The sequence below is a fragment of the Humulus lupulus genome, chromosome 3 (genome assembly GCF_963169125.1).
Source record: "Humulus lupulus chromosome 3, drHumLupu1.1, whole genome shotgun sequence".
In the NCBI taxonomy this organism is placed as follows: Eukaryota; Viridiplantae; Streptophyta; class Magnoliopsida; order Rosales; family Cannabaceae; genus Humulus; species Humulus lupulus.
In genome coordinates this window covers 105,131,335-105,203,423 of record NC_084795.1, presented here as the reverse complement: position 1 = coordinate 105,203,423, position 72,089 = coordinate 105,131,335, and the positions used below count along the sequence as shown (strand labels likewise).

The 72,089-nt window shown below is 40.4% G+C and overlaps 1 protein-coding gene and 1 long non-coding RNA gene across 12 annotated transcripts; one reads left to right on the top strand and one right to left on the bottom strand.

Moving 5' to 3' along the window:
• Positions 1-42,666: 42,666 nt before the first annotated feature.
• Positions 42,667-46,086, bottom strand: LOC133821290 (uncharacterized). Its single transcript, XR_009887444.1, has 2 exons — positions 45,543-46,086; positions 42,667-42,869 (listed from the first exon to the last, which is right to left on the bottom strand). It is a non-coding gene; the product is annotated as an uncharacterized LOC133821290 (long non-coding RNA).
• A 13,953-nt stretch (positions 46,087-60,039) lies between these two features.
• LOC133823035 (G-type lectin S-receptor-like serine/threonine-protein kinase At4g27290) lies at positions 60,040-70,998 on the top strand. Of its 11 annotated transcripts, XM_062255606.1 has the most exons (9): positions 60,040-60,333; positions 60,457-61,712; positions 61,819-61,938; positions 63,479-63,592; positions 63,850-64,479; positions 65,155-65,217; positions 67,419-67,522; positions 68,635-69,841; positions 70,751-70,998. In XM_062255606.1, the coding sequence occupies exons 1-2, from the start codon at positions 60,284-60,286 to the stop codon at positions 61,328-61,330; spliced, it is 924 nt and encodes a 307-aa protein (XP_062111590.1). In that variant the 5' UTR covers positions 60,040-60,283; the 3' UTR covers positions 61,331-61,712; positions 61,819-61,938; positions 63,479-63,592; positions 63,850-64,479; positions 65,155-65,217; positions 67,419-67,522; positions 68,635-69,841; positions 70,751-70,998. The 11 variants fall into 11 exon arrangements, with proteins under 11 accessions (XP_062111590.1, XP_062111593.1, XP_062111597.1 ...); XM_062255609.1 differs by having other exon boundaries at positions 64,079-64,479; positions 67,419-69,841; XM_062255613.1 differs by lacking the exon at positions 67,419-67,522 and having other exon boundaries at positions 69,788-69,841.
• The last annotated feature ends 1,091 nt before the right edge of the window (positions 70,999-72,089 follow it).

The window sequence follows — 72,089 nt, the reverse complement described above, 5'->3', positions numbered from 1 at the left end:
GATGAAGTATCATTTGAAAGATTGGAGTAACCCCCGGGTTCACACCACATAGGCAGCCATCTTCTCCCCCTTCATTTATTATTCTCCCAAAATCTACCTAACCACAAGCTGGGAGTCGATGTGGACTTCAATGTTCTTTTCCCCTATTTCTCGGGCCAAGCGTAATCCGGCCATCATGGCCTCATGTTTAGCCTCGTTGTTCAAAGCTTCGAATTGGAAGCGTAGGGCGCTTTGCAGCTGGTGACCTTGAGGGGATATTAGGATGATCCTGGCACCGGCCCCATTCTCTTGAGATGCACCATCTACAAAGATCTTCCAAAAGACCAGTACGGGTTAAACCGGTTCTTCATTCTCGATTATCCCAGTGCATTCTAGGATGAAGTCGGCCAAGGTCTGTCCCTTGATGGAGATCCTGGGGAAATAAGCGATATCTAACTGGCTCAACTCCATGGCCCACTTCAAAGGTCTTCCCGATGACATGGGCTTGAAAGTAAGGTCTTAACTTCCTAGAAGCTGTCAGTAAGAAAAATGTCAATTTTTCGATCAAAGGGTATCTGGACTCCGCACCCAATAACCTTTTGCTCACGTAGTAGACCGAGACTTGGACCTTCCGCTCTTCTCGTACTAATGTGGTGCTGATGGTGTATTCTAACACTATGAAATATAGGTATAGTGGTTCCCAATCCACTGGTTTCGACAAGATTGGCTCTTGGGCCAGATGTTCCTTCAATTTTTGGAAGACCTCTTCACAGTCGGCTGTCCATTTAAACCATTAGTTTTCACGACGTATGTTGAAAGAACGGGATGCACTTGTTTGTGGACTTCGATACAAAGCAGCTCAAAGCTGTTATTCTTCCCGTCAGGCTTTGAACATCTTTGTGTTTTTGTGGTGATGGCATGTTGATCAGTGCTCTGATCTTGTCCAGGTTGGCTTCTATCCCTCTTGAGCTTACTATGAAGCCCAGAAACTTCTCGGATGCCACGCCGAAAGTGCACTTCTTGGGATTTAGCGTCATCCCATACTTTTGGATAATGGCAAACGCTTCTGCCAGGTCGTCCGTGTTGGGCCGATGTCTTGGACTTGACCAACATGTCATCTATATAGATCCCCATGTTCATCCCTAGTTGGTTCTAGAACGTCCTATTGACTAGTCTTTGATAGGTGGCCCCAACATTCTTTAGCCCAAAACACAGGACAATGTAGCAGCATACACCCTTGTCCGTCTGGAAGCTGGTGTGTTCTTGGTCTGCTACATGCATCCATGAAACTTAGAAATTCATACCCAAATGTGGCATCCACCATCTGTTCAATTCGAGGCAGAGGGAAGCAATCTTAGGGGCATGCCTTGTTAAGGTCTGTGAAGTCGATGCAAGTCCTCCACGTTTCATTTGGCTTTGGAACCAGCACTGGGTTGGCCAGCCAAATGGATTATAAGGCCTCCCAGATGAAGTTGATCGAGGACAACTTCTCGATTTCTAGCTTGAGGGACTCGACCCTTTCCGCGCCCAAGGGCCTTCGGTTTTTCTGGACGGGAATTCTGTTTTCATCAATGTTAGGGCATGGCATATGACGTTGCGGTTGATCCCGGTCATATCTGAGTGAGACCAAGCAAGGACTTCTTGGTTCTCTTTCACCCAGGAAATTATGGTATCCCTAACATCTGAGTTCAAGTTTCTCCCTACCCGGATCACTTTGTTCGGATCGGTGTCACCGATGCACAACTCCTCAACCTATTCCATGGGCTCTAATGCCCTATCTGCCTCCATTCGTGGATCCAATTGGTCGTCCTCCTGGACCACCCTCCATGCTGGTAGAGGTGGTGGGATTGGATTAGCATTTTCCCTTTAAAGAGGCTCTTTGCGGACCATGAAGATTGGTCGGGCGGAGATGTGATAACATTTTCGGGCGTTCTTCTGATCTCCCCATACAATTCCCACTCTGTCATTATTAAATGGGAATTTCATGTATAGATGGCGGATGGAGGTGATGGCGCCGAAGTCGACTAGAGTGGGGCGCCCAAAGATCACGTTGTATGTAGTGGGGAAATCTACCACCACAAAGGTGCAGTACATGAACGACCCTTGAACCTCGTTTCTCAGTGTCACGGGGAATTGAATCTTGCCCATCAGGAGCAAAGAATACCATTGAAGTTGTAGATCTATGTAGGCCATGAGGCTAGGTCCACCTCTGTTAGTCTGATCGTCAAGAAGGCTTGCTTGAATAGGACATTGATGGAGCTCCTGTCGTCCACCAACCCTCGGGATACTCGTTTGTTGCGCGACTTGGTCATCAATGACCAAGGGGTTATGATGCGCGAAGTGAACTTTCTGGGAATCTTCCTCTGTGAACATTATGGGTAGGTTCATCAGCTTTGGGAGTTGGACTAGAGTCTGGACCAATTCACACACCTCATGGTCATGATCGAGCTCGCTAAGGTATCTCTTTTGATCATTCCAGGATGGTCCTCCCAAGTGCGGGCCTCATGATATGGTGGCCATGTGGCCAATTACTCGAGGAGGCGTAGTTTTGAAAGGATACAACATTCCGGGCCCAGGAGCCATAGAACCTTCAGGTTATTGCACTATTGGGGGCCCCTGAGGAGGCTTTGCTCTCGATCCAAGAGTATACCCTCCTTGAGGAGTTCGTTAAGATACCTGTTCACCCGGGGCCAAAGGTTGTCCGGGAGCTGCGGGCAGTCACAGAACTCTCGTTGGCATCCTGACCCATTGGTGGAGATGTCCCAGTTTGATCAAATTCTCGATCTTATCTTTCAGCTGATGACATTTTGACCCATTGGTGGAGATGTCCCAGTCACAGAACTCTCGTTGGCATCCTGACCCAGTCGTGTGGCCCACGTCCTTGTGGTAGGCACACATTTTGCTGGTGTCCCTCGAATTCTTTCCCCCTTTAAACATGGGGCTTGGTTTCCAATAATAGAATACATTGCTCGTTGCAAGGTAGATGTTTTCCTGGGTCTCCACCAAGTTTGTATACTATGTGTATTGGGGCTCGTACCCCCTTTTTCCCTTCTTCGTGGGCTCAAATTAGTTCTGACTTTTTCTCGATCTCTTTCCTTGGGAGGGGTTTATGCTCGCCTCAACTGCTTCGGCCTGGGGCGGTTGGGCATCGTCGGGATCAGCACTATACCCAGTTGTGCTACTCCGTACCCAGAGAAAGGGGCAGATGGAGCTAGAGCATATCCTGACGAAGTGGGCCCATAGACATTTGGGGTCATGAATGGCATCCCAAGGGTTCCAACAGATCCAGACGCCGCTGGAGGTGCCAGATAGAGATTTTTCGGACACTGCGCTCCGTATCTGGGAAAGGTTTGTACAGTTGACTGGGGTGTTGGCTGCCATCCAAAGGCTTGGATTCGAGCCTCCTCCCAGTTGATGAAACCTTGTTCCCTTCTTATAAATTCTTCAAGAGTGGATGCCTTGCTGCATTGCATGTCGTCCCAGATAGGGGATCCAGCTATGATTGTGGACTAGAGAACTACTAGGCACTGTCCATCATCCGCCTTAGTCTTTGGGGCTTCTTCCGTAAAGCGTTGGATGTAAGCCCTAAGGGTCTCCGTGGGACCTTGTTGGATGTTGGCCAGCGCACTTACTTCCATGTCTAGCTTTATGGCAGCCATGAATTGTATGGAAAGTTGACTGCAATCTGGACCAAGACTGGATCAATCCCATCTTGAGACTTTTCCACCACTCTTCTATGGGTCCAGCCAAAGTGATTGAGAAACACAGGCATTTGTCGTTACCACAAACATGAGCTACAGTCATCAGGAGATTATAGCGGGACAAATGATCGCTTAGGTCAATGTTCTCAGTATAGGCAGGTATGTCCAGCATCTTGAACACTTTGGGTAACACGACATCCAGGATGTGTTTGGCGCACGGTTCCTTTTCTTCATCTGTAGAATCAGATGCTCTGGCTTCTTGTTGCCAGACCAAGTGGTCCGTGACCTTTTTGAGAGCGGACAGCTATTCCATGAACTGCCTAGCCATTCCAACGTCTAGGGGACTCTTTCGTTCCTCCTATAATTGAGGTTATCCCTCAAGTTACCTCCTCGAGGGCGGATCTTTTCTTTTCGGGCTCGCTCCTTTCAGGCGTTGAGTTCATCTCTCAAGTCCACTCAGGATGTGTCATCTCCACGTTTGCACCCTCCTTAATCCTTGTTCACGGATGCCCTGGAATAAAAGTGCTATCCTTGATCGTCCTGTGTTGGAACATTATGGGGCTTTGTACCTTGCGGGCACTTCCCCTGCGGATTGTTCGGATGATTCTATCCTGGGACAGGATTCATCCGTTCTTTCCTAGGTAATTTCCCTAGGTCAGGCCTGGTTTTTGGAGCGGGAGGAGCTTTCTTTTGGGGGTTTGATTTTTCGACAGGAACAACCATCTTGGCTTTCCTTTTGTCTTAAGCATGGTTTGATGGACCGGCTCCGAGATGTGGGGATTGTCCCGGAGGAGGAATAGGAGCGGCATTGTTGGGCACACCAGTCCTTATAAGTGGGATAGGCAGCTGCGTTCCTAGGGGAGGAATGACAGGAGGATTTGCTGCCAATCCTTGGGCAGCAATAAAAGCCTGAAGAGCCAGGTGGCCTCCTATTATTCAGCCATCCTGGCTTCTTGATCCAGGATCTGTTATCTCAAATGGACCACCTCTGGATCCTCTGATTCAGGATCCAGATCCTTCTCATTGGGATCAACGGGATTCTCAACATCATGATCTTCATACTCCCCTTCGTCTTCCTTGTAATAGCCTTCCTCATACTCGCCCCCTTCCCCAAAGTTCTGGGAGTCGTCGGGCAGAGGCCCATGGTACGACACTTCCTCTAGTTAGTCTTGCGAAAGTTGTTAGTTTTGCAATGGTTCTCCATTGTCTTGCTGATGCTGATGAGCAGAATCAAACACAATATGTCTAGTGCTCACCATTTTCACAGATGACAGAGATTGATTCAAACTTTTCCTCAACTCTCAATGAAAGAACCAAAATTTTTACCGAGTTTTTCAAAAACTGTAAATATATTTAAAGATAAGAGCTGGAAAGAAAGGCTAGGAAATAAATAAGATCATAATTTTTACGTGGTATGGGCATTAATGAGCCTTAGTCCACCATTCACTAGTATTAAGCTTTAGAGAGTTTTGACAATGGAGGTTTTCTGCAAGTTCAGCCGCATTTTTCTTACAAGAGAAAATCGGGGATCCTCGCTACATTGCACAATTGACCCTATTTATAGGCAGTCAAGTCACTTGGGTCAGACTAATCTGGGCCCAATAAGGATATAATCACGATTTCTTGCTAATGGAGTCATAATACAAGATAGGTGATGTAATTAAGGGTTGTTAATCTGGACGCACTAGGCCGACTTAGGCGTGTTGAAGCCTTACAACTATCCTTTGTATGTTAGCACGGTCTGATCCACGTGGGTTATTAAGGGGATCTTGTGGACCGGATCTGTCAAAGTAGTAGCAGTACCATTTCCTAGGAACGTTGTACGTTCAGTGCGTACCTCCTTCTGCAGGTTAGTTGGGGAGACCAACTGCTGGATTTCTAGCGGACACGTCAACATCAGGGAAGACTATACTTGTACTATCCCGACATGTGGTCCGGTTTCATTTACTGATATCTGGGATCATTTATTTTAAGTCCTGGTTCATTTACCAAGGCTATCTAGATGGTGACATCTTTTCCTAGATTCCAGTTGATGGAATCCGTGTCCTGAAGTGAATTGTCCACCATCATAATTTACATTCCGAAGGATGTAGATTGAGAGTGGTCAGGGAGATGATGCGGGCCTACACCTTAGTTCTGGCTCCCTTACTATGCTTGCGCTACTTGCCCATCATCGGGCTTATTCATTGTTCATTGAGCCTAGGTTGGGCCCGAACCTCTTCCGAGGGCCCATGGACCCGTTCGACCCTGCCACATGTCATAGGTGGAAAATATGGATAACTGTTGACTGGTTTTTTGGTCAACTATCGCGGAGTTAAAATAATTAATTAGAGAGCTTTCATTCAGACAATCAATGGACCACAAATAAGCCAAGAACCTAATAACTATGAGCAATAAATGATAAAAGATACCAAAAATTATAGAGATTCGGCCCCAAGAAATGATAATGACCTACTTCCTCTTTAATTTGTATTGATCGACCCTGGAAGCATCAACGCTCTGATGAGCGCATACAGGGCCCCTACACCTTTTATACTGACCTCACCCATGCGAGAGAGCATATTTTCGATACGAACGAAAACCAGGTCCCTTTCAAAAGGCCCCCGCCAATGAAAAAAGGCTGGTCTAAAAGAGACCCCAGCAAGTATTGTCAGTATCACAAAGATATCGGCCACACCACCGCGGAATGCAACCATTTGAAGGTGGAAATCGAGGAGCTCATCCGCAGGGGACATTTGGGCAGATATGTGCGCAAGGTGAACCAGAGGCTAGAAGAAGGAGCATCCTCGCTGCGGGCGCAAGAGGTGGCCCCAGAAGTACAGGGAGAGGTTAGGACCGTCTTTGGAGGACCAGAATTCGGGGGCGATTCAAGGAAGGGACGTGATAAATATGCAAAAGAGGCCTGACGAAGTCCACCACCATGCATCTTGAGCTTAGAGCAACGCCCCCCAAAGAGTTTCAAGGGTGAAAATGACTCAATAACCTTCACTGAGGAAGACGCTCGGGGAGTACATTTCCCCCATAATGACCCCCTAGTGTTGACTGCCCGGCTTGCAAACATGAGGGTGCATCAGATCTTAGTGGATAATGGAAGCTCTGTGGACATCTTATATCGCCCAACTTTGGAGAAGATGGGACTAAACGTCCGACATATAAAGCCTTGCAGTACCTCTTTGTATGGATTTACAGGAGATTTAATACAGCCCCTCGGGTCGATCGAGTTAGCCCTCACTATGGGAGAACAACCCAGACAGACCACCATAATGGCAAACTTTGTTGTGGTAGATTGCGCCTCAGCCTTCAACGCGGTATTAGGGAGACCTTCCCTAAGAGAATTGAAGGCGATAACTTATGTGTATCACCTAGCTATGAAATTCCCAACTCCTAGGGGAATAGCATGCATGAAAGGGGAGCAGAAAGAAGCGAGGGAATGCAACACGCCCCTCCACACGGCCACAAAACCATCGGTGCCGATGGAAATGGTTGTGTATGAAGTCGCGATCCACACAAATTGGACCCACGAGTTGCGGAACACCTCAAGAAATGCTACCAGTGAGGCTTCTGCACCCGATGCAAAGAGGACCTATGTTTAGTTTGTTCCTTGTTATGTTAACTTAGTGAGTAAGAATCAAAGAGGCTACCTGGGTAACCTCCCAATTAGATGTAAACCTTTTTTATATGCTGTTGTAAACCACATGCTATGAATGAAACTGTTCGCAACTTCACATGTTATTTTTCTTCTCTATGTGAGCATCAACTAAAGTGCCTGCTAAAATAAATTTCACCAGGCACTTGGGGGGTAGGACAGGAGGCAAAAGCATACAGTAAGCAGGAGGATCCTAAAAAGGACTCCTTACATCAAGAGGATCCTAAAAAGGAGGAACCCAAAAGGACCCCTTATATCAGGGCTTTAAACGAGTTCCTTAAAGGGACTCCTCGTATCCTAAAAAGAGCTCCTAAAAAGGAAGATCCTAAAAAGGACCCTCTATCAGGAGGAACCTAAAAAGGACCCTCTATTAGGAGGAACTTAAAAAGGGCTCCTAAAAAGGAGGATCCTTCAAAGGACTTCTGGTATCAGGAGAATCCTAAAAAGGACCCCCTATCAGGAGGATCCTAAAAAGGACCCTCTATCAGGAGAAACCCAAAAGGACCCCTTATATCAAGGCCTTAAATGAATTCTTTTTAAAAAAAAATGCGTGGTGAACCCTAACAAACAGGGAGGAGACCTTGCAAGGCATCTCCTGAAGTTCACAAGGATTAGCTACCCTTATGAACATCAAGGAGGCCAAAAGGTCTTATAAAAACAACAACAACAAGAAGCTTCCAAATAAAGGTAGATACTCTCTCAAAGGGAGAAGCCCCAGAAAGAGCACCCGCCAATAAGCCTAGAGCGGCCACCAAGCCGTCTAGCCAAAAAGGGTCCTAAAAGAGACCCTTGCAAAAATAGTACTATGAATAATGACGAGAAGGACGCTTCTGGCAAGAAATACTAAGCACGCGGAAAAATATATAAAAGGATAGCTAGAACCCAAGGGGTCAATATATCCTTATACGAATAATCAAGAGGCACCAAAAAAGGACCCATTGAACCCATTCACATGGGATCCAAAGGACCTCTAGCCTGATAAATAAAAGAGGGGAACTTACCAAATCCCATCATACGGGCTCAAAAAGACCCCAAACACAGAGGGATAAGAGATGAATAACCGCATATGTATATATTAAAAGAGAGTCTTGGTAACATGGCAAGATTTAAAAAAAATTAAATTATTACAAGCACAATAAGGACTGGCAAACATTATGGAGTGACGGTCTCAAGGCCTCCTACTATGGGCGTTCCACCCAGCAGCTCGGGCAACGGTGTGCTCTCCAAAGGAGGAGAAATTGAAATTTGGATCCTGCCTCCATACACCGTAAAGGGCGCGCTCTATGGACCTGTACTCAATAGCTACCGTATCTGCCTCTAAAGAAGCAACCCTCTCCTACGACGCAACTGCAGCAGCCTTAGCACCCTCAAGTTCACCCTCTAAGGAACTGACCCTCTCTTGCGATGCAGCCATGGTAGCTCTAGCACCCTGAAGTTTGGCCTCTAGGCTGGTGACCCTTTCCTGCAACAATGTGGCCTTGGCAATCGCCCTCTTCTTCTTTTTCAATGAGGCATGAATTTTCGCCAAGTCCTTTTGCAGCATAGACCTGGTTTCAGTAAGCTCATCCTCGAGCTCCTGGACCCAAGTTGCAAGATGGTCCCTCTCGGCATTTGACGGGGAAAGGTTGTGAGCCGAGTCGGCAAACCATTGAGCCACAGGATAGGCCTGCACAAGAAAAATGCCAACAACAGTGATAAGTAACAACAAAAAAAAAGAGAAAAGAATAAAAAGATATGATGCCGACATAAGATGCCTGAACTCACACAGGCAGTAGAGCGCGTGAGAGTCTCCCCAAGGTCCGACATAGTGAAACTCCCAAGGCCACTCCAATCAGCTTTGGGGAGGCCTAAGGCAATCTGGACATACCGCCCCCCGTAAGAGGCCGCCCTGCGACCCACCCAGGGTGCCTCTTCCGAGCCAAGGGTACCTGGCTGGGTGAGGACAGACGGCCCACTCGTCGAAACAGGAGGGGGTGCAGGAAGATTGGAAAAATGAGCCCCGGGTAGATCAAGAGGGGGAGCAGGAAGATCAGGAAAGTAAGCCCCCGATGGACCGAGGTCGAGGGGAGCCTGAGGAAAAGCGTCAAAGTTTGTGAGGTCGGGGCAAACAAAATGCCCCGGCATGGCCTATTGACCTTGGGATTGGGAAGCCATGTCAGGGTCGAAAGGGACAAAGGAAGGACATCCCCTGGGGGACGAAGATAGCTGGTAAGGTTGCCCGTGTCTAAGGGAGACTCCCTGCGGCATACACTCAGCCTCACCTTCACCTGAACAAGGCTCAGCCGAGGCAGCCTTCGTATTCTTTGACCCATGAATAGTCCACAGCAACCCGGGATCTGAAACCGGGGACAGCTTGTGAAAGTTGAGTTTTTCCACAGTGAATAGGTATGTAGCCTTTCTCACGGCGGGGTCAGCACTAATGAGTTCATTCACGGCGTTCGCCTCTGACCCAACAACTACAGGTATGGCAAACTGCTCTGCACGATCCACACCATTGTCGACATAAACATAAGTTATAAAATAATAAGTTTCAAAAAAAAAAAAAAGAAGAAAGGGTGGCTCGAGGTACTTACTGGGAGCAGAATGGAAGTGCTCATGAGCAGAAAGAGGGCCTTTCACAAAGAAAAAGTCCTGCTTCCAGGACCGCGGGTTGGACACTGTGCCATCTATCAAAGGGACTTCAGTATTGGCTTTTTGCAGGAAATAAATGCCCTTGGATTTGGGAGAGGGCATGAGATTGTACAGGAAATGCACCTCTTGGGTCGTAGGAGCACGATGGACAAGTTCCATAAACGCGATAAAGAGGCAGCTCAAGGTCAGCCAACTGTTGGGTCCCAGCAGAAGTGGAGCGAGGTCAAAATAGTTGAGAACCGCAACGAAGAACAGCTGTAATGGGATTGTACCACCCGCCTTCAGGATATGCTCACTAAGGGCCACAAAGCCAGTATTAGGGCAGTCAGCCCGGCACTTGTCCGAAGGGGTGTATATTGCGTACTCTGGGGGAACACGGTAGTGCTCTACAATTTCCATCAATTTATTTTCAGACACGTGGGACACTAGGGTGGATGCCAATAGGGGGCATCGTCCCGGTCATTAACGGACACCTGTTGTCGTCCTCTCTTCGGCATATCTGCAAAACCAAAAGAAAAAGGTGAAGAGGAGACAGAACACTTGACCCTCCATTTTCTCTTCCTAGCAAGAGTCTTCCACCGGGGCACCGGCTGCAAAAGCGCTAGGCTAGGGAAGATCGAAAATAAGGGCTGAAGAGAAGCAAGAGCTGCCCCATGACAGTCATCAGGCAAGGGTGAGCAAGGAGGCTCAGGCGGAAGATGTCCTTCAATAAACTTCAACTCCCCCTGCAAATCTAAAAGGGCCACCCTAAGGTTCGCTACATGGTCACTAAGGTCAGGAGGGAAAGGTACTCCGTCTCCTCTCAACATCGAGTCAATTTCGCTCTCTACCACCCAAATTTTACACCTAAGCTCAGCCATGTGCTCAAGATGACGAATATAGGCCTGCCTGAAGGAGTCATGGTCATGGTAAGGATTTCCCTCAGAGGACTCTGAGTCTGAAGACAAGTCAACAAACTCAACCCCCGGAGGAATGTTGGACGGACCTTCACTTGCCATGAGACCTCATCCCGAAAGCAAAAAGGGTTCGCATATAAATGGGAGGATTGCTACAAAACACAAAGGAATGGTCTCAAAACCTCTAGGCACAAATGCTCTAAATGACCCACTACGGGGTATGAATAAAGGGGCATGCATCAAGGCTAACTCACGACGAACTCGGGCCAAAGTACCCCATCCCGAGTGGTGCTAACTTGGACCCAATAAACATAAGGGAGAAAGAAAGTATACCTCAAGCAAGTAAAACTGGGTGCTGGCGTGGTCAAAAGGAGGTCGAGGACTAAAAGCACCGTCACGGTAAAATAGAGGCAAGTGGTCGAAAATACGCGTCTGCAAAAATAAATAGGAAAGATGTGTTAGCCTTCAAATATATGAAGGGATACAAACATACCAAAAATTAGCTTAGATAAAATATATATATTGCAAAAGTGAGATTGTAGGGGATTGAACCCCTTACCTCTCGAAAAGAGTATGGGTCTAAATGCCACTAAGCTAAGGAGATGAAGTGTAAATAATAGGTATAGCATGAAGACCTATTTATAAGAGTCAAAGAGAAGAGTCTACCAGAGCACCTAAAGGTCCTCTCCTAGACTGGGGGGCAAGTGTAGATGCTCAAAATTCAACACCGGTAAAGAGCCCACATCTCATGGCTAAGGTCCCTAGAAGGTCCAAAGCAACCATGTTTGAAGTCCATTTGAACCCTCAAATTAGTGCTCAAATCGACCCTACTCCAAATGACCACTTCGCCTCGGACACCCATGGGCACCCCAGACATCTCGCAAGACTCGTCGCCTTGCACTAGCCAAGGAGCCTCGCACCTCACGTGTGCATACATCACCTCGCGAATGCACATAGCGCCTCGTGCCCATGTAGCCTCGCAGGTGCATATGGCGCCTCACGCCCATGTGGCCCCGCAGACGCGTGAGGGTCTCACGCGCCCCTGATGTCCCACAATCGTCTGGCATGCCCCTGATGTCCCACAATCATCTGGCGTGCCAACAGCCTCCCGAGGGGCGTCTCGCGAGGGCCCCACGCCCCAGGCCACGCCTCGCTGAGGGCATCTCGCATGCCACGTCTTGGCGTTCCCAGAAGCCTCGCGAGGGGCTTCTCGCGAGGGCCTCATGCCCCAGGCCACGCCTCGCTGAGGGCGTCTTGCATGCCATGTCTTGGTGCGCCCAGCAGCCTTGAGAGGGGCGTCTCGCGAGGGCCTCGTGCCCCTAGCCGGACCTCACTGAGAGCTTCTTGTGTGAAGGTGTGCCACCTAGATGCGAAAGGCATCTCGCAAGGGCCTCGCACCCTTCTAACCACGCCTTGATGGAGGCATCTCGCGAAGGCTTGCGTCACGCCTCTTCTTAGTACACTCAATCGAACCAGGCCACATCCGCACCACTAGGGGTCACCTCCCCAAAATTGGCCTCACAAGAGGGGTTCTATCTCGCCCCTAAGATTAGCGCCACTTACTGGACACCGCTATTACCGTGAATCCAACAAGAGGTAAAATCATGGATCTCTCCAACACACCAATAAGGGTGCATTGGAGGTGTCTCGCAGCGATTCACACCAAGTTAGAAGAAGTACGGACACTAAGCCATGTCAGACAAGTAGTGGTCGTACAAGCGAAGTACTTGTTACGGTCCACACCAGACAACCTCTGACACTCGTATTCAGTAGTAGTGGAGACATCCCCACGAATTTTGACCATGTACTGGAGCCGACACCACTGCCCCTGAAACCACTCTCCTGCTAGTGTACCAATGTACTATCTGGTCCCCTGGACCACCATGTATCAGGGGCCAATAGAGCCCACTATAAAAGTAATCCCACTTCCACTTGGAAGGGGGTTGGAAAAAACACTACAGCACTACACCATAAGAAATACAAATTCAGTTCACCATTTTCCTTCTACAAGTGTTCTTTGAGTTTCCAATTAGATCTTTGAAGTTTTTCTTTTGATAATCTCTACATTTCGACTTTTCTAATTTAACATGGTTGACGAGTTCTCACCATCAACAATAACAAAATAGTAGACTTCAGTTATTTGGAAGAGGCTTACGATGAGCTCATGCAGTACTGCACTGAGCAGGAGAGGAACGAGGCCCTGGCCATACCCATCAAGCACCTGGCAATCTTCAAGCTTGAGACTGTCGAGCCGTCCACCGATCCAGTCGTCATAGTTTCTGCATAGGATGTCCTGCCATCCAACCCAAGTCCTTTAATTAAGGCTCCAACTCTTGCGGACCAATCCAACAATCTTCCAGCTGAAACTCCTTCTGTTGAGCCTGCCACATTCTTGAATCTTGAAAACTCTTCCTGTTTTCCTTTTTATAGTTTATGCCTAAATAAAAGTGACTCAGCCGAGTATTCTTTATTCTCACGCATTTATTTTCCTTTTGTTGAAACATTAGTTGAGCCGAGCAGCTTTTAATCTTGAGCACCCTTTGACACATGTCTATATGATATTTTTATTTGGGTATGCATCTGCTCGTACTTTATTTTTCATTATTTTATTTTTTTGGAGCTATGCGACTCTGTTTGGAGTTGTGCGGCCCTGTATGTTTATCGAAGCAAATCAATTTTTTTGAACGAGTCGTAAACATTATTGTTCATCCCTTTTCTACAGAAATTGTTTTATGGCTCTTTTTTTTGCCTGGTATACCGAGCAACGCGCAAGCACTTTAACATCAATAAAAATTAATGCTTCTAAGTCCTTTTAGTTACGCGCTTTTTTTCTCTTCTTGTCCATGTATGACACTGGTGCCCCCCAAGTGACCGAGTGAGATTTATAACTCTTGGGTTATCCTCTTGGTCACATGCTAATTGACCAGAGCTGTTCGTAATAACCTGTTCGAGCCCACTTGGGTTTGCCAAAACCTGCAAAGGTTTCATACACTCCCGACAATCCATGATGTAATTCACTAGATTGCAAGATAATCATTGTAAAAATAAAGGCTTGTAAGAATGGACAAAACGTGTCTTATTTATTAAATATTAACCATACAAGTTGCGTTGCTACAAAGTAGCTTACATTCATAAACACTAATTATTACAATAAATGGGAAAATCGTGCCTGTGCATAATTAATATAGCTAAATTGAGTTGGTCGGTGGTATGGGTAGTTTGTGCCTGTACCGGCCAGTCAACGATCACTTAAAAGTAATCTTTATTGGTAGTACTTCCTTAGGTGTTCTCCATTCCAGTAACGGGGGACTGGTACTAACTGGGGATCTTGGCTATACCGCGCTAGCCTGTATGTGTCGGGTGGTACAATCTCTATAACCTGGTAACGGCCTTACCAGCTAAGGCCTAGTACTCCTACTGAAGCAACTCGAGTTTCTGGTAATATTCTTCCTAAGACTAGGTCTCCTACATCGAATTTTTTTTCCTTAACTCTAGAATTGAAATACCGAGGCAACTTTTTGCTGATGAGCGGCTAGGCGTATGTTGGACTTTTCACGTCTTTCTTCAATTAGGTCCAAGGATTTAGCTAACAGCTGGTGATCACCATCCTGATCGTACGCTATGCGCCTATGAGATGGTGGAGTCACCTCTATGGGTAGCATCGCTTCATACCCATGTGTGAGTGCAAAGGGGGTATCTCCAGTAGTTGTTCACTCGGTAGTCCTATAGGACCATAATACTTCAGGTAGTTTCTCAGGCCAGTTTTGCTTAGCCTCTTCTAAATGCTTTTTCAGAGTGTCTTTGAGAGTCTTGTTAACTGTTTCTACCTGTCCATTTTCTTATGGATGTGAGACTGCTGAGAAGCTTTTTGTGATGCCATGTTTAGTGCAAAAATCAGTAAATAACTGGCTGTCAAACTGCGTGCCGTTGTCAGAGACTATTTTGTGGGGTAGACCAAACCTACAAATTATATTTTTTTACCACAAACTCCAATAATTTCTTGGAAGTGATTGTTGCCAGCGGCTTAGCCTCCGTCCATTTTGTAAAGTAATCCACTACTACTACCACGTACTGTACTCCCCCCTTTCCTTTTGGAAACCGACCAATAAGGTCGATCCCCCAAATGGCGAAAGGTCATGGACTTTGCATTTGTGTTAGTTCATTTGGGGCTGCCCGGGGGATTTTTTCAAATCTCTAACACTTGTCACATTTTCAAACATGCGATATGGAGTCCTCATACATACTTGGCCAGAAGTAGCCTTCCCTTAGAATTTTCTTAGATAGACTTTGCCCCCCAGCATGATTCCCACACAAAACCCTCATGTACCTCTTCAAGAAGTTGTCCTGATTCTATTTGGTTGATGCACCTAATCAGTGGCATGGAAAATCCTCTTCTGTACATGACCCCATCTAGGATGAGGTACCGAGTAGCATTCCTTATCTATTTTTTAGACTCATTACGACTGTTGGGTAGGATTTTGTTCTCTAGATAAGCTACAAGCGTGGTCATCCAGAACTGAGTGTGGTCTACTAGAAGGACTGGCTCTGGCAGGTTGATACTGGGTTGGTCCAGATACTCAATGGGGACTAAATTGGCTTTTTCCACCATGGCACTGCTGGCCAGCCTAGCCAATGCATCTGCCGTGGCATTTTGTTCTATAGGTATATGCTGGATGGTGTATCTCTTAATCTGAGCGAGCAAATCTTTGATTTTACTAAGATAGGCTATCATTTTCTCCCCCCGAGCAACGTATTCTCCAAGGACGCGATTGACAACTAGCTGCGAGTCGCTATATATCTCCAAGGATTCAGCTTTCAGTTGTTTCGCTAATCTTAGGACTGCAATTAGTGCTTCATATTCTGCTTCGTTATTAGATGCCTCAAATCCAAAAAGAAGTGCACAATGGATGTGTTTCCCTTTAGGGGTGATTAGAGTGAGACCGGCTCGAGATAGTTGATCGGTAGATGAGCCATCTACGTGTAGTTCCCAGGCTTGTTGTTCTTTTTCAGAATCAATAGTGCTGGATTCTAGGTGTCCGACACTTTGTGCAGCATCCGTGTTGTGCGGTAGTTCATACTCAGACGACTGCTCAGCTATGACTCTGTCCAGTTCTGGTAGTCCGGTATACTCAGATACAAAGTCTACAAGAGCTCGGCCTTTAATGCAGTTCAAGGTTGGTAGGTAATCTCGTACTGCCCAAGTTCTATATACCATTAGAGCAACCGACCAGAGGTGTTCGGCTTCTGCAAGACTTGACGCAATGGTTGGTCAGTAAGAACCTTGATTGGGTGAGCTTGGAAATATGGGCGAAGTTTTCTTGAAGACAAAAGCAAGCAGTAAGTTAATTTTTCAAGTAGAGGGTATTTGCTTTCGACTTCAACCAGCCTATTACTAACATAGTAGACAGGATGTTGTATCTTGTCTTCTTCCATGATCAGGACTGCACTAACAGTGTGTTGAGTTACTGCCAGGTATATACATAGTTCTTCACCTTCCAGAGGTTTTGAAAGGATCGGAGGTTGTACTAGCTCCTGCTTTAGAGCTTGGAAGGCTCGCTCGCACTCTTAAGTCCATGCAAATTTTGTTTATGCCTCTGAGGATATTAAAGAATGGAATACACTTATCAGTTGATTTAGACACAAATCTGTTGAGTGCTGCTATGCGTCATGTGAGGCTCTGCACGTCCTTGATCTTGGCTGGTGAAGGCATGTCCAGCAGTGCTTTTATCTTTTCGGAGTTTGCCTCTATTCCCTTGGAGTTTACTATGAAACCAAAAAAATTTCCCGGCCCCACACCAAAGGAGCATTTTAGGGGGTTTAATTTCATTCTATACTTCCTTAGGATATTAAAACACTCCTCCAACTAACAGGAAGTCAAAATAATTAATTAGAGAGCTTTCATTCAGACAATCAATGGACCACAAATAAGCCAAGAACCTAATAACTATGAGAAATAAATGATAGAAGACCTACTTCCTCTTTAATTTATATTGATCTTTACGGTTAACACAAGATGACCAGTGAAAACAGGAATGATTCTAAGTGTAAAAACAATACAAAATGGCAGAAATCGCTGCTGAGTGTTCCTAACAGACTTTTCAGTGTAAGTCTGGTGCTGATAGGTAGGCTTCCCCCCCCCCCCCCCCCCAAAAAAAAAAAATCCTCCCTTCCACAGTGGTGGAAGACTTGCACTTATACTATCCCTAATGCCCAGGCAGTTGCGCCTGCACCGCAACTGCTGCAAAATATCCCTTCCTTTTCACGGGTAGTTGTAGTCCTATTCTTCAGAGTTTGACCGAGTTTTCAGGCGAATTGTTAGGCATGAGGAGGATGTAAAAGACTTCATCCTACCAGGTATACCAAGTCTCTTAGAAAGCATACCGAGCAGCCTCTTTCCTAGCGAGCATACCGCGCATTAATTGTTATTCATTTGGCAAGTGTGCTCTGTCCAGCTTGTTGGACTATTAGATGCCTATACCACGTGTCAAGAATATGATGCCATGATCCCACACTATGATGCCACGTGTCCATCCTTCATGCCATGTTAGCTATGTATATTTTTGGGATAATATCTGCCTCCCAAGTTTTCAATGGTGCTGAGCAGTATGTAAACTTTCCTTCTGGATACCACCTTGTCAGGCTTGGTCGGGGGTATGTTCTCTTTGCTACGTGGCATCTTTATTTGATAGAATTGAAGAACTTTGCACTTCTCCAAGTCCTCAATGTTCCCCTCAGCCTGCTTGGATTTTACCAACATATCATCCATGTGAACTTCCATGTTATTCCCTATTTGGTCCTCGAACATTCGGTTTACCAGCCACTGATATGTTGCTCCAGCATTTTTCAGGCCAAACGGCATTACTCTGTAGCATGACAACCCTACATCCGTGCAAAAACTTGTATGCTCCTGGTCGGGTGGATGCATACTTATTTGGTTGTACCCTGAGTAGGCATCCATGAAGGTTAAAATTTCGTGGCCGACTGTAGCATCCACCAGTTGGTCAATTCTTGGAAGTGGGAAGCAGTCCTTGGGGCATGCTTTATTTATCAGTGAAATATATGCACACCCTTCACTTGTTATTAGGCTTCAGCACCAATACAGGATTGGACACCCATGCTAGGTAGAAAGCTTCCCTCATAAAGTTGTTATTTCGGAGCTTCTCCACTTCCTCCTTTAATGCCTTTGCTCTCGTCTGATCTAGTAACCTCCTTTTTTGTTTCATGGGCTTGAAGTATTCTGTGTCAATCTTGAGGGCATGGCTTATAATGGTTGGGCAGATCAACACCATATCATCATGTGACCAAACGAATACATCCTGGTTGTCCCATAGGAACTAGATCAAAGCGGGTCTTATTTTCCCGGACAGCCTTTTGCCTGTCTTGACAACCCTTGTTGGGTTTTCCGGGTCAAGTGGGACCTCTTCTAATTCTTCGACTAGACCTACCCTTTTGTCAGTATCCCCAAAATGAGGGTCTATGTCATCTCCCCCGTTTTGGGCCCTGCAAGCTAGGCAGTACAGACTACCTCGCCTGCCTTTTTGACTGATGAGTTATAACATTCTCTAGCCACCAGTTGGTTCCCCTTAAGACATCCAACACCTGCTCAGGTTGGGAATTTGAGTAATAAGTGGAAAACCAAGGTGACTGCTCGGAGGTCATATAGAGTCGGTCGGCCTCTCATGGCGTTGTATGGAGAGAGAATGTCAATTACCACGAACAAATTCATTATCGTGTTGCTTTTAGGTGCCATCCCTACTATTAAGGGCAACCTTATGCTTCCTGTAAGGGCCATATCATTCCCAGTAAACCCATACAGCAGCTGCTCGCATGGTTCCAAGATTCTAATGGTTAAATTCATCCTTTCTAGGGTATTCTTGAATAGAATATTGGCAGACGAGTCGTGATCAATCATTTTTTGAGCTACGATCATGTTAGCTATCTGTACTTCTACCACCAAGGGATCATTGTGTGGATGATGTACATGACTTGTGTCTTCCTCGCTGAACATGATAGGCTCATACTCGTAGCGAGGTTGTTTAGGAGTACACTCCTGGACAACCTGTACATCTTCCTCCTGCTCGTGCCTAAGGGAACGAGCATACCTTTCTCGGGCCTTGCTGCTATTACCAGCCAAATGCGGCCCTCCACAGATCATATCTATCTGGCCAACAAATGGTGGTGGTAGGAGTGGTTGACTGCTTTGATACTATTGAGGAGGCTGTTGCTGAGGAGGTTGTTGAAGTTATGGGTCAGTGGCCGGTCGTACATACCTTTTTAGATGAGCATTGTTTTGCTTAATGATGAATTCTATTTCCTCCTTCAAGTGGTGACATTCATTGGTTTCATGACCATAATCATTGTGAAACCGATAGAACTTGGTCATATCTCGTCTATTAACATCCTTCCTCATCGGTGAAGGTCATCTGTATGGTATGACGGTCTGTGTAGCATTAAAAACGGTAGCCTGGATCTCTAACAGGATGGAGTAAGTAGTAAATTTGGGGACATATTCCTGTGGCTTGGGTTGCTCGGTGGTCTTAGGCTTCTTGCTGTCATTCTGGTTACCACTGCTTCCAGCCCTATTACCGTGTTTGTCGTTCTTCCCCCCATTTTTAATTCCTTCTGCATGGTTGGTGGTGTTCCCAGCACTTGTTTTCTCCTGCTCGGCAATCACCTGGGTAGGCTTATCCACCTTCCATTCAGCTTCCTCTAACTTGATAAATTCTTCTGCCCTATCAAGGAATTCTTTAGTGGTGCTCTGACTTCCTCTTCAAGCTACTCTAGAATAGACTTTTTACCTTGACTCCAGAGTTGATGGCTATCAACTTACCATCATCACTAAGGGATTTCACCCTGGTTGCTTCCCGCATAAAACATTGAATATATTCCTTCAAAGGTTCATTATCTTTCTGTTTTATGTCAACAAGGTCATTTGGCTCATATGGATGGGGCATTGCCGAGGAGAATTGAGAATAGAATATGCAAACGAAACCATCCCATGACGTGATTTACCCTGGTGGTAACTTAAAAGACCACTGCTGGGCAATCTCTGATAGGGTGGCTGGGAAAATCCTGCACCTGGCATCATCCCTAACTCCTTGTAAATCATTCTGTAGTTCAAAGTGATGGATATGAGATACGGGGTCCTCCAGCCCAGTATACATTTTCCATGCTGACATTTTGAATTTGATGGGTATGGGTAGCTGATTTATACGGTCTAAAAATGGGGAACCTCTCTGCCTTTCCATTTCAATATCTGTTAACTTAGGGGCGGTCAAGTCCCTTACTAATCGAGTTAACAGATCCAGTTGGGCTTGGATGTTAGGGTCTGTAGTTATGCTGCATTGCGGACCTCATCAATTCTCGGGTCCCAGACAGGCTCAGGAGGAGCTATGTTGTTCGAATCCCAATTTTCCCTACTGCAATTAAGAGCATCTCAAAGGTCTTCACCTCCCATGGGACCCATTCGATTGAAAACAGAGTTTGGCCGAGGCCTGCCCCTAGCATTTTGACTGTCTGCTATTCATGGTACTGGAGGTATTCCCTGGAATCTTTCACCTCGAGGTGGTTGATTGTTAGGGATTTCCTCCCCCTGTGGGACAAATGATCTGTCGGGCTGGTTACCCCCTGACCTCGGTTGTTCTGCTGAAGAACTTGGCTTGCTGCCTCATCATGGTAATACCCATCAACATAGTGGGGCATGTATGCACTACTAACCTCCGGCTCATCTCCTCGGGACCTTGGTCAGTATCCTTGTTGTTTTCTGTACCGACCAGGTTTTTTCTGATAGTTCTGGGGTTGACCGCTCTTATTCTGTGCTGGCAATCGGTGGTGGTCACCCCGACCCGCAGCATCCAGATTTCTTTCTCAGCCACCTCCTTAAGATCTTGGCCAAAAATTCTCTGCCCAGTCCAACCCCATGTAATGCCCAGGAAGGACATGTTCATCAGCTGGCAGGGGATGCCTATTATTGTTGGCTTGGGCCCCCCGACCAAATCGATGACTCCTAGTTGGACCATGATTTCCTTGGTGGGGACGAGTTTCTGGTCTGTGGATGACTCCTTTACCGAAACCAAAGACAGGAGGATGTTGCTGATTATGGGCAGTAGTTCCAGATGCAGTCCCCACACCTTGGGTTGGCTGTTGTTGCATGTAATTGCGAATAGATTCCACAACCTCCCTTGTCCAGCGTTTCATATCCTCTTGTCGGGCCTGCATTTCCTATGCATGCTAGTCCACCCACTCTTGAAAATCTCTCCTTTTTTTTCAAAGGCTTCATTAAGGGCCTTCTGCGCAGTGGCCCGCCCCTGGTTCATAGAGACTAGTTGATCTTGCATCTGCCCAATGACTTCTATAATCTGATCAATCTTAGGGTCGATTCCTTCAATATCTACGTGGGGCTCATACTGTCCGGGACCCCCAGCCCTTGATCCTTGTTGTTCGGTACCCCTTGCAGCACTTCCACTTAAAGTTCCTGCATGGGTGATTCCAGTAGAAGCGGCAGCTCCGCATCCTGGTGCAGCGGGCTCAGCGGTTTGTCCCCCAACACCAGATGGGTTCCTGGGTGGTAGGTTTCCTTGTTGCCCATTCAAATAGCTCATTGAAGGTACTTGACGAGAGGTTTCAACCTCGTGCACCGGAGGTTCTTGGCTTGACTGTTGGGTTAAGCCCACCATCTTTGTGATAACAAAAATCTAATGTGATTGTCTTGGGCTCTCAATGAAAGCACAAAAATGTTGACTGGTTTTTTGGTCAACTAATGCGGAGTTAAAATAATTAATTACAGAGCTTTCACTCAGACAATCAATGGACCAGAAATAAGCCAAGAACCTAATAACTATGAGAAATAAATGATAAAAGACACCAGAAATTCTAGAGGTTCGGCCCCAAGAAACGGTAATGACCAACTTCCTCTTTAATTTGTATTAATCTTTAAGGTTTACACAAGATGACCAGTGAAAACAGGAATGATTCTAAGTGTAAAAACAATACAGAATGGCGGAAATCACCGCTGCGTGTTCCTAACAGACTGGTCGGTGTAAGTCTGGTGCTGGTAGGTAGGCTCCCCCCCCCCCCCCCCCCAAAAAAAAAAAAGTCCCTCCCTTCCACAATGGTGGAAGATTTGCATTTATACTATCCCTAACGCCCAGGCAATTGCGCCTGCATCGTAATTGCTGCAAAATATCCCTTCCTTTTCGCGGGTAGTCGGAGTCCTATTCTTCAGAGTTTGACCAAGTTTTCAGGTGAACTGTTAGGCATGAAGAGGATGTAACCGACTTCATCCGACCAGGTATACCGGGTCTCTTAGAGAGCATAATGAGCAGCCTCTTTCCTAGCGAGCATACCGCGCAGTAATTGTTATTCAATTGGAAAGTGTGCTTTCTCCAGCTTGTTGGACTGTTAGATGCCTATACCAGGTGTCAAGAATATGATGACATGTTCCCACACTATGATGCCACGTGTCCATCCTTCATACCATGTCAGCTGTGTATATTTCTGGGATAACAATAATAATATCACATATTGATTTTTTGAGCCAATATAGCACGATATTTACACCTCCATCTCCCATTGGAGATGGTCTTATATAAATATACATTTATCTATTACATTAAAATCATTGTTTATTACCACATCTACATAATTACATAACTATTATAAATATATTGTATTTCATACTGTTGTTTGTTTTTTCACCAAGGGACATGTGGTTGTCTCCAAGTGTAGTTAGGTTCTCTGAGGAGGTTTAGTGATCTCTAATGAGCTCATTGTCTACTCGAAAGATAGGTTGTCTCCCGTGTTCGAGAGGCTCCTCGAGGGAAAGTTATCCTTTTGCAAGCCATGCCTTGAGAACCTTGGATATGTTAGCTTGAGGATCCTCCATGTGAGTCCTCCAGGTTTGCAAGAAGAACTCTCAGAGTCTAGATGGTAGCGCCATGTGTCGCGCACAGAGACCCTGGCCCACAGGTGATTGTCGGACAAAGTTGTTGTCCTATAGATCGTGTTGTCGAGCCCGTACAGGCAATAAACAACATGTCCCAATGCATCACCTATCATGGAAAAATAGGCAGGCACTCTCTAACACTGTCAGGAGGGTGTCTCGCCAGAAGAAGGTGAGCTGCAACCTTGTAAATGGGCCTTGTGTGATACACACGGGCCCACCAATACCTATATCACAAAAAGTGTATTAATTAGCTTTTAATCCCATTCATTTGGGGGGGATTTTGTTAATAGCTTCCCATTAAGGGAATTAATTGCTCTCAGCCCCTATAAATAGTGTAACACCCCAAGTTGCTAATAAGGTTTAGGACCTTGATTAGCGCGCCTGGAGGGCAATAAGTGAATTAATATGATAATATGTGAATTTGAATGAATATGTGATTTGTACCACGTGAGTGTGGTGTTATTAATGTGATGCACGTGTCGAGACGGTCCTAGAGAGCTAGTTAACTTAAAAGTCACAACGGGATTTTATACCCGGCTCGGGAAGAGCCTAGGGGTACTTTAGGAAATTTGTAAGTGGAGTTGTGAATTAGTGGTTAATGGATATTGGTGATTAGGTAACCTAAGTAACCATTAGTAACTGCTGAGAGGAACAAGTTTAGATGGGAAAATGGTAGACTTGTAATATAGGTGAAAGGACAAGAGTGCCCTTGAGGTTTAGTTAGGAGAGGATAATTATGGGAGGATAGAATAGTAATTTGGCACGGGTTAGATAAGTTCAGCTGAGGGAGAAGGGTCATTCACGTTCAACATTTAGCCAAATTGAGCCCTTGCTGAAATTGGTTGAGAGCTTAGAGAAGAAAGAGGGAAAACTAAAGGCAATCTCTTAGGATCAAGAAGGGAAGTAAAGCTAAGGGAACTTGGAGGATTACTCAGTGAATTGAGGTAAGGAAATTATGTGTATATGTTGTAGAGTTTAGCTAAGAATATCATGGAATTGAGGATTGAATTATGTGCTTTGCTTGGTGAATTCTTGGGATGAAATGAAGTTAGGTTCAGCAGAAGGTTGTGATTTGAGCTTGGAACTTGATTGGGAAGGGCAGCTCAAGTTGAATTTTTTATTGAGGTAAGCGTACTAAACATGTTTGAATTCTCATAACTGTTATGGTTTAAGAGTCTAGAAGTCTGGTTTACACTTCTCTCAAGTTTTTGTTTAAGTGTTTGAAATCTGAAACTCAAGTGTGAATTTTGGGTATGATTGTGTGTTTGAGCTTGTTGGTGGTGTTTATAGGTTGTTAGATGGTTTATTTGGGGTTTTGGATTGATTTTGAGGTTTGGGTATGCATTGGGTTTGAATTGGGAGTGTTTTGGCTCGGGGAAAACCCAGATTTCTGGGTTCGCGAAGGGGCGCCGCGGCGCAAGGCTGCTTCAGGGCTGGGGAGTGCTCTCTGACTTGCTGGGTGCCGCGGCCCTCTAGGGCAGCGCTGCGGCACTAGGCTATTTTCATAACAAGGAATTTTGCAATTTTGAGCTTTTGCTCCGGGGGTTCAGGGGATGTTTCCGATGTATTGTTTTAGGAATTTGGGGATTCTGAGAGTGTGGGATTGGTCCCGGGAAATGGTTTTGGATTGTTTAGTATTAAAGGATGTTTTATATGTGTTGTGACTATGTCTTTGGAGAGGCTCGGGTTAGAGGACCGTGCTCGCGACTTTGGTGCATAGTGAAGCTCCGGGTACAGGTAAGAAAACTGTAGCACCCATAGAGCAGGGCTTGGGCCCATAGTATTGTTGCAGGGCGCGGCCCTAGATTGTATCATTGCTCGGATGTAGCTTTAAATGAATGATATATATATATTTGAATGTTACTTGAGAATGCTAGATGTGGTAATAGCAGTGTGAACGACAAAAAGGCCGGGAACGGCGAAGGGCCGAGAACGGCAGTGGGGTCGGGAATTCCACTTAGCACATGGAGTGCTTGTGGTTAGGGTGAGACCCTAATGGATACATGGGATATCCTTACGGTGTAGACCGAGATCCCAGGCTTTGGTGACGCTTCTGGGATGACATGGCCATATATGTGTTTAAATCTTATGGACTGTCTGATTAGATATGAGTTATCTGCTATAGTGATTGCATGATATGCATATGTTATGTGCTGTATGAGTTTTCTAGCTAGGCTTCGGCTCATGGGTGCTCTGTGTTGCAGGTAAGGGCAAAGAGAAAGTCAATCGGCCATGAGTACGGAGAGCGTGGGGGCGGCGCGTACATGTTTGGCCTGCCCGACTGCTTTGGTTGGGGATATTTTTGAGAAATGGCTGTACAAACCCTAGTTTTGATGGTTAATTACTTATAAACTTGCTTTGAGTTGTAAATATTTTACAAACCTCGTTTTGGGATCCCGAGTGTTAAACTCTTGAAATTTTAGTGAAATAGAGTACTTTTTAAAGATTACAGCCTTGTATTTTTGTTTAATCACACTTTTTTTCTAAAAAACTCGCTGAGCGAGTTAGTTGCACATTTTAAACTCACTTAGTAACAGCTCTAAGGTGGTAGGGCATTACAAATAGGGCTAAGGCATCCATTATAAAGGGATCCCCGACTTTTGTATTCAGAGCATTGCAAAAACACTGCTTGAAACTCCATAGAAGCTTGCCCAACCAAGCTCCATCAATCCTAATACAATGGCCTTATGGACTGGGGTTAATTAATAACCTGAACTGCGTAAAATCTTTTGCTCTTTATAGCATTTCTTTATAGTTCTATTTTATTAAGTTGATAGTGAAAAAAGGCAGTCAACATGTTAATGCTTTCATTGAGACCAAGTAGCCACCCAACAGTAGAAAAGCAATGTCGATGAGGGGAATATCGCTGCCCTACCGGAGATGGTTAACGGCATGAGGGCTACTCTGGCATCCCAAGGGCTGCGAGTGGACCCCATAGCGAGGTACCATCTAGGCAACTAGTTGGCATGCAATCTGTGCACCCATCTAGAGCGCTGCCTGATGAGCCAATGGGTGTGCCTCCCGAGCACCCCACTCACAAGGCACAAGATCTGACAGCTGTTGTGCCACTTGAGCTCCCTGCTGGAGCTAGATCCCTGCCTGCACCACAAGATCATGGTAAAGGAAAAGTCAACGAAGATCCCGCACAACGGTTGAAGATAACTCGTTGGGCATCCGAGCCCGTTAGGGCCGAGAGATGGGCCAATGATGGCCAAGGCTATGGAGCCTAAGGACACCGCCAGACCGCTAGCCTCCATAGAGCCTAGGGAATTTTGCCCAGGCGCACTGCGACGAATCGCATTAGGCCTGGAGGTGGTGTCACGTTGATGCCTCGCCAGCCTCACAGAAACCCTGGCCAAGTGATACAAAATTTTTTACTGCAAGCGCACAGTGTTTTTATAGCAATGTTTTAATATTTAAAAAGGATGTCGAACCCACAGGGATTGATTATTAAATTTTACGAAGTACCACACTTTTTAGTCTCTTGTTTTAATTAGATGAAACAAAATTTAGAATGCTTTAAAAATAAAAGAATAATAAATAACATAAAATTAGACAGGACTGTTAAACAATTTCAATGAGAGAATATAAATCTAGAGCATTGATTTCCCTATTCGAAACTCTGAACATCAGTTTCTTGATTATCCTAACTTATCCCTAATTTGTAGTTTGAAGAATCCAAATGTAATCTATTAACCTTTCTCAAGTGATGATAGAATTAACTTAATCAATTAACAATATATCTCTATTCAATATTAATCAATCAAGAAGGAATAAAACACATTGATTCTCTTAAATAAAACTCATAGAATTAGTGGAATCTCTCAATCTCACACTTTTCCTATGTCATGCAATTCTAAGTCTGATTTTAGATTGCCTCTCTCAAGTGTAAAACCTAAAATCTCAATACTAATTAATGGTGATCAAGCATTAACAAGATAGTAATAATCACAAAATTGCACAAACAAATCACAAGAATAAATATGGGAATAAACTAAAACTTTAATTTATAATTTGAAATAGTTCCATCAACACTCTAGAAAAGAGTGTTTAGTTCATAATCACAAACATAATAGCAATAATTATATTCATAATTAAGTCACTAAATAAGAGAGTAAAAGAAGAAAGAACTCTAATGATGATTGATGATCCCTTGGAATCTCGTTCTCTCCTCCTCTTCAATGTGTTTCTCTGACCTAAAATGTTGTCTCTGCTTCTCTCTATCCCCCCAAAATCGAAGCTATCAGATTCTAATCATAGGCCCCTCAAAATCACGTTTTAGGAATAGGTTAATTAAAATTTTCAGACGTATGGCACTACGGCGCCTAGCAAGCGATGCAATTGTGCCTGACTTATTTTCCCAAAGTCTCGTCATTTGAGTGCGAAATATTTTTTTTCCACGAACGGCTCTATTGCGTTTCATATGTGGCGCTATTGCACCTGAAATATCCTTTCTTGATTTTGCGTAGTTCTTGACCCAGTTTCTTCCCATTTCGGCACTTTACTCAATTATGTACAGTGTACTCCAAATTCACTATAAAATTATCATTTTGAGCTAAACATTGCACACTACAGTGAACACATCAAATTTATACAAAATTCTTAAGAAAAGCACAATAATTCATATTATTAATAATCACGAATGAGTGTACAAATGTGCACTCATTAGTAAGAGGCCAACAGGATAAATGTCTCCGCCAATCGAGGATTAGGAATTAGTGTCTCGGTTAATAACGAATATGCTGAATCTAAGGGGAAAACAGGATTATGATACCTGAAAGACAGTGGTAACCACCCCGCGCAACCTAGTCTACGAGATGACCTGAACGCTTGTAGGAACAAAGTAGGTCCCGAGGGAAATCTTGGGAGACAACAATAACTAGACCTCTGAGATGACCTTAATGCTCGAAGGAGAGAACACTCGGCACAAAGTGCCAATTAAAATTGTGACCCTCTTCATGCAGAGTTGGAAAGTTTGAAAAAGGATAATGTTGAAGATGGCCTAACGACAAGGTTATGACTCTGACTCGGAGGATGAAGATGGGGAGCCTTGTACTCCCCACATTGTGGAAGCCCCATTGCCTCGAGGCTTCAAAATTCTAAACATCGATTTGTATAGCAGAGGCACAGATCCCACTGACCATCTCTCAAAGTTCAACAGATTGATGTAAGTTCAACACGTCTACAAGGACGCTAAATGCCACGTCTTTCTATTAAGTTTGACGGGACCACCAGATGAAAGAAGCACAAGCCAGGATCCATTTACTCATGTCACCAAATCTTCTCCTCCTTTAGATGACAATTCATAGCTACTTGGAAGGTGATTTTCGAGGTCAATTCTTTGGCCAACATAAAGCAGGGACCACTGAAGACCCTTAAAGCCTACATCAAATGCTTTAAGGAAGAAGAAGCTAGGACCAAGTGGGTCGATGATGGCCAATAGCTGATGGCTCTACAAGGTGGCATCTGAGCATGTTCTCTACTATGGGATGACCTCTAAAGAAGGGGATGCCATAGGCTCGACTACTTCATATGTCAAGCCTAAGAGTACATCAACTGGGAGGATGGCCCGATTGAAGCCTTTGGAGGACCAGTTCCTTTCCCCGCTCCATTGTTCCAAAACACCATGGCTTTGAGAACCTAATATTCACCAAACACTCTAGCCCAGACAAGTGTTATGAGCTCATCGTACTTTAATCCAGTTGTTCCACCAACTGGCTTCAATGTCATTCCAACAGCTAGTTTCGGTAGCATTCCCATAGCTGGCATCAGTACCGTTCTCATGGCTGGTTTCAATGTTGTGCCCTTTGGCTATGGAGCAACTCTCATGATATGCAGTGCTTTTCAACCTGCATTCAGTGCTGGAACAACAGCTCCAGCCCCAGCAGTGGCACCGAGCGAGAACCCCAACGGTAGCAAACATGGAGGAAAGGGGAAAGGTAAGAAGCCCAAGAGGATTGGATCAGCTCCAGATGAAAAGTACACTTCCCAATACTCCAAGTACATGGATTTGGTGGATTCTTGGGAGAATATTTTCTTGGCCACGGAGCAGCAAGTCCACTACCAGAAACTACAACCTATGTGGAGGGACTGGGAAAGAAGAGATTCCACTATGTGTTGACAATTCCATAACTATGTGGGGCACTACACCAATGAGTGCATGAAACTTAGGGATGAGATTGAGAGTCTCATCAAACTTGGGCACCTCCACAAGTATGCTAGGGTCGAAGCAGGCTTAGCCCAGGCTCCAGCCGCAGGATTTCCTCTGCAATAGGTGGTTCCTTAGGCTTCGGGCCAAGTGCTTGTGATCCCATGGCAGCAGGTAGCCCATGGACCTCCCTCAGTGAATGGGAGAGTAGGACTATCTCTGAAGGACCCCACTTGGGGGACACATTGAGGGGTTCGTAGAATCATTATGCGTGGGCATTAAACCACAACAATGAAGTGTTGGCTCTGGCTCAGCTTCCAGCACAGATGCCACGAATAACAAACCAAGTCATCACCTTCTCCGAGGATGATGCTCAGAGAGTGCATTTTCCCCACCATGACCCCTCAGTGGTTGAGAGCCAAATCTCCAACAAGATGGCATCTCGGATCCTGATGGATAACGGGAGTTCAGTGAACATCATGTTCAAGACAACCTTCGAGAAGATTAAGCTAACTACCAGTGACCTGTCCCCATGCACCTCTACTCTCTGCGGGTTCTTGGGGGAGGGTCTTATTCCAATGGGCCAGATCAAGCTACAAGTGACACTAAGAGAATTTCCTCGTCATGACTTCAAGTATTGTACTTTCGTGGTCGTAGATTGCTCCTCCGCTTATAACGCCATCCTAGGATGTCCAACCCTGGTGGAGATTAAGGCAATCACTTCTATACACCATCTATTAATGAAGTTTCCCATCGAGATAGGAATAGGCACTGTCCGTGGAGACGAAAAAGAGGCACGTCAGTGCTACAATGTGTCATTGAAACATCCGGTGATGGTTGTTGAAGTAGTTTCCCCCGAGCAGCCTCCTCCTGTGGAAATGGAGGTCCAGGTTGTTCAAGAGGAACGGGATCCCAACAAACTAGACCCCAGGGTTGGAGAAGAAAGGGTGTTAAGCCCATGGAGGAAGCTAAGGAGATCATCCTAGACTCCTCCAATCCTGGTAGAAAGACTAAAGTCGGGACTAACCTCAAGGTGGAGGTCTAAGAAGCTTTGGTAAGCTTTCTCAAGGAGAACCAGGATGTATTTTCCTGTTCTCACTCTAACATGACAGGCATTGACCCTAATATCATATGCCACGCCTTCAATATTGATCTGAATGTTGCCCCGGTGCAACAGAAGTAGAGAACAATTGACCCGACTCTGGCATAGGCCTTAAAGGTTGAGGTCGACAACCTTCTCACCAACAGTTTCATCCGAGAAGCCCAGTACCCGAAGTGGTTGTCTAACCTAGTCCTGGTGCCTAAGTTGAATGGCACCTGCAGGACATGCATAGACTTCACTGACCTTAACAAGGTTGGCCCAAAGGATTGCTTTCTGTTGCCCAAGATTGATTAGATGGTTGACGCCACCTCTAGGTATGAGCTTTTATCCTTCAAGGATGCATACTTGGGATACAACCAGATATCCATGCGTGATGCAAACCAAGAACACACCAACTTTATAACAAACAAGGGTGTTTACTGCTACAAGATGATGCCTTTTGCCTCAAGAATGCTGGTGCCACCTACCAAAGATTTGTAAGTCGCGGGTTCAAAAGCCAACTCGGTAAGAACATGAAGGCCTACGTGGAAGACATTATGGTGAAGTCAAGAACAGTCCCCGACCACGTAAAAGATCTAGCAGAAGTATTCTAAGTCCTCCACAACTAAGGGATGAAGTTGAATCCCTTGAAATGCACTTTTTGTGTAGCTTCAGGGAAGTTCTCGGGACACATTGCCAGCACTAGCAGAATAGAGGCTAACCCCAAGAAGATAAAGGCTTTGATGGATATGCCATCCCCCAAGAAGCATAAGGATGTGCATAGCTTAATTGGCCAGATAGCAGCCCTGAGTCGTTTCGTCTCGAAGGTGATCGATAATTGCATTCCCTTCTTCAAAAACCTCCGAGGAGGTCAGAGATTCGAATGAATTAATGAGTGCAAATAGGCATTCCAGCAATTGAAGGCTCACATGGTGAATCATTACACTGTGTATTTTAAATAGTGTTGGACTTCCTAATCAAGTCATTTGGACATAAACGTGTAACTAATGATAATTAACGTATTAGGGTTTAAACATTTTGATCATAGGAATAGTAACTTCAGGATTAAGATCTATTTGTATATGATCATCAATTGATATATTTAATTAATACTTCGAAACGGTATTTAACTAAGTATTAATAAACAAATCTGGTCCAACTCTATATATTCTCTAATATATAAAGTACCTCCACTAAAGTGTCCTACTACACTAGTGATCCGGATCTAGATCACATGTATTCATAATACTAGTGGACCGTACTTGCAGTAATTAATCTAAAGATTCCATAACTTTATTTTACTGCGAACTATTCAAGTTCATTTATCTCAAACACAATCCTCCCGTACCAATACGTGTTTGAGATCATATATATGAACTTAGGAATTTTTCTGGTATTTACATAATATTATCACAGAATAATATAGTCCATAAAATATATTCATAACAAATTCAATTTATTTATTTATTTCATAAAACAATGTCTACTACATATGCTTTCAGGGCACAATTCCCAAAAATCTCCCACTTGCCCTAAAGCAAATGCGGCATCTCTCTCATTCCCATGTTTCTTACATGCTCCTTAAAAGATTTTATGGATAAAGTCTTTGTGAAAGGATCGGTAAGATTATGCTCTGAATCTATCTTCATAACTACAACATCTCCTTGATGAACTATCTCTCTAAGCAAGTGATACTTCCTCTTAAAGTGCTTTCCCCTCTTATGACTCCGTGGTTCCTTTGAGTGAGCTACTGCCCCACTGTTGTCACAATACAGGACTAGTGGCTTATCCACATCTGGTACTACTTCCAGATCAAAATAGAACTTTTTGAGCCACACAGCCTTCTTAGCTGCTTCACAAGCCACTATATAATCATCTTCCATGGTGGAGTCTACAATGCTGGTTTGTTTAATACTTCGCCAGACTACCGCTCCTCCTCCAAGAGTAAACACTGATCCAAAAGTCAATTTTCAACTTTCGCTGTCTGATTGAAAATCAGAATTAGTGTAACTAGTGGGGTTCAGGTCTCCACCTGAATATACAAGCATATAATCTCTAGTATTTCTAAGATACTTGAGAATACTCTTCACTGTAGTCCAATGACTCAATCTAGGATTGGATTGATAAACTATCCCTACTGCATAACAAATGTCAGGTCTTGTACACAACGTGGTGTACATTAGATTGCCTACCATTGAGGCATAGGGATACTGACTCATGTCATCCTCTTCCTGAGGTGTTTTGGGACACTGCTCCTTGGAAAGGAATACTCCAGAACGGGTTGGCATATCACCATTTTTGGAGTTTTGCATATTAAAGCGTTCTAGCACCTTATCAATATAAGTTGCTTAAGACAGTGCCAAAGTTTTGTTATGTCTATCTCTAAGAATCATAATGCCCAGAACTTACGTGTCTTCTCCCAAATCTTTCATTTGGAATTGTTCCGCTAACTAGTTCTTTACCTTTGATAATGATGTTACGTCATTTCCAATTAGTAATATATCATCAACATAAAGAATGAGGAATACTACTACACCATCTTTGATGTGTTTATAAATGGACCTAAGAAGCTTGCAAACCTTTTGCTCTTGACCTTTTAATTCGAACCCATCTGGTTGAGACATGTAAATGGTTTTGTCAAGGTTACCATTTAGAAAGGTTGTTTTGACATCTATTTGCCAAATCTCATAATCCATGCACGTAGCAATGGACAAGAGTATATGAATGGATTTTAGCATGGCTACAAGAGAAAATGTTTCTTCATAGTCAACCCCTTCTTTCTGTGTATAACCTTTTGCTATAGTCTTGCTTTGAAAGTCTCTATTTTCCCATCCCCTCCTCTTTTCTTCTTGAATATCCACTTGCAACCAATGGGTTTGATATTCTCAGGTGGATCTTCAATGTAGTGCACCAAAAAAGAAATTTAGTTACTAAAATTTTGTTGTTTTATTTTATTTAATTGTTAAGTGTGGTGAATTATTTTTATTGTTTGTTTGTTTGTTTAAATTAATTGTTAGAATTGTTTGTTAAATGATATTGAATAATTTATTTTAAAAAATGTGATTATTTGAGTTTCGGTTGAATGCACTGAGGTACATGGTAGGTAGTGATGCACCCTAGTTATTAAGTGTGTGCTAGTGCATGGTAGCATGGTGCACATGTGTAGAAATTTCTACACACTTATAGATTCTTTTATTTGGAATTAATTAATTAAAAAATAAAAATAAAAAGAAAGGGAAATGAGAGAGTCTTGGACGTGCATGGTGTAGTGGGAATGCTAAGGAGAGAGTTTCCTAATTTTATGTGGATGGTGATAATGCAAAATTGATGATAGACAAACAAAGTGATATTTTTCTTCCTTTTAGATCAAATGAAAATTCTTTTATTTAAGTAATTTAGACTAAACAAAATTAATGGGAAATTAGGAATAGGAAACTTACCTATTTATTTTTATGAGGCCATTATTTTCATAAGCTAGAATAAAAGGGAAGAGAAAAAGAAAGGAGGCCATTTTTGGCTTTCGTGCCGTCGGCCATAGAGAGAATAGAGAGAGAGAGTGGCGAGCTCGAGAGAGAAAGGGAGAGAAGGGGCTGCCATTTTCTAGAGAGAAGGAGGAAAGAAAGAAGGAGAAGAAGGAGAAAGGAAAATGGTTTCAAAGCTCTAGGTAATGTGTTCATCTATGGTTTTTTTTTTTTAAATCTTTGGTTAAGAATATTCTTCTTCTTCAATCTTAGAATAATGGTGTTTTCTTTCTTTGGCTCTATGGTGTTCGAAACCCCTAAGACTTTGAGCAAGGAGGTGATTCTAGTTGAGCTCTTTATTTTCTATCAAGAGAGGTATTGGATTTTTTTCCCCTTTCAATTCTTTGGTGGTTGTTATTTGGAAAGATCATGGCTAAAATTGGGTTTGAGTTTTGGGTAGGATACTATGTTGTGTTGATTAATATTATTGATGTTGGAATGAAGGGTAGTTTTATTTGATGCATAGAAGTTTTGGGCATGGACGTGTGGTGTGTATAGGCAACCATGATTAGAGATTTTGGTCATACATGAAATCTAAAATTCGTATGGTTATGTTTCATGGTTATTTTGATAAGAATATAAGGATGATGATGGATTCATGCAAATGTATTATTGTTGTTGTTGAATCATTATTTTATCTCACTCTTGGAAAACATGTTGGAATTATGTGATCTTGTATTTTTATTAGGGTTCATAAGTTTATTGAAATTGTTGGAAAACATGCCTATGAGTTTGCGGTAAATTGTGAATATGTGGGAATGGTAGTGCATGGGTTTCAGCCTATAGGGTGTGATGTTTTTATTTTTGTGTCACTTATACATGTTAGGAACATGCTAGGTTAATTTGAATAAAAGAAAGGATTGTCTTGAATTTTTATAAATTGATATATTGGTGATTTCATGAAGATTATGGATTGGGTTTTGAGAAACATCAATTAAAGATGAATTTCATGATGATTTATGCTTGCTTATTTTGTGAATAATTGGTGAATAAGTTTGGTGAAATAATGATATGCACACATAAGAAATGTCTCTAATGATATGTTGTATTTATGAGAATAAAATGGTGTTTTAACTCACACTTAAAATGATATTTTTGCACAAATAATTACCTACAGATTTTTTTATATTTTGATGAAAATATGAGTTTTAAAAAAATGAAAATGGTGATTTTAATGATATAATTGGTTGCTGGAATTTTTGTAAAAAAAATGTGAAGTTGTATTTTAATAAAAGAAATTTGGTGAGTATCTTAAAAGAAATTAATACTCTAAACTATGGAAATATTAAAAGTGGTATTTTTAATATAACATGAGTGTTCATTTTAATAGTAATGATTTTTCTTTATTTTGATTAAGAAAAAAAAGTTGAATTTAGTTCACTTGTGAATTTTAAGTAAATTAAATTATGGCTGAAAGTTTACTTAAATATTTATAAAAATAATCATTGGATTTTTTACATATGAATTTATTCTATTTTAAATTTAATCTAAAAAAATAACACAAGTAAAAATATATTTTTCCACATCTAAAAATTATATGTTTCTCACATTAAATTTGTAAATTTGTTAAGTGGATTATAATGTTATTTTCTAAATAAACATGTTAAATTATGAGTATTTTACATAATTTCTAGTCTTTGTTATTTTATGGAAATTAAAAGTGATTAATGGAATAGTTATATTTTTAAAATGGTTGATTAAATTATATTTATGAAATAAAAATAATGCTTTTGAGAGATTAATCAACTTGAAATTTTTTAAAGAGATAAATAATGGTAACCAAAGCATGCTACAATTTTATTATTTTGAAAACGATAGAAGTAAGACGCGTAGAATTATCGTTTTAAACGCCACGTTTACGCAACGTTCCCACGTATGCATGTCGCATGCAAATTCACTTTTTACGTTAAAAAATATGTCTATTATGCAACCATGTAGTTTTTATAGCAAGATCATGCATGCAATATAGGTAGAATGTGCATTATTCTTTAATGACCTTATGTGTAATTATGTATTGTTTAGATGTTGTGAGTAACTCTCACCATGTGTGCATGGCCCATGCACACATGAGCTATATGAGTGGGTAAAATAGAGTTTATGTTATGCTAAGGAATGTTATTTTGATTATGGTGTAGGCTCGTTGAGAAGTTGTCGTTTTACTTAGCTTGGACCTGAGGTAAGGAAGTTAGATAGAATTTTATTTATTTATTCTGTGAATGGTAATATTGTTTGTATGAATGAAAGTGTTATGATGCTTTGCGCTATGAATTATGAAATGCTTTAATATGATGATATGTTTGGATTGTATGAATGTTGGACATTATGAATGGATGTTAGCGTGATGAACGCGACACATCAAAATGGGTTGCTAAGGATATGAAGATGTAACCCGATTTACTAAGGATATGAAGACGTAACTCCAAGGGTGGACGCGATGAGCTTATTCAAGAACCAGAGATCCTGTTTACCTCAAAGGGTGACATGGACAAGTTAGCGAGCCATGTTCATAAGGAAAATGTTTATGATGATGTTATGATGTTTAAGTTATGATGATGTTAATGTTGACGTGATTATGTTTATGTTTATGATATTGATGCCATTATGGCGATGATACTATGATGTATAAAGATGGATAAATGTGTTTGTGATCTGTTGTATCTTACTTGTTTGCTGTTTGTACTTCCTTACTGGGCTTTTAGCTCACCCCCTTACTTTCCCTTCCAGGTAGCAAATAGGTTTCTCTATGGCACGCGTGGTGATATGGGGAGTTCTGTCGTCCTGGTGTATGGCATGGGGGCATCCTATGGACGAGAAACGATCAGTTTAAAACGCCATTTTATTTTAATAACGTTATGTTTAATGGGACTTTTTAAATTTACCAGTGGGACTTGAACTTTTGGTTGTTTAAGAACTTTGCATGAAAAACTAATATTTTTCTTTTTAAACTATTGGACCCAACTTGCATGTTTTTAGCAAGACCCCACTGAAATCCTTATAATAAGTGGCTTTCTCTGATAAACCAATGAATATGTGAATGTTTTACAAAGCACTAGACTAGGGCGTTTTACATTCAAGAACCCAGACAAAATTTGAATACATTGATTCCATTTCTTGGTTCATGGCTTCTTGACATTTGTCCTTATTGGAATCATTCATTGCATCTTTAAATGTCAATGGTTCATCTTTGTTTGTGTCAGACACAAGCCTTTGAACTTCGTGTTCATAGCATGTGGGTTGCTTACTAACCCTCCCACTACGACGAGGCTCTCTACTATTCTGACTACAACTAGCAGTTTCCTCTTGTATTTTTCATTGGTTGTTGCTGGTGACTTTGCAACTTCATTCGAGACCATCTCCTCTAGAACAACCTTACTGCGAGGTTTGTGGTTATTAACATAGTCATGTTCAAGAAAAGTTACATTTGTCGATACAAATGTTTTATTTTCTTTTGGACTATAGAAAATTCCACCTCTAGTCTCTTTTGAATATCCCACAAACATGCACACTTCAGTGTGTGATTCCACCTTCCTGGTATTTCCTTTAAGCACGTGTGCAGGACACCCCCAAATTCAAAAATGGTGTAAACTAGGTTTACAACCATTCCATAATTCTATGGGTGTCTTTTGGATAGACTTAGATGGAACAATATTCAATATGTATAGAGCACATTGAATCGCATAGCCCCAGAATGACAGTGGTAATGATTAGAAACTCATCATTGATCTAACCATATCTAATAACATTTTGTTCCATCTTTTTGAAACATCATTTTGCTATGGCGTTCCAGGTACTATGAGCTGGGATTGAATGCCATGCTCACGCAGATGGTCCTCGAATTCAAAATCCAAGTACTCTCCTCCTTGATCTGATCGAAGTGCTTTTAGTGATTTACCTAATTGTTTTTCAGCCTCTGCTTGAAATTCTTTGAACTTTCCAAAAGTTTCAGATTTTATTTGCATTAAGTATAGGTAACCATATCTTGAATAATCGTCAATAAAAGTGACGAAGTATTCATAACCTCCTCTTGCTTGTACACTAAGTGGACCGCAAACATCCGTATGTACTAGCTGAAGTGGTTTTGTGTCTCTTGAACCTTTAGCAGAGAAAGGTCTCTTGGTCATTTTGCCTTCTAGACAGGATTCATAAATAGGGAGAGATCCAATAGATAGTTCTCTTAAAGGACCATCCTTTACAAGCCTATTTATTCTGTCTAGACCATTATGACCCAATCTCAAGTGTCACAGATATGTTTCACTATCGGAATCAGTCTTTTGTCGTTTAATAGATCTAGGATTAGCTGTTTCAAATAATTCAGAATTATAAATAGATTTATCTTTAGCTTGCAATTTATAAAGCCCATCGATAGATTTTGCAGAACATTTCTTAAAACCATATCTTGAAATAACAATCGAATTATTATTAAAAGAAATTTTAAAACTTTGTTCATGCAACATAGAAACTGAAATTAAGTTTCTAGAAAATCCAGGAATATAATAAACGTTTTCTAAAACAAGAAATTTATTCTTCTCAAATTCCAAACGGGTTATTCCAACTGCTGCTGCAAAGACAATCTAACCATTGCCTACCCTCATAGTCACCTCTCCATCAGCAAGCTTCCTCTTCGAACTAAGAATCTGTAGAGAAAAACAACATGGTTAGTGGCTCCTGAATCTACTATCCAGGATGTGGAATTGTCTTCTTTTTCTCTTTCAGGTCAGCGAGATACTTTGGACAGTTTCTCTTCCAGTGACCATCTTCTCCACGGTGAAAGCAAGTCCCTTTTGGGGTCTTCTTTTTGGAGTTTTTGGTGTTCTTATTCTCTTTGCCTTTGGATGAATTTTTAGGCTTCTCTGTATTCTTGTCTTTCTCATTGTCCTTGCCATTTTTATTTTTTCTCTTTTTGGTTTTAGCCTTTGAAGATGATGGGTTAGAATCAGCAACATTTTCTTCTCCTTCTTTCTCAAAACCTTTGTTAAGAGATTCATAAGTTTGCAATTCATTCAACAACTGTGTCATGTTATATGATAATTTGTTCATGACATAATTGGTTGTGAAACCTTTAAAAGATGGAGAAAGTGATTCAAGTATAATGCTTACTTGAGTCCTTCAATCAATGATTGCCCCATGGATAATGGCATCATGCATTATATTGATCATGTCTAATACATGTTCTCTGACAAAAACTCCTTTTTTCATTTTCTTGGTAATGTAGGATCTGGTGGCCTCATGCCTGCACTGGTCTGACTGTTACCCAAACATATCTTGAAGGGTATCCCAGATCTCATAAGCATTTTCAGTGTTCTCAAACTTCTTTCTGAGCACATCACTCATACTCGCAAGCATATAACACTTTGCTTTGTTGTTTGATAAGATCCAATTATCAAACTTTTCCCTTGCATTTTTGGCAGCAGTAGCAGGAGGGACTTCAGGACATTCCTCAATCAAGAAAAATTTGTGGTTCTCACATATTAATACAATGTTCAAGTTTGCTTTCCATTTCATGTAGTTTTCACTAGTCAACTTTTCATTAGCAAGTAAAGAAGATACAGGATTTGAGGTAGACATAATTGCTGAAAATAAATTAATAAACAAAATGAATTTATGCATAGAATAAATATCAGTAATTTTCGGAATAGTAAACGTGATGCATGAATGCAACAATTAAAGAACACATAAAAAATAATTACTAATTCCACGATTAATTAATTTGAACATTAATGGACCAGCCTTAGGGTAGGTCAGATTAATTCCAAATTAATTTTGAGACAAGTTCTCAAATTTATAAGTGAAAACTTAAATCAATATTTCTCTTTTGACTTATAAACAACCGCTTATTTGGTCAAGAATACACTAGTCCACTTGAAAGCCTAATGTACCTTGTGAGTGTAACCCATTATTTTAGATCAATGACTTAAGTCAAGAGTGTGCCTTAGGGTCAGTCAAACTTGAATTACATCATTAAATCATATTCTTGAAAAAGAAGTTTGCCTTGAGAATAACACAGTCGGAAGCCTTCCTTAAGGAGACACAAGCAATGGTGCCGCGAGGCCCTCTCCATGCTACCTTAGTGCTAACTAATAATGGAAACCATGGGACTTATTGTCATAACTCCCTCTCCCACTCACTATTTTAGAATATGTGTTTTCTCAAAACATCCTATGCTTTTTAATTGGTTGTAAAAATAAAGTGATCTATTTTTACTAAATGATATTCTAATAATTACTAATCAAATTAAGCAAAATTAAAATTATAAAACTATGCCCTAATTAATTCAATTTTAATTTACTATAATTACTAGGAATATTATTTATTATTTATTATTTAATAAAATAATTTTATTAAATACTAGAAATTAAACAACTTTTAAAATATATTTCCACTCTTGAACTATTTAAAACTAGATTTATTATTATATGGTTCATAATATAAAGCATATAATCACATAGGACAATCCTAAGGCATGTTTCTACTCATATGAGATGCATGCACAATTTTAAATAATTTGTGGGTTATATGTATGGCGTTTCAAAAAATGCATGATAAAGTATTAAACAATTTAATCACATTCAAACATTTAAATAAATAAATACTAACTAAATAAATAAATAAATGCGGGCCAGGTGTCTTGGGTATTTCTAGAAAAATTATAACACTTGCAAAAATATACACAAAAATGTAAGAAACTAAATAAGACCTAAAGAGATCTCTATCTTCAACTTTGGGCCTTCACAAGTAGTCTTGATCCATTAAGTCACTTATTCATTTAATTTTGAATTAAAATAAATTTTAATTATCTTAAACAAATTTTAAGAATAATTAACTTGGGCTTTAATGCCCAAATAAGTTATTAGGCTTAGTTTTGAATTTGGGCTCATACAATTAATTCAAAATAAAACAATTTTAATTATGGGCTAAAATTAATTAATCCCATAATTTAAATGGACAATTTTAGATGCAAACCCTAGGGTTTAGAAAACCCTAGGGGCGGCTGCATATGATGGCTCGGCATAAGGCACGCCAGCTGCTGGGATGGTGCGGCTGGGGCGCACGGTGCGCGTGCGACAGGCACAGGGCGCTAGGTGTGACGTGTTGCGTCATGACACACCTCCAGGGGGCCATTTTGTATAGAAGAGCATGCCTTGGTGCTTGATCATTAGTCAAGTCTTGCACCAAGTAACCTCATGGGTAGGGGATGGCACTTTTGTAATTATGCATATGTCTCCCAGACAAAAATCATATATGTTCCTGGGAAGACTTCATTTCCTTAGAAAGCTCCTTAGGGGGAGGTGACCTGGTGACTTAAGGAAGCACCATGGCCACCAACAGATAGGGGCTTAAGCTGTGTACTCCCTTGCCCTATCAATGCCTTATATGAATAAAACATTGCTTTGCCATGTCCCTTTGTGCATGCTTTCTTTGCGGTCTATGTGTTGCTTGTTTGTTACCTTCGTTTGGCCATTGCGTGCCACTTGACTATGTTGTATGCTCTGATTATTGTGTGGGATGTTGTCTCTGGATAGCTTGCCTCATGCTTGCTCCCGCTTCATAATTTCTATTACTTGTGTGAGACTTGTAACATGGCTAACCATTGAGTTTGCTTGCCGCAGGTGTGAATTCTAGGCTGACTTGCTAGCTAAGAGTGTTAACAAGTGTCGCACATTCCGTCAATTCGAGTATCGAAGTTGGCAGCCCGTGACAGTTGGTATCAGAGCTAAGTTTGAGAAAGCTGGGTGACCCTGCAGGATGGTGAGCAACACTCAAAGGATTAAAGCGCTAGAGAGGCGCGTTGGAGAGCTAGAAAGCTTGGATGAAAGAGTCAGGGATCTTAGCTCTGTCAGGCTAGAACCGGGGATGACTAACGCACAAAACTGCATGGCTATGTTGGAGTGGGATACGACCAATATACTAGCCCGCATAACTGCAATCGAGTGGAGGGAAAACCTTTCAAGCACATCCAATAGTCCTTAGAGGGAGGAACGTATTGAGGCAGTGGAATGAGCGGTGAAGGACCTACAAGAAGCATTAAATGACCTCGTAGAGAATTGTAGGGGGTCAGTTGAGGCATTGAAGGATGAGATGTTGGAGATGAATACCAAGTTGAACCTCACCATGAGGGCGGTTGGGAATCAGCCTGCAACTTGACCCATTGGCATGGAATATGGGAGAGTAAAAGTCCCTGAGCTGAGGCCCTACAGTGGGGCTAGAGACACGAAGGACTTAGAGAACTTCCTCTTTGATATGGAGCAATACTTCAGAGCCGTGAGAGCTGAATCAGAATATGGCAAGGTCTCCATGGCAACGATGTACTTGTCTGCAGATGCCAAAGTGTGGTGGAGGACGAAGTACGATGACATTCAGAACGGAAGATGCACCATAACAACATGGGAAGATCTAAAGAGAGAGTTGAAGACGCAGTTTCTCCCTGAAAATGTTGCCTACATAGCTCGATGCCAGTTGAGAGAGCTGAAGCACACTGGAACAATCCAAGAATACATGAAGAAATTCTCTGGGTTGATGCTGGATATCAAAGACATGTCCAAAGTGGACAAACTCTTTGCATTTTTAGAAGGTCTGAAGCCTTGGGCAAAGCAAGAGCTCGAGAGACAACGAGTGGCTGACCTAGCCACCGCTCCAGCCACTGTCGAACGACTGACTGATTACTCATCAGGGAACATTCAATCCAAGAAGACCAATCCGTCGACTAGTGGAAGTAATGTTGGGAGTAAAAAGTTTGGGAATTCTTGGCAGAGCAAGAGTAGGGGAGGAGAGAAAACGAGTGTGGAGTCCAACTCTCCTAGCAAAGGTAGTAACCCCCGTTCAAGAAGCCTCTTACATGTTGGATCTGTACTGGACCTCATAAGTCAACAGAGTGTCCTCACAAATCCAAGATGAGTGCCCTCCAGGCATCATTTGCCCAAGGGGAACAAACCAACGAAGAGGAGGAGGAGGAGGAGTATACGCACATGGGTGCCCTCCGGATGCTGAATGCTCTCAAGAAACACGGTGCGAAAGTGAAGAAGACCCTTGGAAAAGGACTAATGTGTAACGACCCGGATTTTCAAGACTCGATAATGCGGAAATATAAATGTTTTCATTTAACAAAATGTCTCAAAAACCCATAGAAAAAAAAACTTTTTAAAAAGTCGTATGGCCATACTTAACATTTAATTACAAACATGTTTTATAAAGATTAGAGTGAGCCTAGTTTAGGAAAATTACACAACATTTCCAAAAATAAAAAGGCTTCCCAAAAGGTCGGTCCACATGTACATTTGCAAGGAAGACTCCAGCGCTCACTGCTCTGCCTTGCCCTTGCACTTACCTACAACATGAAACAACTAGGTAAGCGAAAACGCTTAGTAAGATCAACTTTCAAACAAAGCATGTAGAGAATTAGGGTTCCGGACACATCCGGACCCTAAACAATCAATTTCAAGAACGCTAAAGCGTCCTGGCAAACTTATGGTCATGCCTGATAACCAATGATAAATTAATTCGTAACTAGATAAAAATCTTGCACTCAGAAAATCCCAGAACAAGCAGATATATTATATCACAACTATATCTTACCAACAATTATATCCCTGCACTCAGAAAATCCCAGAGCAAGCAGATATATTATATCACAACTATATCTTATCAACAATTATATCCCTACACTCAGAAAATCCCAGAGCAAGCAGATATATTATATCACCAAATAATTCGAGACCAACGCTCGACAATTTCCAACAATTCATGCGTAACGCGCCCTCCAACATAATTGCTAATCTGTAAAAGAGAACTGAGTCCCCACACTAAGATCTAGCCAATAAATATTCTCATCAAGGGTAACTATCGTGTTACCTAGGGCATCGCTACATATTCAAGAGTGTTATCCAATTTACACGATTTTATGGAGACTTCTATGTTAATCAGTGGTGCTGGTGAGCAGCTGCCCCTAGGGTGTTCAACCTCACTCAATCTTGGCAACCCCTAGTATCTCTAGGCACTCTCACGGAATGGCCAATATTCACGGCTGCTATCCGGGAATAACTTATCAGAGCACTTGCTCGGATTCTAACCGTCCAATGATTAAGTAAGCATGAGGGCCCCTAGGTCCCATTTATCTTGGCGCCCCTAGGTTTAACCAGCTTATCCTCATCTCATGGCCACTCGTCGCGGTAATGAACCGGACATAAATAAAATCAAGCAGTGTGACGGGGATCAACCGTCTAGGATATGACGGACTTCTACCGTTCATATTTTCTAAATCAGCACTCACTAGACTACCGTCTCTAAGCAACTTTCTATGACAGCCTATATATATGCATGTATCCCTATACTAACATACAGGACAATAATCATTTCATGTTGCAGCCATACAATATAAGTTGACTTACTTGGAGTCCTTAGCGCTCAGCAAGTTTTCACCCTCCAACGTTCAGTCCAGTTACGCTTAGCCAATACTGTAGTTATCCATACAGTATACTCGGATTAATTATGGCACTCATAATTCATTATTATTATTTTTGGCAGTCTGGTCATTTTAATAAAAGTCATTTGTAAGGATTTACAATCCTTATTTGGTTTTAAACCTATTAAGGAAAGTCATACAAAATATTCGAGACTAAACCCTAAGTCTCGGGGAGGCCTATCCTAAGGTCTCGATACCTAGGCTCGGGTATCACAATGGTATTTTCCCACAATCCGCTAAAAATCTTATTCTTTCAAGGTATCGCTATTAACCCGCACTTTCGACTAGTCGGTTAAAATATGTAAGATTTTAGCTGGTATTATATCCAGAAAATACTAATAAATTCCTTAATTATTTTAAAAGAAAATAAACTCTTAAATTTTCCTTTTATTTTTCTTAAGGTTTTAATATCTAAAAACCGTTTTAAGAAAATTGCCTAATTTGTCTTAATTAGGAAAACCGTTAAAAATTTATCATCTTGACTAATTAATTTTCCAAAATCAATTAATCAATTTTACATACTAGAAAAATAATTCATTTAATTATTTTCTCAAAATATAGGGTTTTAAACCCTCTTTTAATTTATTAACTATTAATAAATTAAATCTCTTATTTTTAGAAAGAATAAAAACTCTTTAATAAAAATAATTCATTTAAACTCAAAGGGGTAATTTTAGTGAAAATATGATTTCAAAACTTACCAATTTATATCTTGAAATAAGCAAAATTTTACTTTTTACCTTATGTTCCAAAATCTCATTTTTACACTAAGTGTGAAAAACCTATTTTTCACATTTTTAACTACATACTTCGTTAGTTCATAACTTGAAATTTACTTACCCAATTGTTACCAAAATTTCCCAATTCCATTTTTGTTATGCCATTTAGGTCTTCGTAAAATCTTAGGTCAAAATGAGCATTTTTTATTGGTGAAATCATTTTCCAACAATGAGGTAAAAATGACCTTATTTTCAAGTCCTTATTTTTTTCCAAACTTTGACAGTTAATAACTTTCAAACCGTTTAATATTTTCTTACCAAATTTTACAGTGGACTAATAGGTTATGCCAGAAATATGTCCACAAAATTTTAGAAAAAACTGGGTTCATTTGCCCTATACAGTGGCTGTCCAAATTTGGTTCCGAAAATAAGAATACGAAAAAACAGTTTTTTACCTAAACTTTGAAATATCATAACTTACTCATTTCTAAACATTTTTTAGTGTTTCAAAAGCTCAATTTTATGTACTCAATCTCAACAACATCACAGTACAGTTTAATTTTACAAAAACAATATACAGTGGCTGCTTGACCCCTTGGAAGTCACAGCTTAAAACATGTTTTGTTTTAGGGTATCCTACAAAACCCTTGGGGGTTTTGGTTCCCATTTTCAAAAATCAATACACATGCATCATAAAAATTATTAAACAACTACCATAACCTTATTACATCATCAACAAGAAACTCTAAGCATTAGATATACAAAATAATGCTTAAAACTAAAAACCCTACAACAAACTCATCAAAAGTAAACTTTTTACCTCTTTGGTGTTCTTGCTTAAGGTTTGGACCTTCCTATAAGCTTTGACTCCTTCAAAACCTTTCAAAAACCCTAACAAACTTCCCCCAACAACATAGTCAATTAGCTATTTGAAACTCTATGCTTAAAACTTTACAAAAACCTAGATTAGTGAAAGTTTACCTTAGGGAAAATACTTCCTAGACCAAGACTTAGCCTCCAAGTTTTCCTTGGTGTTCTTGAGGTTGAATATTGAGAGAACACTTTGAATGGTCTTAAAAAATCAGATGAGAGTGAATGAGAGAGGGAGAGTGGTTGGATTTGGGGGTTAGAATGGCTCACACAACTCTTCAAAATATCACAAAACACTTGAGTGCTTTTCTACCCACTTGCCCACTTGACTTCTTAATTAAAATGGGAGTTAAACTTTATAAAATTGGGTTCACACCACTCTAAAACACCACATGGCCGGCCACCCTTTGCCATATATGATCATTTCATTATTTTTTTTTTTTTTTTTATTAAAGGTTAATAAAGGTTTCATAAGAAGAAAAGTCCAAATTGGCTTTTGACACCTTTTTTTTCACTCTTATTAAATTTTAATCACCAAACTTAACATTAATTAATTAAATTAAATGTCTCTCACATTTAATTTAATTAATCACATAGTAAAATTTAACCTAAGGTCCATTCATGGAATAAAATTCCCCATTTCGGTAAAATTAGGCATTTAACACAAAATGCCCTAAAATTTCCATTTTCTTTTAGGTTTATTATTTTTGACCAAACTTTAACTTTTATGAATGTATTTTATGCCCAAAATATAATTGCCATGATTTTTCATTTTATTTTCCGAGATTTTTACCCGATCAGGGTTTTTGTGTCGGTCCAGGACCGAAAGTCTTATCTTGACTTTTAAAATCACAAAATTCATATTTTGGCTAGCAATAACTCATGGAATACTTACAAACAAAATATAATATTATTTAAAATAATATTCTTAACCCGGGGGAAAAATCCCGACCCGAGTCGTTTAAAGGTACCCGAAAATGCAGGACGTTACATAATGTATGTGGACGCTACTCTAAACGGTAAAATGGCCGAAAGTGTGATGATTTACACGGGCGCCACTCACAACTTCATTTCAGAGATCGAAGCTAAACGTCTGGGACTAAAATGGGAGAAGGACCATGGCCGCATGAAAGCGGTTAAATCAGAAGCCTTGGCCACAACCGGCGTGGCTAAAAAGGTGAACATGAAGATCGGCTCGTGGGAGGGGCAGACTGACTTGGTGGTTGTGCGAATGGACGACTTTGATGTGATATTTGGTATGGACTTCCTTACAGAAAAGGGAGCCATTCCCATCCCAGCTATAGGAAGCTTACTCATAATGGGGGAGACACTTGCAGTGGTGCCTGCTAAAGTAGAGCAGCCCCCATAAACCAAGTTGTTTCCAGCCTTACAATTGAAGAAGGGCGTGAGAAGACAAGAGACCACGTATATTGTCCTACCCATAGTATACGAGGATACGGTGGATGAAGTCATTCCACCATAAATTTGAATGGTCTTGAAGAAGTATGGGGATGTTATGCTGGATCAACTCTCTAGAGCCTTACCACCTAGAAGAGGGATTGATCACCAGATTGAGCTGGTGCCGAGAGCCAAACCACCTGCAAAGGCAGCCTATAGGATGGCACCCCCTGAACTAGCAGAACTGAGGAAGCAGTTGAAGGAATTACTAGAGGTAGTCTTCATCAGACCATTGAAGGCACCATTTGGTGCGCCTGTGCTATTTCAGAAGAAGCACGACGGGAGCTTGAGACTATGTATTGATTATCAGGCTCTCAATAAGGTGATAGTGTGTAATATGTACCCCATCCCCTTGATCGCTGACTTATTCGACCAGTTGAGTGGAGCGAAATTCTTTACGAAACTGGACTTAAGATCAGGCTACTATCAAGTACGGATAGCAGAAGGGGATGAGCCAAAGACAACGTGTATGGCTCGATATGGAGCATTTGAGTTCCAAGTCATGCTGTTTGGGTTGACAAACGCACCAGCCACATTCTATACGTTGATGAACCAAGTTTTCCAGGAATACCTAGACAAGTTTGTGGTAGTCTACTTGGATGACATTGTGGTCTATAGCTCCACAATAGAAAAACATCAACGACACTTATCTCAAGTGTTTTAGAATTGAGAGAGAACCAAATCTATGTGAAGCGAGAAAAGTGCTCCTTTGCACAAGAGAGAATCAAGTTCCTAGGCCACATAATAAAACGTGGTCGGATCGGCATGAATCTAGAGAAGGTGCGGGCCATTCAAGAATGGAAGGCCCCCACCAATTTGAAGGAATTACGCTCTTTCCTTGGTTTAGCCAACTATTATCGAAGATTTGTGGAGGGCTATTCAAGAAGGGCGGCACCCTTGACCGAGTTGTTGAAGAAGGGTGTAACTTGGACATGGACCGATAGGTTTATCGAAGCATTTAAGAGTCTGAAGGAAGCCATGATGCGAGATCCTATCCTCGCCTTACCAGATGTCCGTAGGCCCTTCGAAGTGCAGACAGGCACGTCTGATTATGCTTTGGGAGGGGTACTTGTACAAGAGGGCCACCCCGTAGCTTATGAAAGCCGCAAACTCACGGAGGTAGAGAGGCATTACACTGCACAAGAAAAGGAGCTTCTCGCAGTAATCATTGTCTACGAGTGTGGAGGCACTACTTGTTGGGGTCGAAGTTTGTGGTGAAAATAGATAATGTCACGGTGAGTCATTTCCTCACCCATCCAAAGCTTACCCCTAAACAAGCACAATGGTAGGAGTTCATAGCATAATTCGACTTTCATTTTGAACACAAGGCGGGTCGTCTAAACCAAGCAGCTGATGCCCTGAGTCGCAAAGCTGAGTTAGCGGCTCTAAAATTGCTAGCAAATATGTTAGCTAGCACGGTGACCACTCCACTCCAAGAGCGCATTAAGGAGAACCTGGTGAAAGACCCGGTGGTGAAGACCATCATGAATCTCGCAAAGGAGGGGAAGACTCGCCAAGTTTGGGTAGAAGACGATCTTTTGTGGGCCAAGGGTGGCCGCTTTTATGTTCCAAAGACGAGAGATTTGCGGAGGACACTAATGAGTGAGTGTCACGACACCTTATGGGCGGGTCATCCAGGGTGGCATAGAACTCATACCCTATTGAAGCAGGGGTACTACTGGCCACAGATGTGCGACGATATCGTGGAGTATATCAAGCCCTGTCTCACCTGCCAGCAAGACAAAGTGGAGAGACACAAGATGCCAAGGTTGTTAGAACCTTTGTTAGTCCCAAGCCGACCATGGGAGAGTGTGTCGCTTGACTTCATTACTAGTTTACCGAAGACAGGAGACTTGAGTGCGATCTTAGTTATCGTGGACAGATTTTCAAAGTATGCAACCTTCATACCAGTGTCGAAGTATTGCTCGACAGAAGAGACAACGAGACTTTTCTTCAAGTATGTAGTTAAGTATTGGGGAGTACCCCAAAATATAGTTAGTGACCGTGATGGAAGATTCACAGGGACCTTTTGGTCCGAATTATTCAACCTTTTGGGGTCACAACTAAATATTTCTTTGAGCTACCATCCTCAGACAGACGGACAGACTGAAAGATTCAATGGGATGCTGGAAGAGTACTTGCGGCATTTCGTCAATGCCAACCAAAATAATTGGTCGCAACTACTAGACGTAGCTCAATTTTGTTTCAACTCTCAGAAGAGTTCTTTGTCAAACAAGAGCGCTTTTGAAGTTGTTAACGGTCAGCAACCGCTGTTACCCCACACAGTTGATGAGTATCGAGGAAGAAATCTGAGAGCCTTTAATTTAACAAAAGACTGGAAGAACACCACCGAGATAGCCCGAGCCTATCAGGAGAAGGCCTCAAAGAGAATGAAGAAGTGGGCAGATCAGAAGAGACGACCGTTGGAATTCAAAGCAGGCGACTTAGTGATGATCAAGCTGAGGCCCAAACAACTGAGAATCTGAGGGAATAAGGACATCAGACTCGTCCGCAAATACGAGGATCCTGTTCCAGTCATCTCAAAAGTGGGCCTGACCTCCTACAAAGTCAGCTTACCAGAATGGATGAAGATACACCCGGTGTAATGCCCCGAATTCTCCGCTGTGGTTTAATGGCGGGATTAGTAGGCCGAGAGGGCCATACTTGCTTAATTATGCAATTAATTGATAATATGCATGTATATGTGAATTATATTATAATATGATGTTAAATGCATGCATGTGGGTCCACATTTTAATTACAGGGGTGTGATGGTAATTTGGCCCGTTGAGGGTATAATTGTATAATTGTGTGCATGTTGGTGATATGTTGTTGAGACCACATTATAATGTGGGTTTGTTCAAGCTATTCGGCATGAGACGATCTTGGAACACTGATTAGCGGTCTAGTCATAACAGGTTTAAGTTCGGGGCTCGAGTTGAGTCTCGGGGTGATTTTAATTATTAGAGCATTACTGGGAATTAAAGGGTAATGGGATATGAATTATTGATGTTTGAGATTATCGATAATAGCAGGAATTGGAGAGCGTTAATTATGGTTAACGAGATAGGTGGAAAATACCAATTTTGCCCTTGGGAGCCTTTAGAAACCTTAAATTGACCTAGGGTTATAATGGTCATTTCACCCCTAGGATAGATATAACCATTTTAGGCTGTGAAAGAAAAGAAGAAAACAGAGTATACTTAAAGCTTCTCCAGTACCTATCTTCCCTTCAATTTTCTTTGTGATTTTTTGAACCATTCTTGAGGATTCAAGCTTGGGAAGTAAGCCTTGGGAGTTTGGGAGTGTGTTCCACCCTTGAAGAGCATCATAAGCTGAGCTTTGGGTAAGTTTCTTACCATTGAAATCCCTGGTTTGCTTTGTTTTAGTTCTGTTTTACAGTTGTGATTTCTAGGTTGAGATCTTGGTTTTGTTGGGAGTTTTGGCTAAGGTTCTTATGGTTGTGATGTTTTGGGTATGTTAGGATGGTTTTTGGGTTTATTTGGCACCAAAAATGGGATTTGGAAGCATTGGAAACAAGTTAGAATCGAAGGAGATGAAGAAGGAGGTTTCAGGGGGCATCAGGTCTAGAGGTAGTGCTATAGCGCCCACCCTAGGGCACTACAGTGCTACACAGGGGGCTTTTGGGTGTGTTGGGGGTTCTGAGATTAGCGCTGGGGCACTAGGGATCAGCGCTGTAGCGCTACTCTATTCCTTCAAAGTCCCGTTTTGAGTGTTTTTAAGGGTTTTTGACTTAGGGTTTCAATCCTTAAGGCCCGGGATCGAATCTACTCACCGTGTGGGCATGTTTCGAGGTCCCGAGAGTGGTGCTTAGGTTAAGACCCTATCCATGTTGATTTTCATTAATGGAGCTTATAATTGGTTATGATTAGGTAACCGCTAAGGAACCACAAGATCGATCGTTCTCAGGAGTTGTTCTTATAATATTTCTCGCTCGAACATGAGGTAAGAAAATTGCACCCCATGTATATTACATGTATGGTATTTGTTGAGGCATGCTGGTTGATAAACGTGGACATGGATTGCATATTAAATGCTAGTGAATGTTGTTACTTGTATATGGAACTAACTAGTCAGGGACACTGACCTAAGAGTCAGAAACAACATAAGCGTCCTGAACGCAGGGCCGAATGAAGATTAGATCTAATCGATATCAGCATTGAATGACTCTAAGGCATTAACGCTAGACTGACCCTAAGGTCGATGAATCTTATAAGTGCTTGGCTAGTCTAAGACTAATTACTCGGAGCCAGGGCCTAAGGCCCAGGTGTCCGTTTGTCACATGGCTAGGGAACGATGTTCCAGGGTTATGACTCTATGGTCATGAGGAAGGTTATGTTGGTGACCAGTCACCATGCAACTATCATGTTTAAGCTAGTGAAAGGTTCACTTATCTGTTAAGCCCCGGTGACCCTATCGTCACAAGGCTAAAGGGCGTTATACCCATCTTAGTGACTTTTGCGACTGTCACCTATCTGTTTTGGACTGATAGTCCTGAATGATTATTATGATCATTGTTGATATTATATCATGCTATATTGTGTTTTCTTGCTGGGCCATGGCTCACGGGTGCTATGTGGTGCAGGTAAAGGGAAAGAAAAGCTCACCCAGCCTTGAGTGGAGAGCTTAGGTGGTGATATGTACATATGCGGCCGCTTGACCACCACGGCCAAGGAGTTCTCAGAGGAACTAGGGTGTTTACCCTATTTTTGTCGCTTAGGTCGGCGGGGTTGTAAATTTGAAAACAGTAGTGACCATTTTGTATTATAAATGACTTATAAATGTTTTGATGAGCTCATGAGAAGTTTATGTATTTAATAAAATATATCCTTTCCTTTTTATTGGGTTTTCCACCTAGCCTGTTAATAACACTTAGAACATGTTTTTAACCAAAGGACTCGGGTAGCGGGTCAAATTTCTGGTTCACCAATCACTGTAACTGTTCTGGGGTAACCAAGGCGTTACAACTTGGTATCAGAGCGTGCCAAGGTTAGGGTTCCTGTAGACTGGTTGGGCATGTACACACATCACTGAAGTCAAGCTCGACTCATGGTTTGGTAACTATTTATGTAGTTATATGTATAACTGCTTAAATATAGTATATATGCTTTACTTGTATGCATGAGACACCATGTTAAACTTGTGCCTTGAAATATTATATCCTCAGCAAATGTGTGCTAATTAGTACTGAGATTGCTGGAACATACTTATTAGTATTGTTGTTTATGGATTATTATGTGATACATGCTAAGTGCTAAATGTTATAAACATGTATCTGCGTGTATATTTGATTGACTGTGAAATGTGATAATTGTCTACTTATTCTTGGACTGTAAGGCGGCAAGAGGTTTAGTTATTACTACCTGACTAGCCGTATTGATCATTATTTCAGCAAGGTGTCAGATAAGAATGAATCCAGGGCAGACGGATACTTCAGCTGGCCAGAGTGATCAGGGCCAGAATAATAATAATAGTCAGGATCAGGAGAATGACCAGTCACAGATTCCACAGCCAGCTCCTGTAAACTGGCAGCAGATAATCAGTGATCTGCAGGCAATAGTGTTAAGGCAGGGAGAGGAGCTTCGTCTCCTACAATAGGAACAAGTGCTTGCAGTGGCTAGTGTATCAGAGGCACCCCCTGTGTCGGTGCCAGCAGCAGAAAATCTGCCTGAGGTAGGAAATAAATGGGAACCTCTCTATGAAAGGTTCAAGAAGCAACAACCTCCTGTATTTGAGGGCAGTGCAAATCCTGCTAAAGCAGAGCAATGGATGAGTATGATTACTACTATCCTTGATTTTATGAGGGTATCTGGTAATGAGAGGGTGGTCTGTGCCACTTATATGTTTTGGGAGGATGCCCGGATTTGGTGGGAAGTAATTACTCAGACCAAGAATGTAAATTCCCTGAGTTGGGAAGAGTTTCAAACTCTGTTTAACGAGAAATATTATAATGATGTTATCAGGGTAGCTAAAGCTGAGGAATTCATTAGGCTACTTCAGGAATATTTGTCAATTACTGAGTATGCCTTGAAATTCGATCGTTTGGAAAAGTTTGCCATGGAATTAGTGCCCACTGATGGGACCAGGAGAGAGAGGTTTTTGCAGGGGCTACAACCCAGATTAGCCCTTGATGTACGTATCACCACTGTGGCTGGGGTTACTATCTATGCACAGGTGGTTGAGAAGGCACTCATAGCTGAGAGAGCAGAGAATAGGATCTGGCGTGACAGTGCAGCCAGAAAGGATTTCAGGAGGATAGGTCCTCCATTTGTGGGTTCAGGTAGGGGTGTAGGCCCCAGTGAGCAGAAGAGGAAGGTTCCGGACACCTTCCCAGTTCCAGGTCCTGATAGGCAGCCCCGTGGTATTTCTATGGGTCGTCCAGGTTGTAGATAAGCCTGGAAGTCTTATCCTGAGTGCCCTAGATGCAAGAGGCATCATTTGGGAGAGTGTAGGGCAAGGGCCTGCTTCTCATGTGGAGCAGTGGGTCATCTTAAAAAGGATTGCCCTAAGGCAAGAAAAGAGGAACCCAGAAAAGCGGACAGCTCGGCTCCAGCTCAAGTGTTCGCATTGACTCAAGCAGAAGCTGAGGCTTCCCCTCAGTTATTACAGGTCAGCTTCTTAGTGCTGGAACCCCTTATAATGTATTGATTAATTATGGTGCTGCACATTCTTTTTTTGCTAGTAGTGTTATTGATAGATTGTGTAGACCCCGTGATTTGTATGCTGTGGGGTTTGGTACTTTGCTAACCACTGGAGAGTTAGTGGTATCCAGGAGATGGGTCAGATCTTTGCCAGTGACAGTAGAGGGCAGAGAGTTGTCAGTGGATTTAATAGAGTTGGTTATGACTGATTTTGATATGATATTGGGTATGGACTGGTTGGCAAAGTATGGGGCAACCATTGATTGCAAAAGGAAGATGGTCACCTTTGAGCCTGAAGGTGAGGATCCTTTTGTGTTTGTTGGTGCTGTGCATGGACCTCGCATTCCTATGATTTCTTTGTTGAGGGCTAGGGATCTATTGCAAGGAGGTTGCATTGGATTCTTGGCAAGTGTGGTTGATACCACTCAGGTCGTGCCAGTGCGACCAGAAGAGACCAGACTTGTTTGTGAATTTCTGGATGTGTTTCCAGAAGATTTGCCAGGGTTGCCACCACATAGAGAAATTGAGTTTGTGATAGAACTGGCACCAAGAATGGAGCCAGTGTCTAGAGCGCCTTACAGAATGGCCCTAGCTGAGTTGAAAGAATTAAAGGTACAGTTGCAAGAACTGTTGGATTTGGGTTTTATCAGACCTAGCTTCTCACCTTGGGGTGCGCCAGTTCTGTTTGTGAAGAAGAAGGATGGTTCTCTGAGAATGTGTATTGATTACAGAGAACTGAATAAACTAACAATTAAGAATAAGTATCCTTTGCCAAGGATAGATGATCTGTTCGATCAGTTGCCAGGTAAGAAGGAATTCTCAAAGATTGGCCTTCGTTCTGGTTATCATCAGTTGAGGGACAAGGAGGGAGATATACCGAAGGCTGCTTTTCGTACCAGGTATGGGAATTATGAGTTCCTAGTTATGTTTTTTGGATTGACTAATGCCCCTGCTGCTTTTATGGATCTGATGAACAGAGTGTTCAAGGATTATCTGGACCAGTTTGTGATCGTTTTCATCGATGATATTCTGGTATATTCTCAGTTTGAGTCAGAGCATGAGCAGCATCTGAGGTTGGTTCTACAGAGACTAAGGGAACACTGACTGTTTGCTAAATTCAAGAAATGTGAGTTCTGGTTGTCTCAGGTATCCCTTCTTGTGCACATTGTCAGTAAGGAGGGGATTAAGGTAGATCTAGCGAAGATCGAAGCGGTCAGAGATTGGCCAAGGCCAAAGAATGCTTCTGAGGTTAGAAGTTTCCTTTGATTGGCAGGCTATTATAGGCGTTTTGTGGAAGGGTTCTCAAAGATTGCTAGTGCATTGACTAAACTGACACGCAGAGCCAGAAATTTGTGTGGTCAGATAAATGTGAGAACAGCTTCTAGGAACTCAAGCAGAGATTGATTATAGCTCCGATTCTGAGTCTTCCGACAGATCAGGAGAAGTTTGTGATTTATTGTTATGCTTCTCATCAGGGTTTGGGCTGTGTTCTGATGTATTCAGAAAAGGTAATTGCTTATGCTTCTCGTTAGTTGAAGGAGTATGAAAAGAGATATCCCGCTCATTATTTAGAGTTGGCGGCGGTGGTCTTTGCTTTAAAGATATGGAGAGAAGTGTGAGATCTATACAGACCACAAGAGCCTGAAATACTTCTTCACCTAGAAAGATCTTAATATGAGGCAAAGGCGTTGGCTGGAGTTAGTAAAAGATTATGACTGTGAGATTTTGTATCATCCAGGAAAGGCCAACGTGGTAGCTGATGCTTTAAGCTGGAAGGGTCCGGGACCAATTCATGGTATGAGGCTGATAGCTAGGGAGTTAGCTGATGATATGACCAGAGCTGGTATAGAGTTGCTGGTGGGCCAGTTGGCTAATATTACGCTACAGTCTACGCTGTTAGAGAGAATTAAGGAAGGTCAGTTGAGTGATCCTCAGCTGATCAAGATTAGAGAGGATGTTCTGGCTGGAGCATCCAGAGATTATACAGTGTCTGAGATAGGGTTTTTGAGATACAAGGGGCGGATATGTGTTCCGCTAGACACTGCTTTGAGGCGAGAGATTTTGGATGAATCTCATACTACACCTTACTCTTTGCATCCAGGCACCACGAAGATGTATCAGGATGTGAGGTCATTGTATTGGTGGCCAGGGATGAAGAGAGATGTAGTAGAGTATGTAGCTAAGTGCTTGACATGTCAACAGGTCAAGGATGAGCATCAGAGGTCGGCAGGGTTATTGCAGCCTCTTGATATCCCAGAGTGGAAGTGGGAAGACATCACGATGGATTTCGTGGTGGGCTTACCCAGGACTATTGGTCAGCATGATTCTATTTGTGTGATAGTGGATCGCTACACCAAGTCAGCTCACTTTCTGCCAGTGAGGACTACTTATACAATTGACCAGTATGCAGATCTCTATGTGAGAGAGATCGTGCGCCTCCATGGTGCGCCTAGGTCGATCGTGTCAGATCGGGACCCTACTTTTACTTCCAAGTTCTGGGGGAGTTCGCAGAAGGCCATGGGGACACAATTGAAGTTTAGTACTGCTCATCATCCTCAAACAGATGGGCAATCTGAGAGGATGATCCATATATTAGAAGACATGCTGAGAGCATGTGTACTGGACTTTGGTGGATCTTGGAGTAAGTATCTGCCTTTAATAGAGTTCTCCTACAATAACAGTTATAAGTCTACCATTGGAGTTGCACGTTATGAGATGCTGTATGGTAGGAAGTGCAGATCTCCCATTCATTAGGATGAGACAGGTGAAAGGAGATACTTAGGTCCTGAGGCAGTTCAGAGGACCAGTGAGGCCATTGAGAAGATTAGAGCTCGGATGCTTACTTCTCAGAGTAGACAGAAGAGCTATGCAGATCCCAAGTGCAGGAACGTGGAGTTCCAAGTGGGAGACTATGTCTTCCTTAGAGTCTCGCCATGGAAAGGGGTGAGAAGGTTTGGGAGGAAAGGCAAGCTGAGTCCTAGATTTGTAGGTCCATTTGAGATCCTGGAGAGGGTTGGTCAAGTGGCTTACAGATTGGCTTTGCCTCCAGCTTTGTCAGCTGTGCATAATGTATTTCATGTTTCAGCTCTTCGGAGGTATGTATCTGACGTGAATCATATTTTGAGCTATGAAGATCTGGAGCTTGAGCAAGATCTCTCCTTTGAGGAGCAGCCAGTTCAGATACTTGACAGAAAAGATAAGGTCCTCAGGAATAAGATGATACCTTTGGTTAAGGTATTGTGGAGGAACAGCAAGGTCGAGGAAGCGACCTGGGAGCTGGAATCAAATATGCAAAGTCAGTATCCCAAGCTGTTCAGGTAAATTTTGAGGATGAAATTTCTGTAAGAAGGGGATAGTTGTAATGCCCTGAATTCTCCAATGTGTTTTAATGGCGGGATTAGTAGGCCGGGAGGGCCATACTTGCTTAATTATGCCATTAATTGATAATATGTATGTATATGTGAATTATATTATAATATGATGTTAAATGCATGCATGTGGGTCCACATTTTAATTACAGGGGTGTGATGGTAATTTGGCCCGTTGAGGGTATAATTGTATAATTGTATGTATGTCGGTGATATGTTGTTGAGACCACATTATAATGTGGGTTTGTTCGAGCTATTCGGCATGAGACGATCTTGGAATACTGATTAGCAGTCTAGTCATAACAGGTTTAAGTTCGGGGCTCGGGTTGAGTCTCGGGGTGATTTTAATAATTAGAGCGTTACCGAGAATTAAAGGGTAACAAGATATGAATTATTGATGTTTGAGATTATCGAGAATAGCGGGAATTGGAGAGCGTTAATTATGATTAACGAGATAGGTAGAAATACCAATTTTTCCCTTGGGAGCCTTTAGAAACCTTAAATTGACCTAGGGGTATAATGGTCATTTCACCCCTAGGATAGATATAACCATTTTAGGCTGTGAAAGAAAAGAAGAAAACAGAGTATACTTGAAGCTTCTCCCGTACCTATCTTCCCTTCAGTTTTCTTTGTGATTTTTTGAACCATTCTTGAGGATTCAAGGTTGGGAAGTAAGCCTTGGGAGTTTGGGAGTGTGTTCCACCCTTGAAAAGCATCATAAGCTGAGCTTTGGGTAAGTTTCTAACCATTGAAATCCCTGGTTTGCTTTGTTTTAGTTCTGTTTTACAATTGTGATTTCTAGGTTGAGATCTTGGTTTTGTTAGGAGTTTTGGCTAGGGTTCTTATGGTTGTGATGTTTGGGGTATGTTAGGATGGTTTTTGGGTTTATTTGGCACCAAAAATGGGATTTGGAAGCATTGGAAACAAGTTAGAATCAAAGGAGATGAAGAAGGAGGTTTCAGGGGGCATCAGGTCTGGAGGTAGCGCTATAGCACCCAGCCTAGGCCGCTACAGCGCTACACAGGGGGATTTTGGGCGTGTTGGGGGTTCTGAGATTTGTGCTGGGGGGCTAGGGATCAGCGCTGTAGCGCTACTTTGTTCCTTCAAAGTCCCATTTTGAGTGTTTTTAAGGGTTTTTGACTTGGGGTTTCAATCCTTAAGGCCCGGGATCGAATCTACTCACCGTGTGGGCATGTTTCGAGGTCCCGAGAGTGGTGCTTAGGTTAAGACCCTATCCATGTTAATTTTCATTAATGGAGGTTATAATTGGTTGTGATTAGGTAATCGCTAAGGAACCAAAAGATCGATCGTTCTCAGGAGTCATTCTTATAATATTTCTCGCTCGAACGTGAGGTAAGAAAACTACATCCCGTGTATATGACATGTATGGTAGTTGTTGAGGCATGCTGGTTGATAAACGTGGACATGGATTTCATATTAAATGCTAGTGAATGTTGTTACTTGTATATGTCACTGACTAGTCAGGGACACTGACCTAAGAGTCAGAAACGGCATAAGCGTCCTGAACGCAAGGCCGAATGAAGATTAGATCTAATCGATATCTACATTGAATGGCTCTAAGGCATTAATACTGGACCGACCCTAAGGTCGATGAATCTTATAAGCGCTTGGCTAGTCTAAGACTAGTTTCTCGGAGCCAGGGCCTAAGGCCCAGGTGTCCATTTGTCACATGGCTAGGGAACGATGTTCCAGGGTTATGACTCTATGGTCATGAGGAAGGTTATGTTGGTGACCAGTCACCATACAACTATCCTGTTTAAGCTAGTGAAAGGTTCACTTATCTGTTAAGCCCCGGTGGCCCTATCGTCACAAGGCTAAAGGGAGCTATACCCAACCTAGTGACTTTTGCGACTGTCACCTAGTGACTTTTGCGACTGTCACCGGTGGCCCTATCGTCACAAGGCTAAAGGGAGCTATACCCAACCTAGTGACTTTTGCGACTGTCACCTATCTGTTTTGGACTGATAGTCCTGAATGATTATTATGATCATTATTGATATTATATCATGCTATATTATGTTTTCTTGTTGGGCCTTGGCTCACGGGTGCTATGTGGTGCAGGTAAAGGGAAAGAAAAGCTCACCCAGCCTTGAGTGGAGAGCTTAGGTGGTAATGTGTACATATGTGGCCGCTTGACCACCATGGCCAAGGAGTTCTCAGAGGAACTAGGGTGTTTAGGTCGGCGGGGTTGTAAATTTGAAAACAGTAGTGACCATTTTGTATTCTAAATGACTTGTAAATGTTTTGATGAGCAGTTTATGTATATAATAAAATATATCATTTCCTTTTTATTGGGTTTTCCACCTAGCCTATTAATAACACTTAGAACACGTTTTTAACCAAAGGACTCGGGTAGCGGGTCAAATTTCTGGTTCACTGATCACCGTAACTGTTCTGGGGTAACCAGGGAGTTACACCCAGTCTTGCATGTCAGCAACCTCAAGTCGTATCACGAAGATCCAGAAGATCCAACGCGCAACCAGTCTACTAGAGAAGGAGTCAGCGTCAAGCCACGAAGCAGCAGACAACCTGAAGAAATCCCAGCAGAGAGGACCATGGTCGTGGACAGAAAGAAGAAGAAAGAGTTTCTGGTGAAGTGGAAAGGGCTCGGAGATGAAGAAATTTGCTGGGAAAGGGCGGAGGACTTGCACAAGCATACGCAGAAGATTGAAGATCAGCAAGGGGCAGGTTCGTCGAGGACGCCGAAGATTTAAGTAGGGGAGAGTGTGATGTGCTGCGTCATGACACACCTCCGGGGGCCATTTTGTATAGATCACTACAAGAAAAACCACTTTTCACATTACATGGCTATAAGACGATTGAAAAAATATTATAAAAACTAGTTAAAAAAATGGGATATAAAATGAGCTATAGTGTTGGCGGGTGAGTGAATTTATTTAGAGGGAAACTAAAAACATATATCTTTATTTTTTTTCTACTAATCTCTCGTGTTCTCCTCTATCTTGCCCAAATCACTCTCAGTGTAGAGCTCAACAAACGTGGCAGTGGCGATGGTGAATCGGAGAATGGCGTGGTTGATTTGATGAGTCAGGTACACTTGATAGAGAAGGAAGATGCAAAGAGGTCCGAGAGGGAGAGGAAGGAGTTCGAGGAGAGGGAGAAGGCCTGGCACGAGGCCATGGAGATGAAAAGGAAGAAGATGGAAGAAGAAGAAGAAGAATATGAGGAACAACAAAAGAAGGCACTGGACGAAGAGTTTCGGAAACAGCAGGTACTTTCTTCTTTTCTTTACTTTCTCGGAGTATTTTAGTTTTAACAGCTGTTTGGTTGCTGGAAAAGAATGAAAAACTAACCAAATTATCACTTCTTTTCTCTTTATCTTTGTTGTTTTTAGAGTTTTTCTCTTTAGAACAACTTTAGCTGTAGTTGATAGCCTTGGACCATTGGAATTTCTGAGAGATGGCACAACTTTGGTTTCAAGTGAAGGAACTTTTGAACTAGGATTCTTTACCCCAAGCAGTTCAAACAACCGTTATTTGGGAATTTGGTATCGAAACATCCCCGGTCTAACTATGGTTTGGGTTGCAAACCGGTGTAAACCGATCAACAATTCCTCTGGATCGTTGACAATAAACAACACCGGAAATCTTGAGCATTTGGGACAGAATAAGAGTGTCGTTTGGTCTACAAGCTCATTGAAACAAGCCCGAGAACCATTGGTTCAACTCTTGGATAATGGTAACTTTGTTCTGAAAGATGAAAAAAATGAGAATACAGAGAACTATTTGTGGCAAAGCTTTGATTACCGTGGTGATACATTCTTGTCTGGAATGAAATTTGGATGGGACTTGAAGAGAGGTCTTACTAGGCGGTTGTCATCATGGAAAAGTTTGCATGATCCTTGTTATGGAGATTTTATTTATGGGATTGAATACGATGCACAACACCGTACGTACCCTGAACCAATACTTTGGAAAGGATCTGCAAAATTTTATCGAACTGGGCCATGGAATGGCCTACGTTACAGTGGTTGTCCTGAGTTGAGACCAAACCCTCTTTACGATTACAAGTTTGTTTACAATGATGATGAAGTTTACTACTCATACATCCTCAAGAATAAGTCTGTGATCACAAGAATTTTCATCAACCGAACGGCAAGTGCTCGTCAATGTTTGATATGGATTGCAATTGAGAAAATTTGGAAGCCTTACTTTTCAGGCCCTAGAGACCAGTGTGACAACTATGGCCAATGTGGGGCAAATGCATAGTGTATAATGAAAGAGAATCCAATATGTCGATATTTAAAAGGTTATAAGCCTACGTCCCTACAGGATTGGAATTCAATGGACTGGTCTGAAGGGTGTGTAAGAAGTAGTCCGCTGAGCTGCCATGATCAAGGGAAAGATGGCTTTTTGAAATTTTCTGGTTGGAAATTGCTGGATGCTCAACATACATGGGTGAACAAGAGTATGAATCTACGGGAATGTAGGGCTAAATGTCTGAGCAATTGTTCCTCTACGGCTTATACAAACTCAGATTTCAGAGGTGAAGGCAGTGGCTGCATCGTCTGGTTTGGAGATCTTTATGATATTCGACAATTTCCTTCCAGCAGACAAGATCTATTTGTTCGACTGTCAGCTTCAGAAATAGGTATAGATTACAGGTTGAAATTTTTAGTTCCATATCAAGTTCAAATTCCTTTCCTTTTATTTTAATTCATTAATATTTTCTTTTCTTGCTCCAAAAATTTATTTAGGAAAAGCAAGAGCTGATCTTAAGGTGAAGAGAGCAGTGATAGTTATAGCTATTCTGATTGGATTAACTTGTGGGGTGATTTTAATTGGCTTTTACATTTTCAAGTGGAGAGCATTTTATGGTAAGAGTCTCTACCCTTACTTCATTCATCTATTAATGTAATATTTTAGCTGAGTAATATTTTGACCTTGCAAATCCAAGAAGTATATGGTCTATAAAGAAATTGACAATTTTTTATTCTAACAAAGTAACAATTGCCATTGAGGGTTAGCCAACATTCATGGCATAACATTAAAATTCATTTGAAACCGAATAGAACTTAAAGAAAATACTGATTTTGAAGACACGTACAATATAGATATTTTTAATCATACCTGGAAATTTTGAACAAAACAGATGAATTGTTCTTGTGAATATATTTTGGAATCGACCATAAGACATGGTTTGTGTGAATTGGATGGGAATTTTTTAACATGCACATACAGAGCATTTTTCTTGATATGTGTATATAACTAGTGTTATCATGTCATTTGTTGTTGCTTTATTGGTATTCTATAAATATGAAAGAGATCAATGCTCTAAATCTGAGTTTGAATGTTTGCTATTTGTGTACTGTATAAGTTTATTCATTTTTTTTCTTTCACTTTTGTCTGCTACCTTGTTTATAATATATGGTCAAATTTGTTAAAATTCCATTTAGATAGATAGCCATGTAAAGTATTTGTGGAATACATAAGTAATATTCGGTCATTAATAACTCTACATGATACCTTTGAATATAACTAATAAAGGTAATATATATATATATATGGTTATTAACTCTCATGCATGTTTTGCTCAAGCAAAAAGAGAAAAAAGAAAGAAAGAAAAACAAGAGCAAATTGAGTTTGATGAAGCAAAACAAAAGAGCTGAAAATTGAGTAGCAGATCCCTCTATTAATCATAGACCAATAAGGACTCTACTCCTAGCAAAACCTCCAGGACTGGCACTGTTTTTGTAGCCTGATCTGATCTTTATTACAAACTTTGTATTTAACAATAACAATTTTTGAGCTTTTTTTTTTAGGAGAAGATAAGAAATGAATTTTCCCATGTTGAGAATGGTCATTTGGGGTCATTGGGATTAAAGAGTGTTGATCAATCTAATCTGTAAAGTGTGTGGAAGGTTTCTATGAGGCAGAAATAAAATTTTGAAGAGAAAGAGAAAGATATCTTGGGGATTATATAATCTTGTAATTAATGATATTTTTCTAATTTACTATCTAGAATGAAATTTTGAGGAGACTTGATTTATTTTAAAGTAAAGTAATAAAGGTTATAGGCACATCGTAGTAAAAATAACTAACAAATTTAATGATAAAAATGAAAAAATTATATTAAGAAAAACTTATAAAAATGTTTCTTCACTATATATATGGTATATAATGATTAAATGGATTTAGGGAAAAACTCGGAAGCAACTGGAACCTGTTTTAGAGGTCTGAAAGCCTTGTTGGAGTTTGTTATGTTAGTTCCTTGTGAATATGCTTCAATGCTTTGCCTTAGTTTCTTCACAAACAGGCCTTCACAAATTGTTCTTTCTTTATATGTTTGCTAGTCCATGTGGCCTCTTGTTTGGCATTTTATTGTTAGGCTAATGCTGATATTGTTCTCTGTATTAGGCCCTGGATACACTTGGAAATACCAAATGGAGGATGAACAAAAGGGTGCTTAGTGTGATAGATAGAATTTGGTCTAGTGGAGATTCTCTTGGTGGGTTGGTTAGCCGTGAAGATGTGGGTTGCATTTTATTTGGATTCTTTTATGTTATATAGTGCTTACTTGTATGCTTAAGTACTATACACATACACAAATTTACATAAACATACATATGTTTGTAATATGCTGTGATCGTATGAACAAAAGAAACTAATATTGCTCGACTGAAGCTTTACATCTTACCCTTAAGTTATAATTTGTGTGGCATAATGGTTGTGGGTTTTATCCATCAACTGCCTTCATAATGTATTCTAAAATATTAATTTTCAAATAGGTTCCTTTGCCAGAAGAACCTGACACTGAAGATGAATCTGAAATCCACAAATGGAAATGGAAACTTAAAATAGCTAAAAAGGAGAATAGTGAGAGGCATTTGCAGCACTACGGCATTTAACTTAAACTTGCTATAATTTTCTCTCTCCTTTCTTGTATTTATAGAACTTATGTGGTGGAATTGAAAAGCTCTGCTTGAATTGATATAGTAATTTTTGTTATGTGATCAGGTTGGGCGAAAGATGAAGGATGAAGAAGGTTTTTACTATCCCCACAACCTTGATTTCCGAGGCCATGCTTATCCCATGCATCCTTACTTGAACCATCTACATTATGATGTGTGTCGAGGCATCTTGGAGTTTGCAGAGGGACGCGCTTTGGGGAAGTCAGGCTTAATTTGGCAAATTTATATGGTGGTGGTGTGGAAAAATTATCTTACGATGGTCGAGTAGCATTTACCGAAAACCATATTGACAATGTATTTGATTCGGCAGATAGGCCTTTAGAAGGAAAGTGCTGGTGGCTGGGTGTAGAGGATCCTTTTCAGTGTTTGGCAACATGTATTAGTCTTGCAGAAGCATTGAGAAGCCCCTCTCCGGAGACTACTCTTTCACATATGCCTGTCCACCAGGTATTTTTCTCATTCCTTATAGTTTGCATTCTATGGTTAATGTCTATACTTGATCTATCATGGCCCAAACTAGTACTATTTGTGACATGGTACTTTAATTCAAGAGAAGTACAAATTTAATACTTTTCCATGAAAACATGAATAAGTGCCATCAACAGTGAAGAAGAAGAGGTTTAGTCGATAGTTAATTAATATTGTACCTGTTTTATTTGTCTCTGCTGAAATAGAAGTAGGTTCTTCATATTCTCTGGTTCCATTGGAGTCTATAGCACAATTTGTAGAGACGCTGATATGTTGCATTGAGTTTTTTTATGCACTTGGGTTGCACAGAGTTTGTTCTGCATTATGCCAATAATATGCTATTGGGGTTGCTTTTCTGTGAAAATACATTAAGATATGTGGCCTATGTTTCAATGTGCAACATAAAGCTTCCTGCTCATATGTGCTAGAGATTATGAGCTCTTGATAATTGTTACTATAGTAGTAGATGAGTATTTTTCTTTATTTTGTCGCTGTTAAAAAAGTTGAGAGGCAACCAGAATATTTGTATTTCAATACCATGTGAATAATAGTTTTATTATACAGAGAATAACTAAAAATTAATCATTTTCCGCTAAACATGAAATTTTTTCGTCTGAATTTTCAATAGTCTCATGGTCACTTTTCTTGACCTAGCATTCATCTGAGAGGTCTCTAGTTCGATGCCACACTTCTCTCTTGCAATCACTCACCACTAAGGTAAATAATTTCTCTTATTCTTTTAAATTTGGAAAATATAAGGGTTTATTTATCATCCATAAATCAACATATCAAGTTTAAAAATCTGCTCCTATATTGTTTCTCCTGCAATAATCTTTATTCTCTATCATTTCTAATATTTTCCAGCGTCTCCTAAACTACACTGTCACTTTTTATCAAAGTAAGGCATTCTATCATGTTTGGATGTTAGTTTATTTTTCTTTTCTTTTGCTTGGTATTATGCTTGTATTGTATTCTCGGGTCTTCGATTATTGGGGATTTATTTTTCTAAATTAAGTTAGACTTTCTAAAAGCTATTTGTAAACTCAGCCTGGATAAATTACATTGCTTCTTCTCAAGAGGTTCGTTTGCCCTAGGATTATTGAAATCATGTTATGTCTTCATTTATTATATTTATGAATTAAATATATTCTTTAAATGGTCATTGGAACTTACTTGGGAATTGATGGGAGGTAAGATTATAGATATATATTTTTTGCCAAACTTTGGAATGAAAAATAAAATATTTTGCAGAGCCTTTTCCATTTGAACTTTCGGCCAACAACAAAAAAAGTGCCCAAGATTAACAAAATTTTGTATAGACCGATATACAAAACAATGAGAAAGAAAATATTTTTCTTCTTTTTCCCCTGAATTTGTCATGTGAAATATTTGGGGTTTTTCTGCATTTCTTTTAGTTGTTGGTGCATCTCTTTAGTTAATGCATATATATATTATATAAATATGTATGTATATGCCTATATAGTTTGACTTGGGATCCTTTTATGTTTGTGAACTGTGAAGTGGTAAGTTTTTAGATGGAAGAAGAAGACTAATGCAGCAGGACTGAGAGAATTTAGAGTAGTGTTTCACTTAAAATGATAAGCGTACATAATAGAATAGTTGTATTTATATGTACAATCAAATGAAAGAATAAAAGATCTAGCAACTTGGCAACCAACCAATAGGCCAAGTATAAATACAGTTAACAAAAGCTATGTACAAATAACTACCTTTAGCAATTAACTAATTACTTTGTTAAACATTTTGTAACTAGTAGATTGCTTATAAACTGTTTGTAGAAATGTTTAACTAAATTTTGTTTCAGAGATTGGTTTTAAGAGAGGTCTATCCATTCTATTTAATCAAATGATTTTATGAGAAGAAATTTATTTTATCCTTATGTAGTTTTCATAGTAATCTGGGAATGCTCATTTTTCATTCATTGTTATCATAGTTTATATATGGTTGTGGTTCTCTAGCCTACAGCATTCAATGTGGGGAGTTGAAACTATCGTGGGTGTGTAGGTCTTATTAAACTAAATGCATTACATGAGGAACATACATGTTTATTCATATATATTTAATAATTTCTATTATCTTATCCTAAAACTGAATCATATTATTCATGCATATATGTTATGTGGTGTCCATCCTCTTCTCCTTTTTTTCCTTAATTTTCAACTAAAACTTCTCTCTTTCAGTATTCCTTTTAATTAAGAGTGTGGAAACTGAAATATATATAAATAATAAAATCCAAAGATATAATTATCATATGTGTATAAGGATTATATATGAGTTCCTTTCAAATTTGTATATTTGAAGTTATATTGTTTTGCATAACTTTTTTTTTTTTTTTTGTAGCATAGTTTCTTGAAGTATTTTTTAAAATATTTTTGCCCAAACTTTGTATTAAGGGAAATCATAAACAATTATACCCTATTATCTAACTCTTTTGACATTGTTGAGGCACACAAATGAACATATAAGATGTCTAGTATTCAGGCGAGATCATTCATCTTAATATGTTTGAGGCTACAAATATATTCTTTCCAAGAAACATTTGTAAAACAACCTGCTAAACATATGTCTCTCAGTCTCCATAGCTGCTGCTTGAATGTCAAGGACTCAGGATACTCAAAATATGAGAATGGAAAGAAAAGTCAACAAGCACAAATATTATTAACAAATAAAAAAAATGTTTCTTAAATACCAAAATGTTATTGAGATAATGATCTCATAGCTTGAAACATTTTGTACTACATAATGATCTAAACTATAAGTTATTAAGTCATGTCTCTTTATGTGCATTTTTTTTATTGCTTGTAACAATATCCCAATTATAGATATACATTCATGCATATACTATGGTTTCTATATTTGAATTATTTTTAATATCTTATATTGAAAAATGATTGCAGATTGAATCAAAAGATTTTATTGAGTTTTTTGTGTCTTCAAAAGCAACTATATATTAGATACTGCAAGTCCTGTTTTAGTTGTCTTTTCTTCAACTGCTAGTCAGGTATGCACTTTGGCACTCTTGGTAACATACCACTTTGTTTTATTTATTATTTTACTTGATTTTAAAAAAAATTCTTCTATTATTTCATTTAGTTACTTATTAGTTTTACCCAAAAAAATTGTTTGCTTTAAAATGATACTGCTAGTATTGATATATTATTTTGATTGCTAGTTGTTGGAAGAATGACTTTAGATACTACTTTTAATTGATTAAATATTATTTAATGGATTAAAATGATCAAGACAAACTTTAGTTGTTGTATGTATGACTTTGGTTAGCATTTTAATTGATTAAATATTATTTGATTGATTTTGATACTTTAGAAATTGAGTAGTGCTCCTCTATTATTAAGAGGAAAAGTGAATATAGAAACCTTTTTTTTTGTGGCATAGGAAACTTGAAATTTTGAATCCTCACTTATTGGGTGCGGCCATTAAAAAATAAGAGCAAATATATGTATGCACTTTACAGAAGTACCTAGAATAATTGATGGAGACTAGTTGTAATTACATGTACGTACTTTTTCCACGTTACTTTTGTCGTGTATATACAATATCTATATATATACGCTTGGCTGTCTAGAATACGGTGGAAGAAATTCTTTTTTGGAATTTATGAGTTTTTCTTATCTGGGTATTAATCCATTGCTTTGAATGAAAAAAAATGCCCAAATTTAATTTTAGTTTTCTTGTTATCTGGGTTTTAAGCACATAATAGAGGAAAATCACATATATATATATATATATATACATATATATTTATTATACGTTGATATCTCATTATCGTTTTAACTCAAAAGTCATGATTGTTGATATTTATTATACGTTGATATACATATATATTTATTATATGTTGATATTTTTGTACACTTAATACCTTCTTAGTTGTAACATTATCTCAAGATAAAAGCTTGAAGGAATTATTGGATGAAAGATGTTCACCTTGTATAGGAACATCATATCCTTATTTATATGGACTCTTCATGCTTTTTAAAGTTCTTTCTTTCTATATAAATTGGCTGCGTTTTATTTTCCTGTTACTAGCACAAGCTCTCTGCTTTGTTTGCTTGATTCTTGATTACTGGTTTGAGTTTAAATGGGTATTTGCTTCAGGTGTGTGAGAAGCTTCTTGGGAGCCAATGCTTTAAATGCTTGTGGTGATTTCATGAAATGCAGAGAATGAAATTCTTGAATATATTATATGGACTACTGAAAATTTGTTGCTGGTTCACTTCATCTGTCTCTGTGTTGCCTTCTAGTTTCTTTTAAGGATCTTGATATTATATTATTTTCTTGTAGAACTTATTTTAAAGCATACTAGAGCTTTTCTAGTAAACATATTAATGGTGTCATATGTGTACTTACTATACATAATGACTACTGTAATGCATGTTGGTGAATTGGATTGCTTACTTATTTATAATGATTATATTTGATAATGGTTGGCAGTGGAATTTTCTCTTCGTTCATCTCTTAGCTTATTGTTTCTCTTTTGTGTTTTTTTATGGTTTAACACAATGCTATCTTTTGGGCTATTAGCTTTCTGATCTGAACAGCACAAAAGAAAATTTTCTATCAAATATTACTTGATGTAAATTCTATGCTTTAATTTATCTTTGACTTCTATCACTTTGCTTAGTTTATGATTGGTCTATTTTTCAAAATAAAATAATTTACCAAGTAAACAATAGACTTTATAGCATGTAATTCTTTTGTTCTGAATTTTGAGTTTCAAACAATTCAATTCGATTAAAAAACATTGGAAAGCTAGATGATAAAAGCATTTGTTTGCTTCGATTTATTGGCTTAATTGCTTTATCATTGGAAAGCTAGATGATAAAAGCATTTGTTTGATAAAAGCTAGATTATTCACTTTCTGACTTGGAACTGATTCTTTCCGTTTTCAGCTCAATCCAAGTCTTTATGACAGTCATCAAATATATTCCTCACGTTAGAAAGGCCTCATTTCTTTTTTCCCCATTAGAAAAAATATCAATTGTTTTAAATATAATCTTATGTAACATCAGTGATGAAATAATTTAGCTATCCAAAAGGTTTTCTTTTTCCTTTCTTATTACTGTATGGGTAAAGAATTAGAGACAGTAATACTATTAATAGACCCACTCAAATATTGTCTTTCCTTTGCATTTTCATTCTCTATCATATCAGTGCTTTCTGGTGTGTTTTCTTTCTCCATGTTGGTTGCTTTGTCCATGGCTAAGATTTGTTCTTCTTACCTTACTTTTGGGGGTCTCTACTATTGGAGTACCAAGCTTGCTGGCCCAAAATGGTCACCATTTGCTTCATGGATAACTAGCTGGTATGTAATAATATTCTTTTTCTAACTGTTAACTTGGGAAATTGTCTTTCTTTAATTTTTTCTAGTTGACTGTTTATACTCTGGCTTGGAGCTTTTAGAGTTTCATTTGGGGTCTGAGATTGTAATGCCTGTACAGTACAAAGTCGCCATTAGTAAGTATAGCACATACTTTAATCTTAGCACTAGACCTTATATATATAATTTAGCTAAATCAGTGAGTTTAGTTAAGTTATTGAGAGTAATTTTGAGCTTAGTATTGGACCTTATATGCCTAAATTAGTTGAAACAGATAGTTTATTCAAGTATAGAACTGTATATTACTTTTCTTGATTCTTCTTTGTGGCATGTATATATTGGTGCCACTTGTATTCTGTATTCATTCAATTCAATACAATTTCATTTTCTTTCATAATATGGTATTAGAGAATTAAACTATTCTAGCTTCATTTATCTCCTATACTTTAAAAAGACAAGGTTCAAACTTGTATCTTAGGCATGTCTTTGACTAAATGAGATGTTCTTCATTGGAGATCACACTTATAGATTTGTAAACTTGATTACAACAAATTTTAAGGAGCTAGGGTCTGGTCTATCCTATATAGGGTCAAAAAGACTGATTTTTAACACAAAATAACTGTGCCAAATCCATCTTTTTGAAATAACATCCTCTGATTTCTAAGCAATGTAGTTTCAAAGTCTTCAACATTTTGTAATCATTAAGTAATAACATAACATGTATTTACATATTTTCAGTGGGCAATCACATTAAGTAATAACACAACATGAATTTTGAAGTATGTTCACTTGGTATTGCTTGCTTAGGTCTTATATTGTATACAGTTTTATTATTTGATTCATATTATTTAATTTTTTTTAAGCATATACCTTACCTTTTATCTGCTATTGCAGGAGAAAAATGTCTCTTTCTCCATCAATTGGAGGAGAAAAGGATACTTAATTTTGAAGGTTTTGTGTTGGGCAGCTGTAGAATATTTTGTGCTGAAAGTAGTAACTTTTCAATATGTTGAATATTTAACACTACAAGAAAAAACAGTATTCATAACACTTAAAAACTGCTAACCGGGAGTATTGATAACGCTTCTGAAAACGCTAACATAGCCCATGTTATTAAAAGTCCTGTCTTTTCTATAACAGTATTCGAATGTTATGTTCGATGTTATCTTAAACTATTCAATAACACATTTTTAGTTGCTATAATATTCAAATAATAACATTTAGTTAGAGTATTTGATTATAAATTTGGATTTTAATCTTATACTTTATGCATAACACTTTCCAACTGTTATGAAAATTGTTATATTTGATCATTTTATAACATTTTTAGTTCATACTATTATATAAATCATAACTTTTTGTCCCAATTATAATATATTATACAAAACAACTATAATTATTGTAAATTCTCCCAGTAATAACATTTTGTTATTTTGTAATATGTATTTTTAATTGTTATAAAAAGTTTTTATTATTGTATTTTGATTAAAAAAAATCACAATTGATCACAAGTGTAATATTAAATAGATCAAAATTTTTTAAATATTCAATATATATGATAAACCATGAGTATTTTTACATTTGAAGACAAACTACTTCAAACCATGACACTATCCACTTCAAAAGTTCTTAGTTCTAACTTAAATTTGAAAGCATACATAATAAAATTCTATAGTCTTGCACATCTTGTGCTTCAAAAGTAAAAACGAGAAACATAACAAGATACACAAAAAGTAAACCATGAAGCTTGCTCCACCCTCCAATTCATCATCCATTCCATTGTGCACTTGTCTTTGTTGTAAAGTTGATTTGCTTAGCTACACAAGAGTTTAAATAATTAATGCTTAAACTTAGAGTTAATAGTAAACTAAAATAGTACACTTAGACAAGTCAGCCTATAATCAATGGAATAACCAATACACCAAAAGGAGGACCAAATAATTGAAAATAGGATGTGTAGATGATTACTGTATCAAAAATAAAATCATATTTAATACATGAAAAATAATTTATTTTAAAAGAGAAATTAAATATGATTTGGGATAATAAATAATACATGGAATCAATTAGCATAGTCCAAGAAGCTAGCTGCAAGAAGCAAGCTGTCATCTAGCTCATTCACAAGGCAAAGCTTAGAAATTCATTTATATGGAAAATCATGATTATCAAAGTTGTTGTGAAGTGTATTAAAGAACCAAGCAATGTTAAATAATTTTTTTTTCTTGTAAAGATT

What these genes read in the sequence shown, in the direction of transcription:
- LOC133823035 (XM_062255611.1), top strand. Translation starts at nt 60,284, where the DNA reads ATGAGGAACAACAAAAGAAGGCACTGGACGAAGAGTTTCGGAAACAGC. An exon ending in AAGAGTTTCGGAAACAGCAG is followed by an intron (nt 60,334 to 60,456) that starts GTACTTTCTTCT and finishes TGTTGTTTTTAG; the next exon opens with AGTTTTTCTCTTTAGAACAA.